Source organism: Triticum aestivum, chromosome 7B (genome assembly GCF_018294505.1).
Source record: "Triticum aestivum cultivar Chinese Spring chromosome 7B, IWGSC CS RefSeq v2.1, whole genome shotgun sequence".
NCBI classification, from domain to species: domain Eukaryota; kingdom Viridiplantae; phylum Streptophyta; class Magnoliopsida; order Poales; family Poaceae; genus Triticum; species Triticum aestivum.
In genome coordinates, this window is record NC_057813.1 from 647780309 (window position 1) to 647852397 (window position 72089).

The 72089-nt window shown below is 46.4% G+C and overlaps 2 protein-coding genes across 2 annotated transcripts; both read right to left on the reverse strand.

Moving 5' to 3' along the window:
• Positions 1-3260: 3260 nt before the first annotated feature.
• On the reverse strand, positions 3261-4810 carry LOC123162381 (aspartic proteinase nepenthesin-1). The gene has a single exon (XM_044580171.1). It carries the CDS (start codon positions 4752-4754, stop codon positions 3453-3455), a length of 1302 nt encoding a protein of 433 aa, XP_044436106.1. The 5' UTR covers positions 4755-4810; the 3' UTR covers positions 3261-3452.
• Positions 4811-15593: 10783 nt separating this feature from the next.
• LOC123158359 (aspartic proteinase nepenthesin-1-like) lies at positions 15594-52312 on the reverse strand. The gene is made up of 2 exons (XM_044576384.1): positions 51326-52312; positions 15594-15872 (listed from the first exon to the last, which is right to left on the reverse strand). The coding sequence occupies exons 1-2, from the start codon at positions 52310-52312 to the stop codon at positions 15594-15596; spliced, it is 1266 nt and encodes a 421-aa protein (XP_044432319.1).
• Between the last annotated feature and the right edge of the window lie 19777 nt (positions 52313-72089).

The window sequence follows — 72089 nt, forward strand, 5'->3', positions numbered from 1 at the left end:
CTTTCTTCATGACTTATACATGTTCCTGTAACTATGAGATTATGCAACTCCCGTTTGCCGGAGGAACACTTTGGGTGCTACCAAACGTCACAACGTAACTGGGTGATTATAAAGGAGTACTACAGGTGTCTCCAAAGGTACATGTTGGGTTGGCATATTTCGAGATTAGGTTTTGTCACTTCGATTGTCGGAGAGGTATCTCTGGGCCCTCTCGGTAATGCACATCACTATAAGCCTTGCAAGCAATGTAGCTAATGAGTTAGTTACGGAATGATGCATTACGTAACGAGTAAAGAGACTTGCCGGTAACGAGATTGAACTAGGTATTGGATACCGACGATCGAATCTCGGGCAAGTAACATACCGATGACAAAGGGAACAATGTATGTTGTTATGCGGTTTGACCGATAAAGATCTTCGTAGAATATGTGGGAGCCAATATGGGCATCCAGGTCCCGCTATTGGTTATTGACCGGAAACAAGTTCTAGGTCATGTCTACATAGGTCTCGAACCCGTAGGGTCCGCACGCTTAACGTTTCGTTGGCGATATAGTATTATATGAGTTATGTATGTTGGTAACCGAATGTTGTTCGGAGTCACAGATAAGATCATGGACATGACGAGGAACTCCGGAATGGTCCGGAGATAAAGTTTGATATATGGGATAATAGTGTTTGATCTCCGGAAGAGTTCCGGAATTCACCGGAAGGGGTTCCGGATGTTTCCCGAAATGTTTGGGAACGATAACACGTTATTTGGGCCAAAGGGGAAAGCCCAAAGATTTTTGAAAAGCGCAAAAGAAAGTTTTGCGGAGTCCAGGGGCCAGACGCCAGGGTCCCTGGCGTCTGGGTCCAGACGCCGGGAACCCTGGCGTCTGGCCCTGGAGTCCGAGAAGGACTCTTGCCTTTCGGGTGAAACCGACTTTGTGACCGATAAAGATCCTATAATTTACGAACAACATGTACTAATGAAACATGAAGGCAGCACATGCATGCATATTAGTAAATTGGTCCCACCAGTTTTATGAAGCTTATTTAGAAAGAAAAAGACAAGCACGTTGCAGAGCTTCAAAATATTACTATTTTAGGAACTGAATTATTATTTTCCAAGTACATATAAAATTTCATGAATATATCTATTTATCTATGAGCTTAAAAACGTAGATATTTGAATGTACAATGGATGTATTATTTATATATGAGCTTAAAAATTAGCTTATACAAACTTTGTCAATGTTTATAGAGAAAATGGTCTATACCTACAGTATAGAAATATACATTGTCAAAATTAACAAGTTTTTTTTTTGCGGGAAAAACTTTCAATCTATTAATCTTCAATCATGGTAGTACAACAAATACTAGAAATAATAAAAATTACATCAAGATCCGTAGACCATCTAGCGACGACTACAAGCACTGAAGCGAGCCGAAGGCGCGCCGCTGTCATCGCCCCTCCCTCGTCGAAGCCAGGCAAACGCTATTGTAGTAGACAGTCGGGAAGTCGTCGTGCTAAGGCCCCATAGAACCAATGCACCCGAACAACAATCGCCGCAGATGAAGAGTGTAGATTAAAAGGATCAAACCTGAAGACACACGAACGAAGACGAACGATGAACAGATCCAAGCAAATCCACCAAAGATAGATCCGCCGGAGAGACACTTCCACATGCCCACCGATGATGCTAGACGCATCACCGGAATGGGGGCTAGGCGGGGAGACCTTTATTCAAGTTTTAGCTTAAGAATCTAATAAGCACTACATTTTGGGACAAAGGGAGTATTATGGATCTATATTTTTTTTTCTTTTTTGTTAGGAAATGTAAATATTTACTAATGATGAAATTACACATTTACGTACAACATATGTGCATGTACATGATATATTGTTTTAAAATGGTCTAAAACCTATAAACATGGTTTCCATTTTTTTAATTTACAAAATTTCGGGCCCGCTATGTGTACATAGCTGGTCTCCCACTCCAGATTTGATTTTTCCTATTTATGTTGGTGGAAAAGTTCTAGAAAAACATGTTTTTTACTCTCGAAAAATCTAGGTACATACCCGCAAAAAATAATCTAGGCACACAATAGGAGTATATATCTGGCCTCCAACTTCGAAATGTTTCTCCCTTTATCTCTGAATTGTTTCAGCACAGTGTGAGAAGCCAAAGACAGTAATTGAGATTCACATATTAATTTTATCCAAAGAAGAAAAGTGAGCATTCACATATGAACTGAATTAATCTAATCTACATGATATAAGTGATCACTTACTATAGGGAGGCCATATCCGTGGTCATGTCTCATATGTTATACGCTAGCCAAAAAAAGAAACTCCTTTGTGTCATGGACATGACCCTTCAATTTTGTACTATGCTTTTCGTAGTTCCACAATTCGTCTCCTATTCGATATAGTAAAAACTGAAAAACAAAATAGACCATGGTGCGTCGTTAGGTAAAATATAACAGAATTATATACATTATTTCATGATAGGAATCCATCATATACACCTGGACTACTTCTAGACATAATCTTATGCACTCATATTACTTTCCATTGAATGTTGAAAGTCACAAACCATGTTAACTATAATTTATTAATCAATTTTATTGAGTAGAGCAAGATGAGCATAATGAACAAGGAAATGGTAACTACAATGGGAGTGAGCTAAGGAGCGTTTCAGAAATATTTGATGAATTAAACACCAAAGGTTACCTTTTCATGGATGGACAATCGGTGGAGCATATTGACAAATGGTATATACCGTAATTGAATAGAAAAACTATTTGGTAAAAGTTGGGGCGGGTGGAGGAACATTTTTTTTGGGCGTGGAAGATGGAGGAAGACTACATAAAGTTTCGGTATGAGACTAGTTTTTGGATTTACCTCTGTGTGGGAAAGTTCTTAAATTTGATGTTGGTAACACTTAAATAGCCCATGAGAAATGGAGCAGAGAAAACTAAAGCAATCGTTATATTTTGCATGAGAAGCTAGGGATCCGCACAACCACTCTATGTCATCCCTGTACCAATGTATCATACAGTTAACTAAAACAATGCCAAATAAGTTTTCCGTGGTGTATTTTGTCCATACATCTTTCCATAAGGGTATTAAAATAATCTACTGACATTTCATCTTCTACCTAACACATACACACAAAAAATAAACCTAACAACACATGGCAAATGTATCTAGCCTCGCAAATGTGCCGGTCACACCGCTCGTTGTAATTAATACCAGATGGAGCATTGCAATTTAATAGAGTGATAGCAGCACAGCAGGGTGACTGAAATGGAAACTCGAAATACAATCCAACAATACTAGTAGTACTTCTCTGAGCAATCTGATGCTAAGCAACACCCAAGGACGGTTGTTACATTCCACCTCCTTCACTCTGCAACCTGATGCTAATTAAGGCTATTACCCGCATGATCTAGCTGGGAGTCTGGGACTAGAAGAGGAGCACCCACACCAGTAAAAGAGTAGCCAGCGACACCTTTGCCGGCGCCGGAGCACCCGCGAACGTCAGCCGGCCGCCGCCGTTGCCATGGATGTCGTAGGTCATCTTCCTGCCGGTCTGCAGCAGGCTGCCTAGGACGGACCCGCCGGTGGTCGATGGCAGTATGCTCAGGCACGTCGTCTGCCCGTCAGGGACGGGCAAGAAGTAGTTCTGCGCCTTGAGCTCCATCGTCGCGTGGGCGCCGTCGAACACCAGGGCCAGCTTGGGAACCTTCAGCTTGGAGAAGTGCTGCGTGAGGAAGCACAGGCTGTGGCCGGACGTAGCGTTCAACGGAGCCAGGCCCTGCAATCGGATCCTGCTCATGAGCTCCCGCCTCAGAACCTTGTACGCGGCCTCCTCGAGGTAGGTGAATGGCAGGGTGGTGCTGAGGAACACCCCGCCGGAGCCGTTCGCCCGGACGTCGAAGGTCCCCGCCGGGATGTCGGTGAGGAGCTGCCCGTCCACCTGCAGGCCGATGAGGTTGACGTAGTACAAGTGAGGGTCCTGGTTGGGCCTGGCCACCAGCAGCGGCGTGTGGCTGCCCTTAGCTTTGGGGTGGTCTGCGACTGCCCAGCTCAAGCTAACGAAGGCCTTGCCGTTGTCGGGGTCGTCGGGGAGCACGAAGAAGTAGGAGAACCTGGAGATCTGCCGCTGCGAGACGAAGGAGAGGGGGCCCCTGCTGAATCCGACGAAGCCGGAGACGCCGTCGAGGCCGTCCCGCAGCGTGACGTTGCCGCTGCAGCCGAACACCACGCCGATGAAGACCCTGTTCCCCAAACCGAACGTTTCGGTGGCGAGGTAGCCGGACGCGTTGCCGGCGCCGTAGATGTGCTCCACGTACCCGCAGCGGGCTGCGCAGCCGTGGTCGCCGGGATGGCAAGTCCGGTCGGCGTAGTGGATCTGGCCAAAGGAGCCAGAGTTGTTGCGCACGGATGATGGGCAGGGGGCGATCGGGGCGAAGGAGGGCCTGAGCCCGGGCAGGAAGGTGGGCTTGCGCCTGAGCCCCGGCCCGCACTGCATCCAGACGAGCTCGCTGGAGATGTCCATGATGACCGAGAGGGTCTGCAGGCCGACCGAGAGGTCGAAGGTGAAGGCGCTGAACGTCTGCGCCGGGATGACGAGGCCCTCCGTCAAGTGGCCGCTGTTGGCCCAAGCCGACCAACGGACACCATGGATGACGAAGTCACCGGCGGCCACCGGCGCCACCAGAAGGAGAAGCAGAAGAAGCGAGCAAGCTGCAGCTGGGGCTGGCATTGCTACGGTCTCTGGATGTAGTTCAAGCCAAGCAAGGCAGTTGCATTTGAGCAGCAAGCCCAGTGACCCTTATATATGCAGCACAGGCACGTTGAAATTTCCATGCGCTCTCCTAGGTTGTGATCCCTTTTCACAAAATAGACCTTCCAAGTCTTTTTTTCTTTTCATTTAGGTTAATCTTCCACTTGTTTAAATACACAAATCTGTATAAGAATATATTACAATACCAAACTAGCCAGATCAACAGGCCCTGTGATCACTATATAAGTATATATACAGTGCACTCTCATCTTTCTAGGTTTAGGCTGTAATCTTCCTCCTGCTTAAATACATCTACTGGGTGAGAGCGTGAAGCTTGAAGGGCTTAAATCAAATTTCTGGTTCAATCATGGAGACGCGGGGGCGAGGAAGGATCCACGAAATTTCTGCTTGAACCAACCAACATGGAGGCCATGAGCTACTCTAGTCGGACAGGATTCATGGCTTTGGCCGGGCATGCCAAAACGGAAACCACCTAACTTGCATGAAGAGGACGCCACAGCGACGCGTATTTTCCTCAACCATGTAAGCGTGTGTTCTGCATTTATCAATGCTGCAAAAGGCACCACAGCTCTCTCTCTCTCTCTCTCTCTCTCTCTCTCTCTCTCTCTCTCTCTCTCTCTCTCTCTCTCTCTCTCTCTCTCTCTCTCTCTCTCTCTCTATCTCTCTCTCTCTCTCTCTCTCTCTCTCTCTCTCTCTCTCTCTCTTTCTCTCTCTCTCTCTTCATATTTACTGCTCCCACATATATAAGGAAAATAACCCAGCGCATAGGTGTCCATCTGCCTCCACTGAAGCCCTACTCCCCTTCCCCAAAACTAGGCATGATGGTACCTAAGACCGTCAATGATTTCGGTAGGGTGGAGAGCATGACTGGATGTACAAGAGGGGATCACACGCAGGGGGTTTTACCCAGATTCAGCCCCCCATGGTTGATATAATACCCTACTCCTTTTCTTTTTATTAACAGTGAAAATCCGTAGTGTGAGGGGCTTATAGATGGATGCCATAATGAGTGGTCTCGACTAAAAGTCAGATGTCCCACGATCTACCCTTGCTCTCGCCTTATAAAGGGGGACGAGAGCTAGGTTTTACAGGTTTCCTAGTTGGCCTCCCTCTAAGTCGGTCAAGGAGACCACGGCTTACAAGGCCAAGATGGTAATTATACGGAAGTCGGGCTTACTCTCGAATCAAGGTCCCTTGCCTGTCGCCTGGCACCCTAAACCCAGAGCCCGATCCATTGATTGGCCTGCCGGCCGATGGGCCACCCCTGATACTATGCACCATTAGTACCCCCCGATCATGCCTGATGTTTTGAAATGGACTTGTCGTCTGGCTTCCTGCCCTGAGCCCGACCCAATGATGGGCCGCCCGGCCGATGGGGCCATCCTTGGTAAAGTACACTGCCAGTAACCCCTGAGGGAGCTCTAATCCGCCGCCCCACGCAGCAACCTACCACCACCTCACGTCCAGGCCCGCCGTCCACGGAGCAACCCATCGAGGAAGCCGACGTGCGCCCCAATAGGCGAGGAGGGAAGTTCAGGTCACCTAGAGCTGCCACATTTTCCTTCACGCCTCAGGCACGCCTAGAACCGAGAAACGTGTCGCCCTTGCAAGGTGCAGAGCGATCTGTCGAGCCGGCCACCACGCACCCCGCTGCCACTTGCCGAAGCACTTGCACGACGAGACACCGCCAGCCATCGCATGGATCCGTCGCTATCAGCTCCAGAGACACCGCAAAGGAAGGCCCCCACCGCCATCGTTGATCGCACGGTTTTCGCCCAGCGGCGTCCTTCGGCGACGGTGGGGGAAAAGGGGGATGGGGTGACGAGGTTGCAGACTCTTCGGTTTGGAAGAGGTGTTGATATTTCCATGCAGTCTCGTGTCCTAGCCTCGATATCTCTAGCTAGTGGTCCCTCTTCACAAAATAAACCTCCCAAGTCTTTCTTTTTCATTTAGGTTAATTTTCCTCTTCCCTTTTTTTGCGGGGTTGGTTAATCTTCCTCTTGTCATCTACACATTTTATCTTCCTCTTGTTTAAATAAAATAAATAAAATATGTAGAGGAAATTAGTACAAGCTAGATCAATTACGGAGACGCGGCGCAGAAGGAAGGCTCCGCGAAATTTCTGCTTGAAGCAACAAAGCGTGAAAAGATGGAGCCAGAATTATTCGAGCAGCGCATGCAGCACTAGGCATGGCTGTGGTCGGACATGTCCGAAACGGAAACCACCTATTTGCAGCAGGAAGAGGACGTCGGATATGGCTCTGGTACATCATGCAGCTACTCTACTCAGCTGGTCCCGCGTCACGTTACCACCTCTTTTTTCTGCATGCAGCTACCAGAAGACTAGCTAGAGTGGAAACCAAATCACTGCCAAGAAAAAAAAGAGTGAAAAGTCGAATCAGGCCCGTGACTAGTAATATAACCAGTGGGATATCGGACATAGTGCAGGTGGATGCCACTCCCTCCAGGGAATGGATCCTCTAACATTATGAAGGGATGTCATGAAACTACAGTGCAATCCCAGTGCAAAACGAAGAAGGGATGTCACAGGCACTGTAGCAAAGATAATGTGCGCAATTACTGTTCATAGAAAATAAAATCCAAAATTAATTTTATTGCACCATAATTTTGTTTGTATGTAATTTTTGTAAATGTATATAGTAGATTTGTAATTTGCAAATTAATTCAAGTCACTTTAGACTTAATCATATGGATGTGAAGAAGGGATGTCAGGATACTGTAGCTTCCCTAACATCCTTTCGTGATGTTAGAGGATCTCGTTACCTCCATCAAACCCACATTGTCCAAAACTGATCAAGGCATAGTTTAAAAAGAACAGTGGAGAGCATAAGCCAGAAGGGGATGGTAGGTGAGACCAAATTATTATCAGGGTTCATGTGAACAGTGTGAGCACTATTTTACTATATAAACAAAGAGTATGTCATAGACACTCATCTATTTTATCTATCTATTATTATGTATTAATGGTAGATCACAGGTTAACTAGTGCAGAGAGAGAATCTAGAAACTCTGACAAAGTACATTTGGTCTTTTAATTTGCTCGTCCTCTATTATTAGCTATGTTTATCAATCGGGGTTTTTTATCATCATCTACCAGAAAATCCGCTTACGCCGACGGCCTCATCTATGCCGGCGGCCCCCGTCGGCATAGATAGACCTATACCGACGGCCTAGGGCAGGCGCCGTCGGCATATGTCTATCTATTCCGACGGGGCCGTCGGCATAGATGAGGCCGTCGGGACTGCTCGAGATACGCCTACGGGGCCCGTTGGCATAGCCCGGGCTCACCTACCCGGTCAGCGATGACCGTTTGACGGCGTCGAAACTACGCCGACGGGAGGTAGCGGGGGCCGTCGGCATAGAATTGCTGACATCACCGATCCGCGTCGTCAACATGTCATCGATCTAAGGGAGTGGGGGGCCCGTTGTGTGGCAGAGCTATGCCTATGGCATAGCCATCGGCATAGACCTGGCCCATGCCCCTCTGCCATGTCATCGATCTGCATGTGATGCCACGTCATCGATCAGTGGGATTGTACCTTTGTGTGCGCACCTATGCCGACGACCTTGCCGTCGACATATAATTTTTTTTACTTTATATTATTTTTTGTTTTTCCACAAGATAAATATACCTTATCTAAAAAAAACATACGCCGATGGTATATCGATTGCCCCCCTTACGAAGGTCACTGTCGCCGTGTCACGGAGGGGGAAACGGTCGACACGGAGGGAATCTTGTTAGTGTTGGGATTCGGGGTGTAGCTATGGCACCGAAACATCGCATGGGTCCCGATGCAAATGTGAAAGTGTTCAGGCATGCGTAGAAGCCCGTCTTGGGGCTCCGCGGTGTGGCCCCCCTCTACGCAAGGCAGTGTCGCCGTCACTTGGAGAAGACCACACCCGGAGACGCATGTCGCCTCTTCGGACATGCCACCACACCACCCCGCATGTATGAGGGCCCGGTGCGACGCTCCGGTGGCATTGCTTACCCCCCCCCAGGGCCCCCGTCCCGCCTAACCCTGTAGCGTTTGACCACTAGATCTAGCACTTTGACTTTACACGGACGGGCTTTGACAAGTGGACCTCTCCACCCGATTGTGTTAGGTCAGCCCATAGGAACACTTTGGAGCAACATCCGGGCCAAACCCACAGCAAGATCCCCTCCGTGTAGACCCGACGCGTCCGTTTTCCCCCTCCAGGAGCCGGCGGCTGCGCCGTCCATGAGGGGGGCTACACCCCGGAGACGCGTGCCACCTCTTCAGACATGCCACCACACCACCCCGCATGTATGAGGGCCCGGTGCGATGCTCTGGTGGCATTGCTACCCCCAGGGCCCCCGTCCTGCCTAACCCTGTAGCGTTTGACCACGAGATCTAGCCCTTTGACTTTGCACAGACGGGCTTTGTCCAGTGGACCTCTCCACCCGGTTGTGTTAGGTCAGCCCATAGGAACACTTTGGAGCAACATCCAGGCCAAACCCACAGCAAGATCTCCTCCGTGTAGACCCGACGTGTTTGTCCCCCCCCCCTCCAGGTGCCGGCGGTGGCGCCGTCCGTGACGGGGGCCACACCATGGAGACGTGTATCGCCTCTTCAGACATACCACCACACCTCCCCGCATGTACGAGGGCACTGTGCGAAGCCCCGGTGGCATTGCAAACCCCCAGCGCCCCCGTCCCGCCAAACCCTGTAGCGTTTGACCACGAGATCTAGCCCTTTGACTTTACATGGACGGGCTTCGACCAGTGGAACTCTCCACCTGGTTGTGTTAGGTCAGCCCATAGGAACACTTTGGAGCAACATCCGGGCCAAACCCACAGTAAGATCCCCTCCGTGTAGACTCGATGCGTCCATTTCCCCCCTCCAGGTGCCGGCGGCAGCGCCGTCTGTGAGGGGGGCCACACCCCGGAGTCGCGTGCCAGGCATTTGCAACCTCCACAACACTTCCAGAGTTGTGAGAGGCGGCCTACACAAGATTTGGCGACATGCTAGCCCCCGGAGGCCGCCGGCCACAGTCATAGACAGGCGAAGAGCAATCCGCGTAGAGGGAAGTGTTCAGATACTTCTCCATCACCAAAAATTATGAAAAATTACCATCAGTCCTATAACACATGTGCCCACGTTGTGTAAAAAACTCATGATTTTATCACACTTCGAGTATTTAATAATATTCACGCCGCATCGTTACGGCAGGACGTCTACTACTGTGTCATCGCCGTCCGTGAGGGGGGCCACACCCCAGAGACGCATGCCGCCTCTTCGGACATGCCACCACACCACCCTGCATGTATGAGGGCTCGGTGCTAGCCCCCAGCCCCCGTCCCACCTAACCCTTTAGCGTTTGACCACGAGATCTAGCCCTTTGACTTTACACGGACGGGCTTTGACCAGTGGACCTCTCCACCCGGTTGTGTTAGGTCAACCCATAGGAACACTTTGGAGCAATATTCGGGCCAAACCCACAGCAAGATTCCCCTCCGTGTAGACCCGACGCGTCCGTTCCCCCCCCCCCCTCGAGGAGCCGGCAGCAGCGCCGTCTGTGAGGGGGGCCACACCCCAGAGATGCGTGCCGCCTCTTCGGACATGCCACCACACCACCCTGCATGTATGAGGGCCCGGTGCAACACTCCGGTGGCATTGCTACCCCAGGGCCCCCGTCCCGCCTTACCCTATAGCGTTTGACCACGAGATCTAGCCCTTTGACTTTACACGGACGGGCTTTGACCAGTGGAACTCTCCAGCCGGTTGTGTCAGGTCAGCCCATAGGAACACTTTGGAGCAACATCCGGGCCAAACCCGCAGCAAGATCCCCTCCGTGTAGACCCAACGCGTCCGTTTCCCCCCTCCAGGTGCCGGCAGCGGCGCCGTCTGTGAGGGGGGCCACACGCCGAAGACACATGCCGGGTGTTTGCAACCCCCACAGCACTTCCAGCCTTGCGAGGGGCCTCCTACGCAAAATTTGGCGGCATGCTAGTCCCCAGAGGCCGCCGGCCACAGTCGTAGACACCCGGAGAGCAATCCGCGTAGAAGGAAGTGTTCAGATACTTTTCCATCACCAAAATTTATGAAAAATTACCATCAGTCCTATAGCACATGTGCCCACGTCGTGTAAAAAACTCATGATTTTATCGCGCTCCGAGTATTTAATAATATTCACGCCGCATCGTTATGGCAGAAAGTCTACTACCGTGTCATCGATGTCCGTGAGGGGGGCCACACCCCGGAGACGCATGCCGCCTCTTCGGACATGCCACCACACCACCCCGCATGTATGAGGGACCAGTGCGATGCTCCGGTGGCATTGCTACCCCCAGCGCCCCCGTCCCGCCTAACCCTGTAGCGTTTGACCACGAGATCTAGCCCTTTGACTTTATACGGCCGGGCTTTGACTTGTGGACCTCTCCACTCGGTTGTGTTAGGTCAGCCCCTAGGAACACTTTGGAGCAACATCCGGGCCAAACCCATAGCAAGATCCCCTCCATGTAGACCCGGCGTGTCTGTTTCCCCCTCCAGGAGCCACCGGCGGCGCCGTCTGTGAGGGAGGCCACACCCCGGAGACGCGTGCCGCCTCTTCGGACATGCCACCACATCACCCCACAGGTATGGGGGCCCAGTGCGACACGCCGGTGGCATTGCTACCCCCAGGTCCCCCGTCCCGCCTAACCCTGTAGCATTTGACCACGAGATCTAGCCCTTTGACTTTGCACGGACAGGCTTTGACTAGTGGACTTCTCCACCCGGTTGTGTTAGGTCAGCCCATAGGAACACTTTGGAGCAACATCCAGGCCAAACCCACAGCAAGATCCCCTCCCTGTAGACCCGACGCGTCCATTTCCCTCCTCCATGTGCCATCGGTGGCGCCCCCGGAGACGTGTGCCGCCTCTTCATACATGCCACCACACCGTACGACATGTATGAGGGCCCGATGCGACGCTCCGGTGGCATTGCTACCCCCCCCCCCCCACCCAGGGCCCCTGTCCCACCTAACCTTGTAGCGTTTGACCACGAGATCTAGCCCTTTGACTTTGCACGGACAGGCTTTGAATAGTGGACCTCTCCACCCGGTTGTGTTAGATCAGCCCATAGGAACACTTTGGAGCAACATCCGGGCCAAGCCCACAGCAAGATACCCTCCGTGTAGACCAGACACGTCCATTTCCCCCCTCCAGGTGCCGTGGAGGGGGTAACGGCCACGTCGGGCCAAAACGGAGGGAATCTTGGGGTGGGTTGGGCCGAGACAGTGTTGGGGGTGTAGCTATGGGCTACGTCGCTCTGGTGGCATTGCTACCCCCCTCCCCCGGTCAAACACCATCTGGCGAAAGTCAAAGGGCTAGATCCGGCGTGTCAGGGTTAGACGGGACGGGGGGCCTGGGGGGTAGCAATGACGCCACATGTTGTGGTGGGCCCTCCTACGCTTGTGGAAGCGTGGTTGCAGGCGCAGGCATCCGACTCGCGGCTCCGGGGTGTGCCCTCCTCCACGGATGACAGTGTCGCCGTCACTTCGAGGGGGGAATCGTGTGGGTACGACTGGATACATTTTTATTTTTTAAGTACTTTACATTGGTGCCGAACTTGTCACCTGGATAGCTAGCTTATGTAAAATTAACAAATATATTTAGTTAGGACATTTTAAAAATAAATTAATTTTAATGTAAAAACTATGAAGACGGCTAGGCCGATGGTATAGCTCATACCTTATCCACTCGGCTCTGTCCCTGGCAGGTGGGACCAAGCCTATGCCAACGGCTAGGCCGTTGGCACAGGTCCAACCTTATCCAGTCGCTGCACACCCTCCTCTCTTCCACTCGCTGCACGGATCCTCTCATCCACTCGTTTCTCTCCCCCAACCGCCGCCGCCCACCTCTCCATGCCTTCGTTCCCGCCCCGCGTCGTGCTGTCGCCGTCCCCGCCCTGACCCACGCTGCGCCGCCGTCCTCCCCGACCCGTGCCGCCGTCCTGCCCGCCCTGCGCCGCCCCGCCGTCCTCCTGCCCCGCGCCGCCCCGACGTCCTCCTGCCCTGCGCCGCCCCGACGTCCTCCTGCCCCGTGCCGCCCCGTCCGCGCCCGCCCTCGTCTCTACCCACCCACCCGCACCGTGTCGCCGTTGTCCCCGCCCCGCGCCGCCGCCGTCCGTGCCTGCCCATGTCGCCGCCGTCCGCGCCCGCACCGGCCCATCCCGTGCTGTCCCGCAAGGGCTCGACACCGGCCACGGGTCCGGCGACTCCTTCCCGGCCCATCCCTGTGCTGCTGTTCATCACCGCCCGTCCCCCCCAACCGCGACCGCCCCTCTCCTCCGGCCCTCTACGTGAGTTTTTTTCTTTCTTTTTTAGTGTTTTGATACTGTTTTTAGGTGGATGAATGCATAGATGATGGAATGTATGTCATATTTGTTATATGTAGTTAGGTTGCAAAATATTGATCAATGGATGTTATTAGCAATATGAGTTTTTTTTTCAAGTTTGAAGTGTGAATGTTGTTATGTGATGTGTGATTATATACTTTTTGCACGGTGGTATTTTGATCATGATGGTGTTGCCACAAAACAATGATGAAATATTTTTTGACACCTAATGGTCTTGCTAAAAAATACTTATTTGAGAAAAATGGTGATGTTCATAACTTGCTCATATGGATTTTTTAGATGATGATGATTGTTAGATGAGGAGAAATAATGATGATTTTTTACGCTTCGATGGTTTTGAGATGATGATGATGATGATGATCGATGATAGATGATTGTTAGATGATGACGTGGATGATATATGATGATATTTTTTTATGTTTCGATGATTTTTGAGATGATGATGGTGATTGTGATGTTCCATGAGTTGTGATGTTCTAAATTTTTGTCGCGGTGGATTTTGCAGGCTTTGTGGTGTCACATTTCATCGGAGTGACCGTTGTCCGATGTGTTGGTCCCCCTGAGCATCCCTCTGCTATTCGACTACTTCTTCTACAGCCGAGGGTGAGCTACAAGTCCATCTCCATTTTTTCATGTCACTAGATTTCATTCTCAAGTCAACTCGCGTAACCTAGGCATCTCCCGTCTGAAAGGGTTGCATCGATAAATATGCATTCAATTGCATATTTATCACCGCAACTCTTTCGGATTGTCCAGCGTTTTCCACGGGCAACCCGAGGATGTGTAGATTGGGTATGTTCTCCATGTTCTACCCTGTTCCGAGACAGGATTTCGGCGGCGCCTTTCCATTGTTCTCTGGAGTACATTCTCTCGGCTATTTGCAGAGACGTGTATCTTGCGAACAGTGAGGAGGTGCTACCGAAATTTTGTCTGGGAACAGGGTAGAATGGAGAACGTACTCAATCTACACATCCTTGGATGGGATTAGGACACATCTTTACCTATTAGAGATTTATGTGGATTCAACGCGGTAGAAAATAAAAATTTGATGTGATTAATTTAAGTGAATCCTTAATTATGTTGTGTGGCTTGCAAAAAAGCAGAGGATGGCAGATAATCAGTGGATGTACAGTGGTTTTATCCGTTGGGATCGAGTAACATCAGAGTGGATCATGAAAACCGATGTGTATTTGAAGGAGATATTCCGTCGTCCAATGAGAATTATCCCACCATGCCCTTGTGCGAGATGTGCTAGACGTCACCGTAGAAATCAGAAGGACATGACTGAGCACCTTCGCACGCACGAATATATGCCAAACTTTGACATGCCGCCGATAAACATAGTCGAGTAGGACAGTGGTAGAGAGGAGGTGATGCGACAATGCATCGATGGATATGAGGACGACGGGGTCAAGGACATGCTAGATGATGTCATTGGTGCAGAAACGGCAAATGCGACACCTTCAGAGAATGAACCGGAGGAGCCGGAGGCAACCGCAAAGGCCTTCTTGAAGGTCTTGGCCCCGTCGAAGTAACCTCTTTATGCGGGTGCGAAAATATCTCAGCTGGATGCCATCTCGCAACTGATTGCAGTCAAGGCTGAGTACGACTGTAGCCAGAAATGCTTCGAAGTCCTGGCGCTTAAACCTTTTGGTGACTTGTGGTGATGATACACTTGATGCTTCTTATGTTGTGAGATGCTTCTTATGTTGTGAGGTGATTCTTATGTTGTGAGATGCTTATGCTTTGTGATGCTCAGTTTGTCTATGCATATGCGACCACTTTGTCTATTTGCATATGTGCTGTATATATACTATATTGAATTGAATTGACCTAAAAAGAAACAGAAAAAAGAAAAAAAATAGAGACAAACTAGGCCGATGGCTAAGGGCTGGCGTGAGCACCCAGTGGCTGACACATGGCAGCTATGCCGACGGCCTAGCCGTCGGCATAGTTTTAAACTAAGCCGACAGCTACGCCGTCGGCATAGCCGCCACGCGTCAGCCACTGGTCATCCCTAGGGTAGGCCTATGCCGACGGTGATGTCGTCTCAATAGTTGAATCATACATACCCGAATTTTGTCAATGGAACTCACTTATGAACACACATTAACATTTTTCTATTTGAAACACTTGTACTCCTTCAAAAAAATTGGATATGAAGGAAGAGCATGGTCCACCTTATAATATACTCCACCCGTCACAAATATTAGATGTTTTAGTTATTTTAATATAGACGACATAGAGACTAAAATACTTGTGAACAGAGGAAGTATTTCAAAACTGACCGAAGTGACAAAAACAACTGAGTACAAGGAAAGAAAAAAGAGGAGAAAGAACAAAAGCAAAGCGAAAAGCTACTTCCTTTTTTCCCCTTCTATTCCAAAATACGAGGTGCATGCATATAAGTTTCAAATCAAAAATTAGAAATACAGGCTGCCGCCGCCGCGTGGATGTCGTAGGTCATCGTCCTACCGGTCTGCAGTAGGCTGCCTAGGACGGACTCGCCTGTGGTCGACGGCAGTATGGTGAGGCACGTCTTCCCGCCACTGACGTTCCAGAAGTAGTTCTCCGCCTTGAGCTCCATGGTCGCGTCGGCGCCGTCGAACAGTAGGGCGAGCTTGGGAACCTTCAGCTTGGAGAAGTGTTGCATCAGGGAGCACATGTTGTGGCCGACCGAAGCGTTCACCGGATACTACTAGGGAAAACCCTAGCAGCAGCGCGTGTTTTAGGTATAACAGTAGCGAGGGGTACCGCGCTACTGATATGGCGCTACAGCTAACTTGTAGCAGCAGTGCGTGAACACCCACGCTACTGCTATACAAGCGTAGCAGCAGCGCGTAGCAAGCAAGCACGCTACTGTTAATAGCTGTAGCGCACTTTATTAGGCCGCACTACTGCTAGTGGCATGCTGCTGCTAACTTTTCTCCACTCGGTACTGCTAATTTTATTAGTTTTTTCTTCTGCATATTTGTTTTGTATTTGAACAGGCTTTATACAAGAATCCTGAGCACATATAAATGTCATCATCATACACATACAAATAGTCTCATCATAATCATCATCCTACACATGAGGCGGCGGTTATGAGGCCTCTCTCGCGCTAGCCTGAACTTCAAGTAACTAACTTGTGCTTCTTGTCTGCTTTTGAAACCTTTATGGCTGGCGCCCGAGACCCCTTTCACTTGCGCCTGACACTCATACCACTCGTCGTACACTCCCAGAACCTTCCCTTCGTACACGACATAGCACTCCTTCACCATCAAGAATCTAGGTACCTATTAGAGATGCATCTTCATCAAGAGAATGTGCGATCATATGCAACAAAAAATACTAGAGCAACACGAAAAAGAAAGGGTTAGCAACTAGATGCAACATATAGTACGCGAACAAATTAACTAGAGGTTCGCATGTCATCGTACCCAAACTAACAAAGTAGTGTTACGCAAGTTTGGCAGGGACCGTGGACATCACAAAGTTTAATCACTACAAAAAGTATACAAGTTCAACCGACACACATCATCATCATCATCGGCAACGTAAATCACTAGAAGTTCCATCCTTCCATATCATCAAGGATGGAACCTAGCTTCTTGAACGGTGTGAGGTCATGACGTTGCATGCCTATGCGAGTTTGGGCGTCAGCTTGCGATATAGGGCCATGGTGGAACATCCCCTTGTCCTCGACGACTTCTTTCATGATGATCGTCGCAATGTCCCTTTGGATGGGAAAGAAGTCATCTCTAAGTTTATAATCCGCTTCTCCATGAGATTCTACCCACTTGCGGATATGATCATAGTTTCTGGTTGTCATACGAAGCTTTTGGTGATCCGTGTTGAACTCAATCATGAGATGGAGGAGGTAGAATCCATCTTTCTTGCTTGGTTTTGGGACATGGATGCAGCAAAAGTTATTTTTATGCGAGAAACCCAACTTCTTGTTCCTTTGTTTCCTGATCTGCAGGTGGCCACCCCTAATGCTGAAGCCTTGGAGAGCATCATCTAGAATATTCATTATGTGGGTGTAGTCCTTCTTCTCGTAGTCTCTGGTAGGGTCGGAATACACGGTGTGGGAGACTAGTGGGTAAAGAACGATAAGGACGGCACGCCCGTTGCTGCGGGGAAAAACACCTCAAATTATTCTGCATATGAGCGAGAAGGAATGATTGAAACGTACGAAAGGGTTGTCCAGAACTGACTTACTTTGGATGATAAGGCAGGAGGACTATTTCCTGGTCCTTATTCTGTACCATGAAGTTTTGGAGGTACTCCCTAGTAGTTTCACGCTCAAAGTCACCGAGACTCAAGAAAGACTCATGCATGTAGTACGGATCCGCCACACAGATTTGCGAGACTTCTTCTCTCTTCATGACGGAGCTCATATGTAGCGCAAAAAGACAGACGATTGTAAAATCGAGCCGCCTTGTCAGAAACATCTCAAAGATATGGTCAAACCACAGGAAGAACACCTCCACGGGCCGTGTGTCGACGTAGCACTTCCCCTCAGGCACACGAGCTGCATATGTCGGATATCTTGGATCCTTCGAGGCTAGTAGGATTTTCTCAGTCGACAACACATGGTCATGCAGTCTCCTGAGATCCCCTGATAGTGCCTCCAGCGGTTTCGGCGATAGCATCGGCTCGCCCGTGAGATGGATCATGGCCGTACCTATCACGGGTACACTGTCTTTAGAATCCATCATCTGGCTGCTATCTGCTCTGGCTTGTTTGGAGACAGCTATCTTCCCTGGTCTCTTCCTCTCCTTTTTCTTGGCCACACCTTCTAGACCCTTCCTTAACCCCTGCCCCAGTGTTGCCGGGCTAAGCATTGCACAACCCCCAGCTTGTTGAGCCTGTGTTGAGGCGGCATCTTCAGGCGTGTCCTGTGAGGATTTCATGAAGGGAGACTTCTTGCAATCCCTGCTATGACGTTCCTGCCCGGGTATATCATCCATATCCTCGTTAGCATGCTGATAGCCCGATTCATCATATGGCTGACTCATCATATCTAAGTCACACTCATATGCGTTTGTATTGAGAAAACCCATTAGGTCCTCCATCTCCTCCGTCTCATCAACCATTCACTGTTCTACAGGACAGATTACATAAGCCAGTACTATTGCACCCCCTTCATCACGTCTTCCACCGCTCTCACCCGACACTATAAGAGTTGGTAATTGCGTAGGCGGGGTGGTGGTCTCTGCACATGCTTGTTGATGTGTGGTTACTGGTGTGCTCTCCATCGGCTCCAGACGAAGAAGATTCTTCGGCCATAGCAGCACCCAACCCTTACAGCTTCCAATCCGCGGCGGGATCTCGTCATCCTCTCCCCCTAGGCGTAATGGAGGAGGCAAATCCTCGTGCCCCGATGTCACACTCGACAAGGTAACCCTTAAGTGCCTAGCGGGCATCGCCTGGTTGTGGAACGAGAGATCCATGGGCTTCGTTATCACCCCCTTTCCCACATCCACCTTCTAGCCTTTGATCAAGTACAGTACGGTGCACGAGGTTTCGTCGGCCTGCAAACACATGCCTGCAGCATAAAACATCTGAAAGGCAACGGAAATGGAATATTTTAGATATATATGTTCGTGCGACATGTAATTACCGAGAGGGCATCGAGCTCAGCAAAAGATGAAGGCCCACTTAGCGCGCCATAGACTGAGGACGTGCTGCTATGAGCGGGTGCGAGTGGGAGAGGAGGCCCGATTGCGTGAGCAAGTGATGGTGTGGTGGTGTTGTTGTTCATGGAGTTGCTCGTGACGAAACTGGGCAACGGGAAATCATGTACCGTCTTGTCTGGATTTTTCCTTCGTCCAGTTCATGATAGCCGGAACCAAGTTAGTAGCGAAATAATTTCTACAGGAAGTTACAGCTGCATTGACTGCGTGCTGTAGGAACTCATTTTCGTCCTCGACTCTTTTTTCGCGTCCTCAGCTTCTTTTTTCTCGACCGCAAGCTTCACCTTCTCGTTGATGTCCACCTGACTAAACTTCTTTTTCTGCTTCTTGGCCTCCGGGCCCTTGTTGTAAAACACCTTCCACATGGCACCGTCTCCGGCGCCGTGCACACGACCATATTGCGGCCACTGACCCAAAGGGACTCCCTTAAGTTTGTTCAAGGCCCAGTTGAGAGGGGTGTTGAAGGAAATATGCCCTAGAGTCAATAATAAAGTTATTATTTATTTCCTTAATTAATGATAAATGTTTATTATTCATGCTAGAATTGTATTAACCGGAAATGCATGTGTGAATACATAGACGAACAGAGTGTCACTAGTATGCCTCTACTTAACTAGCTCGTTGATCAAAGATGGTTAAGTTTCCTGACCATAGACATGAGTTGTCATTTGATAAACGAGAACACATTATTAGGAGAATGATGTGATTGACTTGACCCATTCCGTTAGCTTAGCACTTGATCGATTTAGTTTATTGCTATTGCTTTCTTCATGACTTATACATGTTCCTATGACTATGAGATTGTGCAACTCCCAATTACCGGAGGAACACTTTGTGTGCTACCAAATGTCACAACGTAACTGGGTGATTATAAAAGGTGCTCTACAGGTGTCTCCAATGGTACTTGTTGAGTTGGCATAGATCAAGATTAGGATTTGTCACTCCGTGTTTCCGAGAGGTATCTCTGGGCCCTCTCGGTAATGCACATCACTATAAGCCTTGCAAGCAGTGTGACTAATGAGTTAGTTGCAGGATGATGCATTACGGAACGAGTAAACAGACTTACCAGTAACGAGATTGAACTAGGTATTGAGATACCGACGATCGATTCTCGGGCAAGTAAACATACCGATGACATAGGGAACAACGCACATAGGAGCCAATATGAGCATCCAGGTTCCGTTATTGGTTATTGACTGGAGACGTGTCTCGGTCATGTCTACATAGTTGTCGAACCCGTTGGGTCCGCACGCTTAACGTTAGGTGACGATCAATATTATGAGTTTGTGTGTTTTGATGTAATGAAGGTAGTTCGGAGTCTCGGATATGATCACGGACATGACGAGGAGTCTCGAAATGGTCGAGACATAAAGATCGATATATTGGATGACTATGTTTGAACTTCGAAGGGGTTCTGGGCAAGTTCGGACATATACCGGAGTACCGGGGGGTTACCGGAACCCCTCGGGGAGTGTAATGGGCCTATTGGGCCTTGGTGGAGAAGACGAGGGGCGGCCAGGGCAGGTCACGTGCCCCCTCCCCCTCCAGTCTGAATTGGACAAGGAGGGGGTGCGGCGCCCCCCTTTCCTTCCTCCTCTCTCATTCCCTTCCCCCTTCTCCTACTCCTACTAGGAAAGAAGGAGTCCTACTCCCGGTGGGAGTAGGACTCCCCCCTTGGCGTGCCCTCCTCCTTGACTGGCCGCCTCCCCCTAGCTCCTTTATATACGAGGGCAGGGGGCACCCCCAAGACACACAAGTTGATCATTGATCTTTAGCCGTGTGTGGTGCCCCCCTTCCACCATAATCCACTTCGGTCATATCGTAGCGGTGCTTAGGCGAAGCCCTGCGTCGGTAACTTCATCAACACCGTCATCATGCCGTCGTGCTGACGGAACTCTCCCTCGAAGCTCTACTGGATCATGAGTTCGTGGGACGTCACCGAGCTGAACATGTGCAGATTGCGGAGGTGCCGTATGTTCGGTACTAAGATCGGTCGATCATGAAGACGTACGACTACATCAACCACGTTGTGATAACGCTTCCACTTACGGTCTACGAGGGTACATGGACGACACTCTCCCGTCTCGTTGCTATGCATCACCATGATCTTGCGTGTGCGTAGGATTTTTTTTGAAATTACTACGTTCCCCAAACAGTGGTTTCAGAGCCAGGTTTATGCGTAGATGTTATATGCACGAGTAGAACACAATTGAGTTGTGGGAGATACAAGTCATACTGCTTACCAGCATGTCATACTTTGATTCAGCGGTATTGTTGGATGAAGCAGCCCGGACCGACATTATGTGTACGCTTACGCGAGACTGGTTCTACCTATGTGCTTCGCACATAGGTGGCTGGCGCGTGTCAGTTTCTCCAACTTTAGTTGAATCGAGTGTGGCTACGCCCGGTCCTTGTGAAGGTTAAAACATCACATACTTGATGAAATATCGTTGTGGTTTCGATGCGTAGGTAAGAACGGTCCTTGCTTAAGCCCTTAGCAGCCATGTAAAACTTGCAACAACAAAGTAGAGGACGTCTAACTTGTTTTTGCAGGGCATGTTGTGATGTGATATGGTCAAGACATGATGCTAAATTTTATTGTATGAGATGATCATCTTTTGTAACAGAGTTATCGGCAACTGGCAGGAGCCATATGGTTGTTGCTTTATTGTATGCAATGCAATCGCCCTGTAATTGTTTTTACTTTATCACTAAGCGGTAGCGCTAGTCGTAGAAACAATAGTTGGCGAGACGACAACGATGCTACGATGGAGATCAGGGTGTCGCGCTAGTGACGATGGTGATCATGACGGTGCTTTGGAGATGGAGATCAAATGCACAAGATGATAATGGCCATATCATATCACTTATATTGATCGCATGTGATGTTTATCTTTTATGCATCTTATTTTGCTTTGATTTACAGTAGCATTATAAGATGATCTCTCACTAAATTTCAAGGTATAAGTGTTCTCCCTGAGTATGCACCGTTGCCAAGGTTCGTCGCGCTGAGACACCACGTGATGATCGGGTGTGATAAGCTCTACGTTCACATACAACGGGTGTAAGCCAGTTTTGCATATGCAGAAATACTCAGGTTAAACTTGACGAGCCTAGCATATGCAGATATGGCCTCGGAACACTGAGACCGAAAGGTTGAGCGTGAATCATATAGTAGATATGATCAACATAGTGATGTTCACCATTGAAAACTACTCCATTTCACGTGATGGTAAGACATGGTTTAGTTGATTTGGATCACGTGATCACTTAGATGATTAGAGGGATGTCTATCTAAGTGGGAGTTCTTAAGTAATTTGATTAATTGAACTTTAATTTATCATGAAACTTAGTATCTGCTAGTATTTTGCTTGTCTATGTTGTTGCAGATAGATGGCCCGTGCTATTGTTCCGTTGAATTTTAATGCGTTCCTTGAGAAAGCTAAGTTGAAAGATGATGGTAGCAATTACACGGACTGAGTCCGTAACTTGAGGATTATCCTCATTGCTGCACAGAAGAATTACGTCCTGGAATCACCCCTAGGTGCAAGACCCGCTGCAGGAGCAACGCCGGACGTTGTGAACATCTGGCAGAGCAAAGCTGATGACTACTCGATAGTTCAGTGTGCCATGCTTTATGGCTTAGAACCGGGACTTCAACGATGTTTTGAACGTCATGGAGCATATGAGATGTTCAAGGAGTTGAAGTTAATATTTCAAGCAAATGCCCGAATTGAGAGATATGAAGTCTCCGATAAGTTCTATAGCTGCAAGATGGAGGAGAATAGTTCTGTCAGTGAACATATACTCAAAATGTCTGGGTATAATAATCACTTGATTCAACTGGGAGCTAATCTTCCTAATGGTAGTGTCATTGACATAATTCTTCAATCACTGCCACCAAGCTACAAGAGCTTCATGATGAACTATAATATGCAAGAGATGGAAAAGACAATTCCCGAGCTCTTCGCGGTGCTAAAGGCTGTGGAGGTAGAAATCAAAAAGGAGCATCAAGTGTTGATGGTTAACAAGACTAGCAGTTTCAAAAAAAAGGGTAGAGGGATGAAGAAGGGGAACTTCAAGATGAACGGCAAACAAGATGCTTCTCAGGGGAAGAAACCCAAGTCTGGACCTAAGCCTAACACTGAGTGCTTCTACTGCAAAGGGACTGGCCACTGGAAGCGGAACTGCCCCAAGTATTTGGCGGATAAGAAGGATGGCAAGGTGAATAAAGGTATATGTGATATACATGTTATTGATGTGTACCTTACTAAAGCTCGCAATAGCACCTGGGTATTTGATACTGGTTCTATTGCTAATATTTGCAACTCAAAACATGGACTACGGATTAAGTGAAGACTGGCTAAGGACGAGGTGACGATGCGCGTGGGAAATGGTTCCAAAGTCGATGTGATCACAGTCGGCACGCTACCTCTACATCTACCTTCGAGATTAGTTTTAGACCTGAATAATTGTTATTTGGTACCAGCGTTCAGCATGATATTATATCTGGATCTTGTTTGATGCGAGACGGTTATTCATTTAAATCTGAGAATAATGGTTGTTCTATTTATATGAGTAATATCTTTTATGGTCATGCACCCTTGAAGAGTGGTCTATTTTTGTTGAATCTCGATTGTAGTAATACACATATTCATAATGTTGAATCCAAAAGATGCAGAGTTGATAATGACAGTGCAAATTATTTGTGGCACTACCGTTTAGGTCATATTGGTGTATAGCGCATGAAGAAACTCCATACTGATGGACTTTTGGAATCACTTGATTATGAATCACTTGGTACTTGCAAACCATGCCTCATGGGTAAGATGATTAAAGCGCCGTTCTCCGGAACAATGGGGCGAGCAACAGATTTGTTGGAAATCTTACATACTGATGTATGTGGTCTGATGAATATTGAAGCTCGCGGCGGGTATCATTACTTTCTCACCTCCACAGATGATCTAAGCAGATATGGGTATATCTACTTAATGAAACATAAGTCTGAAACATTTGAAAAGTTCAAAGAATTTTAGAGAGAAGTGGAAAATCATCGTAACAAGGAAATAAAGTTTCTACGAAATGATCGTGGAGGAGAATATTTGAGTTACGAGTTTGGTCTTCATTTGAAACAATGCGGAATAGTTTCGCAACTCACGCCACCCGGAACACTATAGTGTAATGGTGTGTCCGAACGTTGTAATCGTACTTTACTAGATATGGTGCGATCTATGATGTCTCTTACTGATTTACCGCTATCATTTTGGGGTTTTGCTTTAGAGACGGTTGCATTCACGTTAAATAGGGCACCATCTAAATCTGTTGAGACGACACCTTATGAACTGTGGTTTGGCAAGAAACCAAAGTTGTCGTTTCTTAAAGTTTGGGGCTGCGATGCTGATACGCCTCCAATGTATCTATAATTTTTTATTATTCCATGCTATTATATTACCCGTTTTGGATGTTTATGGGCTTTACTTTACACTTTTATATCATTTTTGGGACTAACCTACTAAGCGGAGGCCCAACCCAAATTGTTTTTTTGCCTATTTCAGTGTTTCGAAGGAACGGAATATCAAACGGAGTCCAAACAGAATGAAACCTTCGGGAGCGATCTTTTTGGAACGAACGCAATCCAGGAGACTTGGAGTGGGCGCCAAGAAGCAGCCGAGGCGGCCACGAGGGTGCCAGGCGCGCCCAAGGGGGGTGGGTGCGCCCCCCACCCTCGTGGGCCCCTCTTGGCTCCCCTGACCTACTTCCTTCGCCTATATATATCCATATACCCTGAAAACATCCAAGAGCACCACGAAAAACTACTTCCACCGCCGCAACCTTCTGTATCCGCGAGATCTCATCTTGGAGCCTTCACGGGCGCTCCGAGGGGAATTAACTATGGAGGTCCTCTACATCATCTCCAAGGCCTTTCCGATGAGTCGTGAGTAGTTTACCACAGACCTTTGGGTCCATAGTTATTAGCTAGATGCCTTCTTCTCTCTCATTGAATCTCAATACAAAGTTCTCCTCGATCTTCTTGGAGATCTATTCGATGTAACTCTTTTTGCGGTGTGTTTGTCGAGATCCGATGAATTGTGAGTTTATGATCAAGTTTATCTATGAGAAATATTTGAATCTCCTCTGAATTCTTTTATGTATGATTGGTTATCTTTGCAAGTCTCTTCGAATTATCAGTTTGGTTTGGCCTACTAGATTGATCTTTCTTGCAATGGGAGAAGTGCTTAGCTTTTGGTTCAATCTTGTGGTGTCCTTTCCCAGTGACAGCAGGGGCAGCAAGGCACGTATTGTATTGTTGCCATCGAGGATAAAAAGATGGGGTTTATATCATATTGCATGAGTTTATCCCTCTACATCATGTCATCTTTCTTAATGCGTTACTCTGTTCTTCATGAACTTAATACTCTAGATGCAGGCAGGAGTCGGTCGATGTGTGGAGTAATAGTAGTAGATGCAGAATCGTTTCGGTCTACTTGTCACGGACGTGATGCCTATATACATGAGCATGCCTAGATACTCTCATAATTATTCGTAATTTTTTCACCCACCGTAATACTTATGTTATCTTGAGAGAAGCCACTAGTGAAACCTATGGCCCCCGGGTCTATTTTCCATCATATTAATTTGTTGTCAACAAGCTATTTCTGGCGCCATTTATTTTGCATCTTTTACTTTCCAATCTATATCATAAAAATACCAAAAATATTTATCTTATTATCTCTATCAGATCTCACTTTCGCAAGTTACCATGAAGGGATTGATAACCCCTTTATCGCGTTAGTTGCGAGGTTCTTGTTTGTTTGTGTAGGTGCGTGGGACTTTTGAGGAGCCTCCTACTGGATTGATACCTTGGTTCTCAAAAACTGAGGGAAATACTTACGCTACTTTGCTGCATCACCCTTTCCTCTTCAAGGGAAAAACCAACGCATGCTCAAGAGGTAGCAAGATGGATTTCTCGCACCGTTTCCAGGGAGGTCTTCGCTCAAGTCACATACCAAGTACCCATCACAAACTCATCTCCCTCGCATTAGGTTGGTCACAATGGGGAGGAACTTAGGAGTAACATCACACACTCCAATACAACTTTGCTTATGTGGCACATATTTAATGAAGAGAGAGGTGCTTGTGGTAACTAGCTAAGTTACCGGAACATCACACACTCCAAGAAACAATGACTCTATAACCTAATAAATACATTGTTGCATGACACTATATAGATGTTCGTACCCACTATGGAGGTAGTAACATAGTCTAGGGAAGTGTGTAAGTTACTAGCTTATGTTCTTGCCCATTGTGACCAGCCTTACATTATTTGCCATTTGCCTCTCGTTTTCCTCTCCCCCACTTCACCCTTGCCATTTTATTTGCCTTCTTCCCATATGTATTTTTGTTTGTGTTTCCAGGTGCCTTCTATTTGCTTGCATCCTTGCTTGCTAAAAATCTATTGATATGTATCCACTTAAAGTGTTCTACTTGGATCATCTTTGATCCTTATGCACTCGTGCTGAAACCCCAACTAGCCTAGTTGATGGGAAATCTTTAGATGAGCATGCTCATTTTGTGCGTCATCGTTTGTCTGAAAAGGGGAAGCTCTTATGGTATCACATAAATAGTTTGCTATGTTATGCTTGGAATCTTTATGAAATTTGTGATTTTACTTGTTGCTCTAAGAACCCTAAAAAACACCATCCCTACCTATGTGAGTTTAATCATAATGAAATCTTATCTTCTTATGCAAAGGGTGTTTATAGTTACTATGATATCGAACAAATTGAAGAATTTGTTGCTTTTAAGGGTGCTTATGAAGTTGCTTCTTTGATTGAAAAGTATGATGTTACTCTCTACGAATCTGAAAATTTTGAAATACTTAAATATTGCTATGAAAACTATGCTCATAATGTCTATGTCAAAGAATTTATTGAGATAATGACTGTTGCTTTGGAAGAAAATAATGATGTGCATGAATCTATAGATAATGATTCCGATGATTTGGTTGAAATATCCCTTGATGAACCCGATGCTTGCTATTCTTGTGGCCATGATGCCAATATTTATGAAGATGAATTTGCTATAGTTACTTATGTTAAACATGAGATCGTTGCTATTGCACCCATACTTGGTAGTTCCTTCGATAAAAAGCATGATTGCAATGATTTTACTATAAATTCTCTTGATGTCAATTATGCTAATAATATGCGAAACCCTAAACTTGGGGATGCTAGTTTTGCTATGTCTACTACTTGTTGCAATGGTCATGATTGGGGTGATTCTTCTTATAATCTTGAAAATTTATTTAAGCCCCATGATGAATTTGAGATTGATAATAGTGTTTGCAATAATATTGAAAGTGGGTTTGGAAGAGTGTCAAATTCACATGCATGTGGATCATGTTGAGAATATGTTATGTGATAGCTATTTTATTGAATTTTCCTATGATCCTACATGTAATTATTATGAGAGAGGAAAATATGGTCGTAGAATTTTGATCTTACTAAATTACCTCTCATCATGTTGAGATTGATATCGTCTCTTTCTTCTTCCTTGCATATGCTAGTTTTTGCCTGCCTTGCAAATTTGTTTGTTTATAATATGCCTATGCATAGGAAGTATGTTAGACTTATATGTGTTTGTCACGTGTTTCATGATGCTCTTGTTGCGCTTCAATTCTTGTCTTTCATGTGAGCATCATTAAAATTATCAATGCCTAACGAGGGGCGTTAAACGATAGCGCTTGTTGGGAGGCAACCAAATTTTATTTTTGTTTCTTGATTTTTGCTTCTTCTTAGTAATAAATAATTCATCTAGCCTCTGTTTAGATCTAGTTTTATGTTTTAATTAGTGTTTGTGCCAAGTAGAAAGTTTGGGAAGACTTGGGTGAAGTTTATATGATTTTGTTGTAAATAACTGAAACTTTAGTGCTCACGAGATTAGCTGCCATTTTTTACTGGAGAGTGATTTTTAGTTGATTCTTTTTGAAGATGATTAATAGACAAATTCCTCACGTCCACCATTTTAGTTTTGATTTTTTGGAGTTCCAGAAGTATTCGAAAATTACAGATTGCTACAGACTGTTCCGTTTTTGACAGATTCTGTTTTTCGTGTGTTGTTTGCTTATTTTGATGAATCTATGGCTAGTATCGGGGGGTATGAACCATAGAGAAGTTGGAATAAAGTAGGTTTAACACCAATATAAACAAAGAACGGTTTCATTACAGTACCTTATGTGGTGGTTTTTCTTACTTGCACTAACGGAGCTTATGAGACTTCTTGTTGAGTTTTGTGTTGTGAAGTTTTCAAGTTTTGGGTAAAGAATTGATGGACTATGGAATAAGAGTGGCAAGAGCCTAGGCTTGGGGATTCTCATGGCACCCCAAGATAATCTAAGGACACCAAAAAACTTAAGCTTGGGGATGCCCCGGAAGGCATCCCCTCTTTCTTCTTCGTTTATCGGTAATTTTACTTGGAGCTATATTTTTATTCACCACATGATATGTGTTTTGCTTGGAGCGTCTTGTATGGTATGAGTCTTTGATTTTTAGTTTACCACAATCATCCTTGCTGTACACACCTTTTGGGAGAGACACACATGAATTGGAATTTATTAGAATACTCTATGTGCTTCACTTATATCTTTTGAGCTAGATAATTTTTGCTCTAGTGCTTCACTTATATCTTTTAGAGCACGGCGATGGCTTGATTTTGTAGAAATTATTGATCTCTCATGCTTCACTTATATTATTTTGAGAGTCTTTTAGAACAGAATGGTATTTTCTATGGTTATAAAATTGGTCCTAATATGATGGGCATCCAAGTTGGGTATAATAAAAACTATCATAGAAAGTGAATTGGATGCTATGATCAATTTGATGCTTGATAATCGTTTTGAGAAATAAAGGTGGTAATGTTAGAGTCATGCTAGTTGAGTAGTTGTGGATTTGAGAAATACTTGTGTTAAAGGTTGTGATTCCCATAGCATGCACGTATGGTGAACCGTTATGTGATGAAGTCGGAGCATGGTTTATTTATTGATTGTCCTCCTTATAAGTGGCGGTCGGGGACGATCGATGGTCTTTTCCTACCAATCTATCCCCCTAGGAGCATGCGCCTAGTACTTTGTTTCTATAACTAATAAATTTTTGCAATAAGTATGTGAGTTCTTTATGACTAATGTTGAGTCCATGGATTATACGCACACTCACCCTTCCACCATTGCTAGCTTCTCTAATATCACGCACTTTTCGCCGGTATCATACACCCACCTTAAGCCTTCCTCAAAACAGCCACCATACCTACCTATTATGGCATTTCCATAGCCATTCCGAGATATATTTCCATGCAACTTACCACCGTTCCGTTTATTATGACACGCTTCATCATTGTCATATTACTTTGCATGATCATGTAGTGGACATCGTATTTGTGGCAAAGCCACCTTCATTCATACATGACACTCTTGATTCATTGCATATCCCGGTACACCGTCGGAGGCATACACATAGAGTCATATTTTGTTGTAATTTTTGAGTTGTAAGTAAATAAAAATGTGATGATCATCATTATTAGAGCATTGTCCCAAGTGAGGAAAGGATGATGGAGACTATGATTCCCCCACAAGTCGGGATGAGACTTCGGACTTTATAAAAATAAAAGAGGCCAAAGAAGCCCATAAAAAAGAGGCCAGAAGAATAAAAAAAAAGGGGGAGAAGGCCCAAAAAAGAAAAAAAAAGACAAAACTGAATGAGAGAAAAAGAGAGAAAGGACAATGTTACTATCCTTTGACCACACTTGTGCTTCAAAGTAGCACCATAATCTTCATGAAAGAGAGTCTCCTATGTTGTCACTTTCATATACTAGTGGGAATTTTACATTATAGAACTTGGTTTGTATATTCCAATAATGGGCTTCCTCAAAATGCCCTAGGTCTTCGTGAGCAAGCAAGTTGGACGCACACCCACTTAGTTTCTTTTGTTGAGCTTTCATACACCTATAGCTCTAGTGCATCCGTTGCATGGGAACCCCTACTCACTCGCATTGATACCTATTAATGGGAATCTCCATAGCCCATTGATACGCCTAGTTGTTGTGAGACTATCTTCTTCTTTTTGTCTTCTCCACAACCACCATTCTATTCCACATATAGTGCTATATCCATGGCTCACGCTCATGTATTGCGTGAAGATTGAAAAAGTTTAAGAACATCAAAAGTATGAAACAATTGCTTGGCTTGTCATTGGGGTTGTGCATGATTAAATACTTTATGTGATGAAGATAAAGCATAGCCAGACTATATGATTTTGTAGGGATAACCTTCTTTGGCCATGTTATTTTGAGAAGATATGATTATTTTGTTAGTATTGTTGAAGTATTACTATTTCTTATGTCAATATGAACTTTTATTTTGAATCATTTGGATCTGAACATTCATGCCACAATAAAGAAAATTACATTGAGAAATATGCTAGGTAGCATTCCACATCAAAAATTCTGTTTTTATCATTTACCTACTCGAGGACGAGCATGAATTAAGCTTGGGGATGCTTGATACGTCTCCAACGTATCTATAATTTTTGGTTGTTCCGTGCTATTATATTACCCGTTTTGGATGTTTATGGGCTTTACTTTACACTTCTACATCATTTTTGGGACTAACCTACTAACTGGAGGCCCTGCCCAAATTGCTATTTTTTTGCCTATTTCAGTGTTTCGAAGGAACGGAATATCAAACGGAGTCCAAACAGAATGAAACCTTCGGGAGCGATCTTTTTGGAACAAACGCAACCCAGGAGACTTGGATTGGACGTCAAGAAGCAGCCGAGGCGGCCATGAGGGTGCCAGGCGCGCCCTAGGGGGGTGGGCGAGCCCCCCACGCTCGTGGGCCCCTCGTGGCTCCCCTGACCTACTTCCTTCGCCTATATATATCCATATACCCTGAAAACATCCAAGAGCACCACGAAAAACTATTTCCACCGCCACAACCTTCTGTATCCGCGAGATCCCATCTTGGTGCCTTCGCCGGCGCTCCGCCGGAGGAGGAATCAATCACGGAGGGCCTCTACATCATCTCCAAGGCCTCTCCGATGAGTCGTGACTAGTTTACCACAGACCTTTGGGTCCATAGTTATTAGCTAGATGGCTTCTTCTCTCTCTTTGAATCTCAATACAAAGTTCTCCTCGCTCTTCTTGGAGATCTATTCAATGTAACTCTTTTTGTGGTGTGTTTGTCGAGATCTGATGAATTGTGAGTTTATGATCAAGTTTATCTATGAGAAATATTTGAATCTCCTCTGAATTCTTTTATGTATGATTGGTTATCTTTGCAAGTCTCTTCGAATTATCAGTTTGGTCTGGCCTACTAGATTGATCTTTTTTGCAATGGGAGAAGTGCTTAGCTTCGGGTTCAATCTTGCGGTGTCCTTTCCCAGTGATAGCAGGGGCAGCAAGGCACGTATTGTATTGTTGCCATTGAGGATAAAAAGATTGGGTTTATATCATATTGCATGAGTTTATCCCTCTACATCATGTCATCTTTCTTAATGTGATACTCTGTTCTTCATGAACTTAACACTCTAGATGCAGGCAGGAGTCGATCGATGTGTGGAGTAATAGTAGTAGATGTAGAATCGTTTCGGTCTACTTGTCACAGACGTGATGCCTATATACATGATCATGCCTAGATACTCTCATAATTTTTCGCTTTTACATCAATTGCTCGACAGTAATTTGTTCACCCACCGTAATACTTATGCTATCTTGAGAGAAGCCACTAGTGAAACCTATGGTTCCCGGGTCTATTTTCCATCATATTAATCTCCCGTCAACAAGCTATTTCTGGCGCCGTTTATTTTGCATCTTTTACTTTCCAATCTATATCATAAAATACCAAAAATATTTATCTTATTATCTCTATCACATCTCAGTTTCGGAAGTTACCGTGAAGGGATTGACAACCCCTTTATCGCGTTGGTTGTGAGGTTCTTGTTTGTTTGTGTAGGTGCGTGGGACTTTTGAGGAGCCTCCTACTGGATTGATATCTTGGTTCTCAAAAACTGAGGGAAATACTTACGCTACTTTGCTGCATCACCCTTTCCTCTTCAAGGGAAAAACCAATGCATGCTCAAGAGGTAGCAGATGCTTATGTGAAAAAGTCTCAACCTGATAAGCTTGACCCAAATCGGAGAAATGTGTCTTCATAGGATACCCAAAGGAGACTATTGGGTACACCTTCTATCACAGATCCGAAGGCAAGACAGTCATTGCTAAGAATGGATCCTTTCTAGAGAAGGAGTTTCTCTTGAAAGAAGTGAGTGGGAGGAAAGTAGAACTTGATGAGGTAATTGTACCTGCTCCCTTATTGGAAAGTTGTTCATCACAGAAATAGGTTCCTGTGACTCCTACACCAATTAGTGAGGAAGCTAATGATATTGATCAAGAAACTTTAGATCAAGTTAGTACAGAACCTCATAGGTCAAACAGAGTAAGATCCGCACCAGAGTGGAACGGAAATCCTATTCTGGAGGTCATGTTACTTGACCATAGCGAACCTACGGACTATGAGGAAGCGTTGATGAGCCCAGATTCCGCAAAATGGCTTGAGGCCATGAAATCTGAGATGGGATCCATTTATGAGAACAAAGTGTGGACTTTGGTTGACTTACCCGATGATCGGCAAGCCATCGAGAATAAATGGATCTTTAAGAAGAAGACTGACGTTGACAGTAATGTTACTGTCTACAAAACTCGACTTGTTGCGAAAGGTTTTCGACAAGTTCAAGGGGTTGACTACGATGAGACTTTCTCACCCGTAGCGATGCTTAAGTCTGTCCGAATCATGTTAGCAATTGCCGCATTTTATGATTATGAAATTTGGCAAATGGATGTCAAAACTGCATTCCTGAATGGATTTCTAGAAGAAGAGTTGTATATGATACAACTAGAAGGTTTTGTCGATCCAAAAGGTGCTAACAAAGTGTGCAAGCTCCAGTGGATATGGACTCGTGCAAGCCTCTCGGAGTTGGAATAAACACTAGTGTGATCAAAGCGTATGGTTTTATACAGACTTTTGGAGAGGCCTGTATTTACAAGAAAGTGAGTGGGAGCTCTGTAGCATTTCTAATACTATATGTGGACGACATATTGTTGATTGGAAATGATATAGAATTTCTGGATAGCATAAAAGGATACTTGAATAAAAGTTTTTCAATGAAAGACCTCGGTGAAGCTGCTTATATATTGGGCATCAAGATCTATAGAGATAGAACAAGACACTTAATAGGACTCTCACAAAGCACATACCTTGATAAAGTTTTGAAAATGTTCAAAATGGATCAAGCAAAGAAAGGGTTCTTGCCTGTGTTACAAGGTGTGAAGTTGAGTCAGACTCAATGCCCGACCACTGCAGAAGATAGAGAAAAAAAATGAAAAATGTTCCCTATGCTTCAGCCATAGGTTCTATCATGTATGCAATGCTGTGTACCAGACCTGATGTGTGCCTTGCTATTAGTTTAGCAGGGAGGTACCAGAGTAATCCAGGAGTGGATCACTGGACAGCGGTCAAGAACATCCTGAAATACCTGAAAAGGACTAAGGATATGTTTCTCGTTTATGGAGGTGACAAAGAGCTCGTCGTAAATGGTTACGTTGATTCAAGCTTTGACACTTATCCGAATGATTCTAAATCGCAAACCGGATACGTGTTTATATTGAACGGTGGAGCTGCCAGTTGGTGCAGTTCTAAACAAAGCATCGTGGCGGGATCTATGTGTGAAGCGGAGTACATAGCTGCTTCAGAAGCAGCGAATGAAGGAGTCTGGATGAAGGAGTTCATATCCGATCCAGGTTTCATACCTAGTGCATCGGGTCCAATGAAAATCTTTTGTGACAATACTGGTGCAATTGCCTTGGCAAAGGAATCCAGATTTCAGAAGAGAAACAAGCAATCAAGAGACGCTTCAATTCCATCCGTGACCAAGTCTAGGTGGGAGACATAGAGATTTGCAAGATACATACAGATCTGAATGTTGCAGACCCGTTGACTAAACCTCTCTCACGAGCAAAACATGATCAGCACCAAGACTCCATGGGTGTTAGAATCATTACTGTGTAATCTAGATTATTGACTCTAGTGCAAGTGGGAGACTGAAGGAAATATGCCCTGGAGGCAATAATAAAGTTATTATTTATTTCCTTAATTCATGATAAATGTTTATTATTCATGCTAGAATTGTATTAACTGAAAAAATAATACATGTGTGAATACATAGACGAACAGAGTGTCACTAGTATGCCTCTACTTAACAAGCTCGTTGATCAAAGATGGTTAAGTTTCCTGACCATAGACATGAGTTGTCATTTGATAAATGAGATCACATCATTAGGAGAATGATGTGATTGACTTGACCCATTCCGTTAGCTTAGCACTTGATCGATTTAGTTTATTGCTATTGCTTTCTTCACGACTTATACATGTTCCTATGACTATGAGATTATGCAACTCCCGATTACCGGAGGAACACTTTGTGTGCTACCAAACATCACAACATAACTGGGTGATTATAAAGGTGCTCTACAGGTGTGTCCAATGGTACTTGTTGAGTTGAGATAGATCGAGATTAGGATTTGTCACTCCGTGTTCCGGAGAGGTATCTCTGGGCCCTCTCGGTAATGCACATCACTATAAGCCTTGCAAGCAGTGTGACTAAGGAGTTAGTTGCAGGATGATGCATTACGGAACTCGTAAAGAGACTTACCGGTAATAAAATTGAACTAGGTATTGAAATACGGACGACCGAATCTCGGGCAAGTAAACATACCGATGACAAAGGGAACAACGTATGTTGTTATGCGGTTTGACCGATAAATATCTTCATAGAATATGTAGGAGCCAATATAAGCATCCAGGTTCCGCTATTGGTTATTGACCGGAGACGTGTCTCGGTCATGTCTACAGAGTTCTCTTACCCATAGGGTCCGCACACTTAACGTTCGGTGACAATCAGTATTATGAGTTTGTTTGTTTTGATGTAATGAAGGTAGTTTGGAGTCCCGGATATGATCACGGACATGACGAGGAGTCTCGAACTGGTCGAGACATAAAGATTGATATATTGGATGACTATGTTTGAACTTTGGAAGTGTTCCAAGCAAGTTCGGACATATACCGGAGTATCGGGGGGTTACCGGAACCCCCCGGGGGATGTAATTGGCCTATTGGTCCTTAGTGGAGAAGAGGAGGGGCGGCCAGGGCAGGTCGCGCGCCCCCTCCCCCTCGAGTACAAATAGGACAAGGAGGGGGGCGACGCCCCCCTTTCCTTCCTCCTCTCTCCTTCCCTTCCCCCTTCTCCTACTCCTACTAGGAAAGAAGGAGTCCTACTCCCGGTGGGAGTAGGACTCCCCACTTGGCGCGCCCTCCTCCTTGGCCGGCCGCCTCCCCCCTAGCTCTTTTATATACGGGGGCAGGGGGGCACCCCAAGACACACAAGTTGATCATTGATCTTTAGCCGTGTGCGGTGCCCCCTCCACCATAATCCACCTCGGTCATATCGTAGCGGTGCTTAGGCGAAGCCCTGCATTGGTAACTTCATCAACACCGTCATCATACCGTCGTGCTGACGGAACTCTCCCTCGAAGCTCTACTTGATCGTTAGTTCATGGGACATCACCGAGCTGAATGTGTGCAGATCGCGGAGGTGCCGTACGTTCGGTACTAAGATCGGTCGATCGTGAAGACGTACGACTACATCAAACACGTGTCATAACGCTTCCGCTTATGGTCTACGAGGGTATGTGGATGACACTCTCCCATGTCGTTGCTATGCATCACCATGATCTTGCGTGTGCGTAGGATTTTTTTTAAATTACTATGTTCCCCAACAGGTGTCCCACTTGGGCCTCGTCGGAGAAGCAAGGCTTTTGGCTGCAAGCTGGTGTTGCTTCTCGTGCAGAAGGAACATGAACCGTTTAGCAATGTGTAGTCAACTAGATTTGGAGCTAAATGTAAGGTGGTAAAAGAATAATTACCAGTAGTCTAATCAATCTCCTCGTGATCTGGTCCGTGTAAAAAACCTTCTTTTCCTTGTCCTTGTAGCGGGCCCTGATGAAGTCACGCTCCAAGGGGTTGGTGAACTTCGCGAAGGGGTCTGGGATACCCGCGGCTTCACGTTCCGCGTCCTCCTTATCCCATATGGGCCTTTTACCAAGGTAGCCACAGTTTCCGAGGCGATGCTTCCCCGTGTTCCTTTGCTGAAGGCTCTTGAATTTCGCAGCCTTAGCCTTGGCTGCCTCGGTAGTGCATGTGTCCTTTAACTTTTCGAACTCCTCTTCCGTAAGTGTCGGATTTTCCTCCAGAATCTTGGACAGGGGTTCCTCAGCCTCAATAGCTCGTTTCACCCTCCCTTTCCAGGAGGCCAAATCATTGCTAAACATGTCCATGTCGTGATTGTTAATCTTTTTAATCTTCGGATCATCCCACGGTTGTTCTATGTTATCATCCTGGTCGGGGAACTTGAATCTCTTGTGCAACTTCGTCAGGAGCAACTGCGTAAAATGTTCTTTACTCCTTAAGTCATCATCGTTGATGCTCGCGCATTCCCGTAGGATGCATCCTACTTGGTTCCCATAGCACTTGCGAGGTTCTTCCGGCTCTAATGGCTCAAACTTGCCAGGTGCCATCTTTGTAATCACTAGTCGTCCAATGCCTACTTTGTTAGGTTTTCGTATCCTCTGCTTCTTCTGCTTCTTCTTCTCGGTAGCGGTATCTTCCCCGCCGCTACCTTCCCCACTGGTCTCTGCACCGCCATCGGTGCCGGCGCCATCGATGTCGATGTCGGCTTCAGTACCATCATCGAGGGCAACCTGCAAACCTTGACGTTGCTTAGCAGACAAAAAGTCGAGGTACTCTTGTTCACCCTCATAATCCATCTCATCTGCATCTTGGTCAGAAGGCCCGGTTTCTTCGTTGTTCGACATGTTTCCTATCATTAAGTCTCCTTGTTTAATTCTAAAACTATGAAAAAAAAATGAGAAATGACATAAAAAAATATCTATATATGTTTGCTGGAATGTCGTTTCCCAGCAACTCCCGGCACTCGATATGCCTACTATCTAGCACAAGTCATGCCAAAATTCACGAAAAACTTCGGCATGACCTTTGCTAAAAAAATGGACATATCGAGCGCCTGAAATTCACCGGAATGGAAATGAATCAACACTCCGTCGTAACATAGTCCACTCGGATCATTTACCCTGCACATAATCATCATGTCCAAATGACATGTGCAACTTCCAAATATGACATGTCCAAAACATCACATGTCCACATATCACATGTCCACTTCAAATTTGCATATAAAAGTAAGAAAAATATAGAACTTGAAGAAAAAACCTAACTAAATTGATAACTAAATATATAACCTAATTAACCATCTGCGCTAACTAAAACCTAAGTAAATTAACCAAAGAACCCTAGCTACCAGAGAGAGGAGGAGCGGTGGGGGGCTTACAGAGGGTGCGGGTGTTGGGGAACGTAGTAATTTCAAAAAAAATCCTACGCACACGCAAGATCATGGTGATGCATAGCAACGAGAGGGGAGAGTGTGTCCACGTACCCTCGTAGACCGAAAGCGGAAGCGTTAGCACAACACGGTTGATGTAGTCGTACGTCTTCACGGCTCGACCGATCAAGCACGGAAAGCACGACACCTTCGAGTTCTTGCACACGTACAGCTCGATGACGTCCCTCGAACTCCGATCCAGCCGAGTGTCGAGGGAGAGTTCCGTCAGTACGACGGCGTGGTGACGATGACGATGTTCTACCGATGCAGGGCTTCACCTAAGCACCGCTACGATATTATCGAGGTGGATTATGGTGGAGGGGGGCACCGCACACGGCTAAGAGATCAATGATCAATTGTTGTGTCTATGGGGTGCCCCCTCCTTCGTATATAAAGGAGGAGGGGAGGGGGCCGACCAAGAGGAGGAGGCACGCCCAAGGGGGGGAGTCCTACTCCCACTGGGAGTAGGATTCTCCCCTTTCCTACTTGGAGAGGGAGAGGGAAGGAAGAGGAAGGAGGGAGGAAGGAAAGGGGGGCCCGACCCCCCTCCCAATTCGGATTGGGCTAGGGGGGCTCCCCCTCCCTTGCTCCTTTCCCCTCCTTTCCACTAAAGCCCAATAAGGCCCATATACCTCCCGGGGGGTTCCGATAACCTCCCGGTGCTCCGGTATTATCCCGATCTCAGCCGGAACCATTCCGGTGTCCAAATATAACCATCCAATATATCGATCTTTATGTCTCGACCATTTCGAATCTCCTCGTCATGTCCGTGATCACATCCGGGACTCCAAACTACCTTCGGTACATCAAAACACATAAACTCATAATATAACCATCATCAAACTTTAAGCGTGCGGACCCTACGGGTTCGAGAACAATGTAGACATGACCGAGACATGTCTCCGGTCAATAACCAATAGCGGAACCTGGATGCTCATATTAGATCCCACATATTCTACGAAGATCTTTATCAGTCAAACCGCATAACAACATAAGTTGTTCCCTTTGTCATCGGTATGTTACTTGCCCGAGATTCGATCGTCGGTATCTCAATACCTAGTTCAATCTCATTACCGGCAAATCTCTTTACTCGTTCCGTAATACATCATCCTGCAACTAACTCATTAGTTACAATGCTTGCAAGGCTTATAGTGATGTGCATTACCGAGTGGGCCCAGAGGTACCTCTCCGACAATCGGAGTGACAAATCCTAATCTCGAAATACGCCAACCAAACAAGTACCTTCGGAGACACCTGTAGAGCACCTTTATAATCACCCAGTTACGTTGTGATGTTTGGTAGCACACAAAGTGTTCCTCCGGTAAATGGGAGTTGCATAATCTCATAGTCATAGGAACATGTATAAGTCATGAAGAAAGCAATAGCAACATACTAAACGATCAAGTGCTAAGCTAACGGAATGGGTCAAGTCAATCACATCATTCTACTAATGATGTGATCCCGTTAATCAAATGACAACTCTTTTGTCCATGGCTAGGAAACATAACCATCTTTGATTAATGAGCTAGTCAAGTAGAGGCATACTAGTGAGACTCAGTTTGTCTAGGTATTCACACATGTATCATTTTCTGGTTAATACAATTCTAGCATGAATACTAAACATTTATCATGATATAAGGAAATAAATAATAACTTTATTTTTGCCTCTAGGGCATATTTCCTTCAGTCTCCCACTTGCACTAGAGTCAATAATCTAGATTACATAGTAATGATTCTAACACCCATGGAGCCTTGGTGCTGATCATGTTTTGTTCGTGGAAGAGGCTTAGTCAACGGGTCTGCAACATTCAGATCCATATGTATCTTGGAAATATCTATGTCTCCTACCTGGACTTGGTCCCGGATGGAATTGAAGCGTCTCTTGATGTGTTTGGTCTTCTTGTGATATCTGGATTCCTTTGCCAAGGCAATTGCACCAGTATTGCCACAGAAGATTTTCATTGGACCCGATGCACTAGGTATGACACCTAGATCGGATATGAACTCCTTCATCCAGACCCCGTCATTTACTACTTCCGAAGCAGCTATGTACTCCGCTTCACATGTAAATCCTGCCACGACGCTTTGTTTAGAACTGCACCAACTGACAGCTCCACCATTCAATATAAATACATATGCGGTTTGCAATTTAGAATCATCTAGATCAGTGTCAAAGCTTGCATCGACATAACCATTTACGACTAGCTCTTTGTCACCTCCATAAACGAGAAACATATCCTTAGTCCTTTTCAGGTATTTCAGGATGTTCTTGACCGCTGTCCAGTGATCCACTCGTGGATTACTTTGGTACCTCCCTGCTAAACTAATAGCAAGGCACACATCAGGTCTGGTACACAACATTGCATACATGATAGATACTATGGCAGAAGCATAAGGAACTTCTTTCATTTTCTCTCTATCTTCTGTAGTGGTCGGGCATTGAGTCTGACTCAATTTCACACCTTGTATTACAGGCAAGAACCCTTTCTTTGCTTGATCCATTTTGAACTTTTTCAAAACTTTATCAAGGTATGTACTTTGTGAAAGTCCAATTAAGCGTTTTGATCTATCTCTATAGATCTTGATGCCCAATATGTAAGCAGCTTCACCGAGGTCTTTCATTGAAAAACTTTTATTCAAGTATCCTTTTATGCTATCCAGAAATTCTATATCATTTCCAATTAATAATATGACATCCACATATAATATTAGAAATGCTACAGAGCTCCCACTCACTTTCTTGTAAATACAAGCTTCTCCAAAAGTCTGTATAAAACCATATGCTTTGATCACACTATCAAAGCGTTTATTCCAACTCCAAGAGGATTGCACCAGTCCATAAATGGAACGCTGGAGCTTGCACACTTTGTTAGCATCCTTTGGATCGACAAAACCTTCTGGTTGCATCATATACAACTTTTCTTCCAGAAATCCATTCAGGAATGCAGTTTTGACATCCATTTGCCAAATTTCATAATCATAAAATGCGGCAATTGCTAACATGATTTGGACAGACTTAAGCATCGCTACGGGTGAGAAAGTCTCATCGTAGTCAACCCCTTCAACTTGTCGAAAACCTTTTGCAACAAGTCGAGCTTTGTAGACAGTAACATTACCATCAACATCAGTCTTCTTCTTGAAGATCCATTTATTCTCAACGGCCTGCTGATCATCGGGCAAGTCAACCAAAGTGCACACTTGTTCTCATACATGGATCCCATCTCGGATTTCATGGCCTCAAGCCATTTTGCAGAATCTGGGCTCATCATCGCTTCCTCATAAGGCTCGTCATGGTCAAGTAACATGACCTCTAGAATAGGATTGCCGTACCACTCTGGTGCGGATCTTACTCTGGTTGACCTACGAGGTTCAGTAGTAACTTGATCTGAAGTTTCATGATCAATATCATTAGCTTCCTCCCTAATTGGTGTAGTCGTCACAGGAACTGGTTTCTGTGATGAACTATTTTCCAATAAGGTAGCAGGTACTTTTACCTCATCAAGTTCTACTTTCCTCCCACTCACTTCTTTCGAGAGAAACTCCTTCTCTAGAAAGGATCCATTCTTGGCAACGAATGTTTTGCCTTCGGATCTGTGATAGAAGGTGTACCCAACAGTCTCCTTTGGGTATCCTATGAAGACACATTTCTCCGATTTGGGTTCGAGCTTATCAGGTTGAAGCTTTTCACATAAACATCGCAACCCCAAACTTTAAGAAACGACTACTTTGGTTTCTTGCCAAACCATAGTTCATAAGGCGTCGTCTCAATGGATCTTGATGGTGCCCTATTTAATGTGAATGCGGCCGTCTCTAAAGCATAACCCCAAAACGATAGCGGTAAATCAGTAAGAGACATCATAGATCCCACCATATCTAGTAAAGTACGATTATGACGTTCGGACAAACCATTACGCTGTGGTGTTCCGGGTGGCGTGAGTTGCGAAACTATTCCAAATTGTTTCAAATGTAAACCAAACTCGTAACTCAAATATTCTCCTCCACGATTAGATCGTAGAAACTTTATTTTCTTGTTACGATGATTTTCAACTTCAGTCTGAAATTCTTTGAACTTTTCAAATGTTTCATACTTATGTTTCATTAAGTAGATATACCCATATCTGCTCAAATAATCTGTGAAGGTGAGAAAATAACGATACCCACCGAGAGCTTCAATATTCATTGGACCACATACATCAGTATGTATGATTTCCAACAAATCAGTTGCTTGCTCCATAGTTCTGGAGAACGGCGTTTTAGTCATCTTGCTCATGAGGCATGGTTCGCAAGTACCAAGTGATTCCAAAAGTCCATTAGTATGGAGTTTCTTCATGCGCTTTACACCAATATGACCTAAACGGCAGTGCTACAAATAAGTTGCACTATCATTATCAACTTTGCATCTTTTGGTTCCAATATTATGAATATGTGTATAACTACTATCGAGATTCATCAAAAATAGACCACTCTTTAAGGGTGCATGACCATAAAAGTTATTACTCATATAAATAGAACAACCATTATTCTCAGATTTAAATGAATAACTGTCTCGCATCAAACAAGATCCAGATATAATGTTCATGCTCAACGCTGGCACCAAATAACAATTATTTACGTCTAAAACTAATCCCGAAGGTAGATGTAGAGGTAGCGTGCCGACGGCGATCACATCGACTTTGGAACCATTTCCCACGCGCATCGTCACCTTGTCCTTAGCCAGTGTCCACTTAATCCGTAGACCCTGTTTTGAGTTGCAAATATTAGCAACAGAACCAGTATCAAATACCCAGGTGCTACTGCGAGCTCTGGTAAGGTACACATCAATAACATGTATATCACATATACCTTTGTTCACCTTGCCATCCTTCTTATCCGCCAAATACTTGGGGCAGTTCCGCTTCCAGTGACCAGTCTGTTTGCAGTAGAAGCACTCAGTCTTAGGCTTAGGTCCAAACTTGGGTTTCTTCTCTTGAACATCAACTTGTTTGCCGTTCTTCTTGAAGTTCGCCTTCTTTTTCCCTTTGCCCTTTTTCTTGAAACTGGTGGTCTTATTGACCATCAACACTTGATGCTCCTTTTTGATTTCTACCTCCGCAGCCTTTAGCATTGCAAAGAGCTCGGGAATAGTCTTATCCATCCCTTGCATATTATAGTTCATCACGAAGCTCTTGTAGCTTGGTGGCAGTGATTGGAGAATTCTTTCAATGATGCAATCATCCGGAAGATTAACTCCCAGTTGAATCAAATGAGTGTTATACCCAGACATTCTGAGTATATGCTCACTGACAGAACTATTCTCCTCCATCTTGTAGCTGTAGAACTTATTGGAGACTTCATATCTCTCAATCCGGGCATTTGCTTGAAATATTAACTTCAACTCCTGGAACATCTCATATGCTCCATTACGTTCAAAACGTCGTTCAAGTCCTGGTTCTAAGCCGTAAAGCATGGCACACTGAACTATCGAGTAGTCATCAGCTTTGCTCTGCCAAACGTTCACAACGTCTGAAGTTGCATCTGCAGCAGGCCTGGCACCCAGCGGTGCTTCCAGGACGTAATTCTTCTGTGCAGCAATGAGGATAATCCTCAAGTTACAGACCCAGTCCGTGTAATTGCTACCATCATCTTTCAACTTTGCTTTCTCAAGGAACGCATTAAAATTCAACGGAACAACATCACGAGCCATCTATCTACAACAACATAGACATGCAAAATACTATCAGGTACTAAGTTCATGATAAATGTAAGTTCAATTAATCATATTACTTAAGAACTCCCACTTAGATAGACATCCCTCTAATCATCTAAGTGATCACGTGATCCAAATCAACTAAACCATAACCGATCATCACGTGAAATGGAGTAGTTTTCAATGATGAATGTCGTTATGTTGATCATATCTAGTATATGATTCACGCTCGAACTTTCGGTCTCAGTGTTCCGAGGCCATATCTGCATATGCTAGGCTCGTCGAGTTTAACCTGAGTATTCTGCGTGTGCAAAACTGGCTTGCACCCGTTGTAGATGGACATAGAGCTTATCACACCCGATCATCACGTGGTGTCTGGGCACGACGAACTTTGGCAACGGTGCATACTCAGGGAGAACATTTTTATCTTGAAATTTAGTGAGAGATCATCTTATAATGCTACCATCAAAGCAAGATAAGATTCATAAAGGATAAACATCACATGCAATCAATATAAGTGATATGATATGGCCATCATCATCTTGTGCTTGTGATCTCCATCTTCGAAGCACTGTCATGATCACCATCGTCACCGGCGCGACACCTTGATCTCCATCGTAGCATCGTTGTCGTTTTCGCCACCTATTGCTTCTACGACTATCGCTACCGCTTAGTGATAGAGTAAAGCGATTATAGGGCGATTGCATTGCATACAATAAAGCGACAACCATATGGCTCCTGCCAGTTGCCGATAACTCGGTTACAAAACATGATCATCTCATACAATAAAATATAGCATCATGCCTTGACCATATCACATCACAACATGCCCTGCAAAAAAAAGTTAGACGTCCTCTACTTTGTTGTTGCAAGTTTTACGTGGCTGCTACAGGCTGAGCAAGAACCGTTCTTACCTACGCATCAAAACCGCAATGATAGTTTGTCAAGTTAGTGTTGTTTTAACCTTCTCAAGGACCGGGCGTAGCCACACTCGGTTCAACTAAAGTTGGAGAAACTGACACCCGCCAGCCACCTGTGTGCAAAGAACGTCGGTAGAACCAGTCTTGTGTAAGCGTACGCGTAATGTCAGTTCGGGCCGCTTCATCAAATAATACCGCCGAATCAAAGTATGACATACTGGTAAGCAGTATGACTTGTATCGCCCACAACTCACTTGTGTTCTACTCGTGCATATAACATCAACGCATAAAACCTAGGCTCGGATGCCACTGTTGGGGAACGTAGTAATTTCAAAAAAATTCCTACGCACACGCAAGATCATGGTGATGCATAGCAACGAGAGGGGAGAGTGTGTCCACGTACCCTGGTAGACCGAAAGCGGAAGCGTTAGCACAACGCGGTTGATGTAGTCGTACGTCTTCATGGCTCGACCGATCAAGCACCGAAAGCACGGTACCTCCGAGTTCTTGCACACGTACAACTCGATGACGTCCCTCGAACTCCGATCCAACCGAGTGTCGAGGGAGAGTTCCGTCAGCACGACGGTGTGGTGACGATGATGATGTTCTACCGACGCAGGGCTTCGTCTAAGCACCACTACGATATTATGGAGGTGGATTATGGTGGAGGGGGGCACCGCACACGGCTAAGAGATCAATGATCAATTGTTGTGTCTATGGGGTGCCCCCCTCCTCCATATATAAAGGAGGAGAGGAGGGGGCGGCCAGGAGGAGGAGGCGCGCCCAAGGGGGGGAGTCCTACTCCCACCGGGAGTAGGATTCCCCCCTTTCCTACTTGGAGAGGGAGAGGGAACGAAGAGGAAGGAGGGAGGAAGGAAATGGGGGGGCTCCCAATTCAGATTGGGCTTGGAGGGGGGGGGGGCGCCCCCTCCCTTGCTCCTTTCCCCTCCTTTCCACTAAAGCCCAATAAGGCCCATATACCTCCCGGGGGGTTCCGATAACCTCCCGGTGCTCCGGTATTATCCCAATCTCACCCGGAACCATTCTGGTGTCCAAATATAGTCATCCAATATATCGATCTTTATGTGTCGACCATTTCGAGACTGCTCGTCATGTCCGTGATCACATCCGGGACACCGAACTACCTTCGGTACATCAAAAAACATAAACTCATAATATTTTCGTCATCGAACTTTAAGCGTGCGGACCCTACGGGTTAGAGAACAATGTAGACATGACCGAGACACGTCTCCGGTCAATAACCAATAGCGGAACCTGGATGCTCATATTGGCTCCCACATATTCTACGAGGATCTTTATCGGTCAAACCGCATAACAACATATGTTGTTCCCTTTATCATCGGTATGTTACTTGCCCGAGATTCGATTGTCGGTATCTCAATACCTAGTTCAATCTCGTTACCGACAAGTCTCTTTACTCGTTCCGTAATACATCATCATGCAACTAACTCATTAGTTACAATGATTGCAATGCTTATAGTGATGAGCATTACCGAGTGGGCCCAGAGATACCTCTCTGACAACCGGAGTGACAAATCTTAATCTTGAAATACACCAACCCAACAAGTACCTTCGGAGACACCTGTAGAGCACCTTTATAATCACCCAGTTACGTTGTGACGTTCGGTAGCACACAAAGTGTTCCTTCGATAAACGGGAGTTGCATAATCTCATAGTCATAGGAACATTTATAAGTCATAAAGAAAGCAATAGCAACATACTAAACGATCAAGTGCTAAGCTAACGGAATGGGTCAAGTCAATCACATCATTCTCCTAATGATGTGATCCCGTTAATCAAATGACAACTCTTTTGTCCATGGCTAGGAAACATAACCATCTTTGATTAATGAGCTAGTCAAGTAGAGGCATACTAGTGACACTCAGTTTGTCTATGTATTCACACATGTATCATGTTTCTGGTTAATACAATTCTAGCATGAATAATAAACATTTATCATGATATAAGGAAATAAATAATAACTTTATTATTGCCTCTAGGGCATATTTTCTTCAGCAGGCCCGATGACGGCCGTGGTTGGGAGGGGTCGGGGTCGGGGTCGGTGCCAGGGTCAGAGTCGGGGTCGAGTGCCGGGGCCGGAGCCGGGGTCGATGTTGGGGTCGGGGCCGTGGGCGAGCTTCGGGGCCAAAGCCGGGGTCGGAGTCGGGGTCGGGGCCATGGGCGAGCACCAGTCGGGGGCGAGCGCAGCGGCGCGGCAAGGGCAGGACTCCGGCGGCGCAACGGGGAAAGAGAGAGTGTGGGGATTTGGGGGAAAAGAGGCGGGGTGAAGAGATGAGTGGGGATTTCAGTGGTTAAGTAGGAATAGTAGTAGCGCGTTTAAACAAAATGCGCTATAGCTACTCCAGGTAGCTATAGCGGTTTTATGAGGAAACCGCTACTGCTATCTTGACTAGCTGTAGCTCTTTTCTCAGAAAAGCGCTGCTGCTATAACCAGTACCTATATAGCAGTTTTCCTGTTTGTTTCCTTCTATTTTATTTTCCTTTATTTTGTCTCACTTTTCTTTTCCTTTTTTCCAAGAGCAGTGAACTAAGGGAAGAGATATATATTGCATCATTTGACGGTTAAGTATGTATACAAAATAGGAACATATATATTACTTTATTGGACCCATGCATAATAATGGCTAATTGTGTATATAAAATAGGAACTTATATAGTACATCATTTGATTGATAACATACGTTCCTCAGTGTTGAGGTTTTCGTTTTTGAGTGAGCTTCCTTCCCTTCTTGTTTGTTGAAGAATAATTGAGCCCCTCAGTGTGACTTTTCCTTTTCCATGGAGTACAATTTTTCTTAGGTAATGTAGTATTGATTCTTATTTTGACGTATACTTCTTCATCATCGTCATCTTCCCTCATTGGGTTGCTGTACTGGTCGTAGTCTTTCTCGTTGGCGACTCCATCCATTCCAATGATGTTCCTTTTACCTCTCCTCACGACAACACGGCTGGGATTGCGCGGGTCAGTTATGAAGAAGCATTGTGTCACATGCTTAGCGTGTACCCATGGCTTGTTTTTTGCGATAGAGTTCACGGTAGAGCTCTTGGCGTCGGGTATAGTCATGGTAGTGAAATACCGGTTTTCTCTTTGGACATTCTTAGCCCATGTGACACGGAACATCATCGTGTTGTGCAGTCCAGAGTAGTCAAGCTCCCAGATCTCCTCGACCCTTTCATAAAATCTATCAATTGCACCGTTGTCGCTACCGGTCATGCATTCCATCGTCACCCCTGAGTTTTGATCATCACTGTCCATATCTTTGGCCTCCATGTAGAACGTGTATCCGTTGATATCGTATGCCTGATAGGTTACGAGGTTGGGCGAGGGGCCATGTGCTAAGGCGTATATGAGCAATCCATCCTTAGAGCCCTCCTCTGGGGTATTAGCAATAATATGCACTTTGAATCAATGCAGGAAAGTGGAGTTGTACTCTCTAGTAACTTCGGCGTCCATCCTGCATACCCCCGGTCATGATACTTCTTTGCGATAATTTCTTTGTGCAGTGCCATGAAAGGATCTACCTCGTGTAGGTGTTGTAGCACTACCAAGTTTGCTTTGTCAAAGTCGCTGCATCAATCTGACTATGCCACGTGCAGTTCCCTGCGACCGTTGGAGTGCCCTTCTCCTTCGAGCCTCCCGTCGTGCTTGTTAATGGGCAAACCAACACCAACACCAGGCGGCTGGTCTTCCCATATAGAAAATTCTCGCAGAAAGAGATGCACTCTTGTGTCAGATAGCCCTGGACTATGCTTCCATCCGGATAGGACATGTTACGAACGAATCCTATGATGATCCCATTCATCCTTTCAAACGGCATCATGTTGTGCAGGAATGACGGCCCCGGGTCTATTATGTCGTCCACAATATGGACACACAGATGCACCATCACGTCAAAGAATGCGAGCGCGAAGTACATCTCAAGCTCATGCAGTATCACAACGATCTCTTCCTGTAGCCTTTGGAGCTGCTTCACACTGATCGACTTTCGAGAGATGACGTCAAAGAAGTTGCAGAGACCAAGAAGCGTGTCACGGACGTGCTTATCCATTATCCCTCTAAGGGCAACAGGTAGTATCTGCATCATCATCACATGACAGTCATGGGACTTCATCCCGCTGAACCTTTTCTTGTCCATGTCTAGATATCTGCTTATCTTTCCACAGTAACCGGAACTAACTTTGACTCCGGTAAGACACTTAAAGAATTGATTGATCTCAGCCTGACCTAATGTGAAGCAAGAAGGGGGGCAATAATCCTCTTACTTTACTTTCTTGCCCTTCTTCTCCCACGCCTCTGTCTCCGTCTCTGTCTCGTCTGACTTTTTGCGGGGCGACATGTGCATATCTTCCCTGATATTCAAATCTTGCAAGTCTTTTCTTGCCTTCGGCCCATTCTTGGTCTTATCCGGCATGTTCATCAGTGTCGCGAGCAAGCTCTCAAGGACATTCTTACAGATATGCATTTGATCAAGGCAATGAGGTGTATCGAGTTTGTGCCAGTACTCCAAGTCCCAGAAAACAGACCTCGTCTTCCGTACCTTCAGCAGCGGCTCCGGCGCCTTGTTCATCGTCTTTCCCAGCGCGGGGCACTGCTTCCAGTTTTTCAACAGCTCATCGATTTCGGCGCCGCTCCGCTTACGTGGAGGTCCTCGATACTCAGCTTGACCATTGAATAAATCTCCATGGTTTCTCCACGGGTCGTCCAGTTCGAGCCATCTTCGATGCCCCATGTACACGATTTTCCCAGACCCGCCATCTTTCCTCGACGTTAGCTACTGAGACGTTGTATCATCCATGCACCGCGTGCATCCGCAATATCCATGGCACACCTGGCATGCGACATATCCGTAACCAAGATAGTCATGCACTGTCGTGATCAGGACGGCTCTCATGTACAAATACTCGGCTTTACTGGCGTACCATGTCTTGGCCGGTGTTTTCCATAACGTGTCTAACTCCTCTTGAAGTGGCCCCAGATACAAATTAATATTATTTCCTGGTTGTTTCGGCCCTTGAATCAGCATGCTCATGTGAATGTACTTCGACTTCATGCACAACCAGGGGGAGGTTGTACATCCATACAAACACGGGCCATGTGCTATGGTTAGTGTTCTGGTTGCCAAACAGATTCATGTCATCGGTACACGCGTCGAGCATGATGTTCCTTGCATAACATTCGAAATACCGATAGAAGCCGTTCAACGCTCTCCACTGGCTTCCATCCTTGGCGTGTCTCAACTTCGAATCATCTCCATCGTCGGGCTTCTTCCTCTCCGCGTGCCAGCGCATTAGCTTTGCTTCCTTGGGATCTACGAAATACCGCTGGAGACGGGGAGTGATCAGTAAGTACCATACAACTTTCTGGGGACATTTCTTCCCGGCCTTCTTGTATCGAGAAGCATTGCACACCGGACAACTTGTTTTTTCCGCATGCTCCTTCCGATAAATTATGCAATCAATGCAGGCATGGTATCTAACGTGCGGCAGATCAAGAGGGCACACGATCTTCTTGGCCTCATCCACACTACTAGGACATAGATTCCCCGCACGAAGAACATCCTTTAGGTACTTGAGATGCTCATCAAGGCTAGTGTCGGTCTATTTGTTTTTAGCCTTCGTCTTCATGAGTTGGAGCGTGTAACTCAAGCGGGTCACCTCAGGATTGCAACCATAATACAATGGAGTGTTCGAGTCTACCACCAGTTGCTGCGGCTTAGCCTCCTCTCTAGAAGTAGGTCTCTTAGTACTCATCTCCTTGTGAAGCAGTGCTTGAACATGAGGGCCCCGCACGATTGAACTTAGTACCGACAAACTCTGCTGTGTGGAGTCCACGTTCTCTCCGTCGCCATCTCCGGCCCCTTCTGCTCCTCCATGTCCGGCCCTTTCTCCGCCGCCATGTCCGACCTCTTCCTCGTCACCATTATCGATCATCTCTTCATCTTGCCCCGTGTCGTCATTGCCTGCCACGTTGGCGTCCTCAACATCATCATCCTCATCTTCAATTATCCACCGACTATTGCCATCCATGAAACTAGTCATGAGCAGGTGCGCTTTGACACGACCATCGTCATAGGGGTCGAGCCAAACTATTCCTTTGTATTTTCGACATGGACATAAAACCTCTGTCAGGTTATTTTCTTTCATGTCCTGCACCGCCGACCGCAACCACCTGTCCACCATCGTTCCACTGACCATCATGAACGTCTGCACAGTAATAATAAACAAACTGATTATAAAAATGCGTGCATGCATCAAAGTCATACAAAACTTTGGCATGACCTTCCCTAAAAAGAGGACATATAGATCTAGAGTTTGCTTGGAATTCGCCGAAACAGAAATAAATCGACATTTCGGCAAAACATAGGCAACTCAAAAGCACAATTCGGCGTCAACTCATGCCACACACACACAATTTCCATCATATCGCCCAATTAACATATCACACACACACACATATTTCCATTCTTGCAAAAGCATGAATTTTTAATCACCTATCATCTCGAGATCGAGCACACGGTGGAGATGATGATGTAGGGAGATCAAAAGTGGACAAATCTCTTCTTGACAAAGCTAGATCTAGTTAGGGGCACATAGGTCACCTCCCTAAATACTACATCTACCTAGCTAGCTAATTTGGGAGGAGACAACTTCAACTAGTGGAGGGGGAAGGAAAAAGAGAAAGGACATGAATTAATGGAGGTGGTGGAGTTAGTTAGGAGTAATAAAGAGAGATAAAGGTAGGTAGAAGAGGGATAGCAATGGAGGGAGAAGTATTGAGGAAGAAGCAAAGTGAGGGAGTGAGGAGGGAGGTGGGGGAAAGTGAGGAAGAGAGATGGGGGAGAGGAGGAGGAGGGGGGAGGTGGTATTATGCTTCGTCTTAGCAGTAGCGCATGATGTAAAGCGCACTACTGCTAAGGGAATAGCAGCAGCATGCTTTCTGAATATGCGCTACTGCTAAGCGGGGCCCGCCATGTGGTCAGTTTAAAAAATAGCAGCAGCGACCAAAGAAAAAAGCGCGCTACTACTACTACATTAGCAGTAGCACGTGTTCCGTCAGCACGCTGCTGCTAAACCTAGGTTGGTGGATACAGTCGGTCGATTTTACTAGCAGCACGGTTCCACTAGGCCACGCTACTACTAACTCGATAGCAGTAGCGCTTATTTTGAACCAGCGCTACTGAAAATTAGCAGTAGCGCCCGTTTTTGTACCGCGTCGCTGCTAAGTTTCTGTGTATAAGGTTTTCCCTAGTAGTGGGAGCCAGGCCCTGCGATCCAATCATGCTCATGAGCTCCCTCCTCATAACCTTGTACGCGGCCTCGTCGAGGTAGGTGAAGGGCAAGGTGGTACTGAGGAACACCCCGCCGGAGCCGTTCGCCCGGACGTTGAAGGTCCCCGCGGGGATGTTGGTGAGGAGCTGCTCATCCACCTGCAGGCCGGTGAGGTTGACGTAGTACAAGTAAGGGTTCTGGTTGAGCCTGACCGCCAGCAGCGGCGTGTGGCTGCCCTTAGTGTCGGCGTAGTCTCCATCTCCCCAGCTCCAGCTAACGAAGTCCTTGCCGTTGTCAGGGTCGTCGGGGAGCGCCATGAAGTAGGAGAACCTGGAGACCTGGAGCTGCGACACAAGGGAGAGGGGGCCCCTGCTGAATCTGATGAAGCCGGAAGCTCCATCGACGTCTCTCAACATCGTGACGTTGTTGCTGCAGCCGAACACCATGCCGCTGATGACCCTGTTCCCCAAACCGAATGTTTCAGTGGCGAGGTAGCCGGACGTGTTGCCGGCGCCGTAGATGTGCTGTACATACTCGCAGCGTGCTACGCAGCCGTGGTGGCCGGGATGGCAAGTCCGGTCGGCATAGTGGATCTGGCCAAAGGTGCCGGAGTTGTTGCGCACGGATGATGGGAAGGGGGCGATCGGAGTGAAGGAGCCAGAGTGGTTGGGCAGGAAGGTGGGCGTGGGCCTGAGCCCAGGCCAGCACTGCACCCAGACGAGCTCGCTGGAGATGTCCATGACGATCGAGAGGGCCTGCCGCCTGACGGAAAGGTCGAAGATGAAGGTGCTGAACGTGTGCTCCGAGATGCCGAGGCCCTCCGTCAACTCCTCCGAGTCAGCCCAAGCGGCCCAGAAAACACCATGGATGACGCACTCATCGATCTTGGGATTCCCAGCGGCCACCGGCGCGGCCACCACAAGGAGAAGTAGAAGAAGCGAGCAAGCTGCAGCAGGGGATGGCATTGCTACGGCCATGTCGTAGTATCGTCTCTGGATGTACTACAAGCCAAGCTAGGTGTTAGACAGTCAAACTCCTCTCTCTCTCTCTCATCTCCTATACATGCACGACTGCATGATCCCACGATCTCATGCACGTTGCCACCCACGGCGCACTGCGCCCCTATTGTAATCTGTACACTCGTATATAATGAGAGCAATACCATCGGCAGCACCCAAGGTGCGATTGCCCATTCACTCACCCGATCACATGGTATCAGACGTTGGGTCTCTTCCTCGCCTGTAAACTTCCCTCGTTCCCTCTCTTGTCGGCGCATGGCAACGCCGCCGCCCCCTCCTCCTCCACCACCTCCTCCCCCACCCCCTCCCTTCCCCAACCACGGCATCGGCGGCTTCGCCGCGACACTACCGCGCACCCGCGCGCCCGTCCTCACTCTGCTCACGCCTACTGCGTTCGGGGCAGGGCGCTCCGTTCATCCCCGATCCTAACGCCTCCTTCTCGACAGCCACTCCCAACCCCTCTCATATGGTCGCTGTCTTCATCAACCACCACGTCCCCATCATGCTCTCTCTCAACCCCCCCCCCAACTTCTCCCACTTGTGAACCCTCTTTGAAGTCACCTTCCAGAAGCACGGCGTCACCGACCACATCTCCGGTCCGTCTCGGACTGGCGACCCGCTCTGGACCCAAGATGACGCTCATATCGTGTCTTGGCTCTACAACCGCGTCTCCCTGGAGGTATTCGGCCTCATCCACCAGCGTGGCGCCACTGCCGCCGCCGTCTAGGAGGCGATCTGCACCCTCTTTATGGAGAACACCGAGCATCAGGTGGTGTTCCTCTCCACTGAGTTTCACCGCATCGACCAGGGGTCATCCTCCATCCTCTCCTACTTCACGCGCCTCAAGGACTACGCCGACTGCCTCGTCGATCTCGGCGCCATCGTCCAGGATCTCGACCAGGTTCTAAACATGTTTCGTGGTCTTCACCCTCGGTTTCCCTATGTTGTCCCGATCCTGGCGATGCAGACTCCGTTCCCCTCGCTTCTCCGCTGTCGGGCGTTTCTTCTCCATGAGGAGAGTCTCCTCGCTGCGGACACCACCACCGAGACTGCTCTCCATGCCTCCCGCGCTCCCAACTCCATCACCAACAACAATGGAGGCGGTGGCGGCGGTGGGCAGGGCACTCCACTGGAGGCGGTGGACAGGGCAACACCAACCGTGGCGGGGGGCAGGGCGGAGGACGCAGTGGCGGAGGCAACGACTCCGGAGGGGGCCATGGCTTCGGCTATGGTGGGGGCGGGCACCAGACGCGCCCCGCTGCACCATCCTCCGCTCGCTGGACCGGCATGGTACACGCCTGGCCAATGCCGTGGCGTCCCCATGCACCGGGCGCCGGCATCCTCCGACCTCGCCCACACGGAGGCACTCCATTCGCTGGCGCGGTGACGCACCAGCATGCCATCCCCGGCGTGCCTTCCAACGCACTTGCGGCGATCTGGCAGCCCAGTATGGTGCCTGCCCACCCTCTGTACGTCGCTCCGCCTAGTGGTGGCAATACTCCTTCGGCTCCAGCGTGGGACCAGAGAGCGCTCGTGCACGCGCTCAACGCCATGATGAGGCAGCAGCAGCAAACGACGCCTCCTACCGCCGACTGGTACCTCGATACGGGGGCCACCTCCCACATGGCGTCATCGTCCGATATGCTTTCCTCCTTCACCCCTTATACTTCATCTCGCATAGTGGTCGGCGACGGTTCCTCACTTGCAGTCGCGCACACAGGCCAGTACCACATACCCACCGCCACCCAGCCCATTGTACTCAACGACGTTCTCGTTTCTCCTCACCTCATTTGCAACCTAATCTCTGTTAGAAAGCTAGCTCGCGAAAATCCTCTTAATGTGGAATTTGATGACCTTGGCTTTCCTGTAAAGGAACGAAGAAGGTGATCCTCTGCTGTAACTCTGCCGACGATGAGCTCTATCCCACGACCAGTTCGTCTCCTCACCGCGTGCACCACGCTCTCACTATCGTGTCCAAGGACGTCTGGCACCAATGCCTCGGGCATCTCGGTGCCGACTCCCTCCATCGCACCCTTCGTAAGTCTGCCCTCGATCACACGAGCGCCTCGTCTACTGTTTGTCAAGCTTGTCAGTTAGGAAAGAGCACTAGGCTCCCGTTTGCTTTATCTGAACATGTCTCGTATTTCCCTTTCCAACTTGTGCATTGTGATGTATGGACCTCACCCGCAATGAGTGTTTCTGGATGTCAATACTATCTACTTGTGCTTGATGACTATAGCTACTTTGCTTGGACTTTCCCTCTTCGGCACAAGTCAGATGTATTCCCCACTCTCCGCGCCTTCCTTCAGTTCACGCGCACACAATTTAACCTGCCCCATGCTCACCATCCAGATAGACAATGGCAAGGAGTTCGACAACTCCGCTGCTCGTGCTCTCCTGTCCTCGCTCGGCACCGTCCTACGCTTGTCATGCCCGTACACCTCTCCCCAAAACGGACGCGCTGAGCGCGCACTCCGTACTCTCAACAACATCACTCGCTTGCTGTTAGTGCACGCACACATGGCGTATGCGTACTGGGAAGAGGCACTTCAAACAGCCACGTTCCTTCTTAACCGAAGGCCATGCCATCCCCGGCATAACCATACACCCTTCTTCCTCCTCTGCGGCACACACCCAGACTACTCTCCCCTTCACGTCTTTGGGTGCTTATGCTACCCAAACCTCACAGCCACAACGCCGCACAAACTTGCGCCGCGCTCTGCCCCTTGCGTCTTCCTCGGCTATTCATCCGATCACAAGGGGTACCGCTGTCTCAACCGCGCCACCAGTCGTGTGATCACCTTGCGCCACGTCGTCTTCGACGAATCCGCCTTCCCCTTCCACACGCCTTCATCCCCGCGCCCCGCTCCACTCTCTGATGGTGACGCCGACGCTCACCATCCCATTGTTCAACGATCGCTGCCGCTACGCCTCGCGCCCAGCCAAAACCCTACCACAGAAAATCCCCACATGATCCACCTCGGATCGGTCGCCCACCCACCTGCACCAACCCGCCCGCATGCAGCCCTAGCACCACCACCCACACGAGCGCATGCACCAATCCCCTCCCACCAGCACGACGCGCCGCGCCAAACCCCCTGCATGCAGCGCCCTCCCCCCATTTCCTTGGATCGCCCGCCAGATTCGCCTGCCACTCCCACTGGCCCCAGCGCATCCTCCCCGAACTCCGTGCCTGCCTCAGCTCCCACTCCTCGCCCGTCAGCTGCCCCTGACGTGCCTACGCCCCCTTTCCCCAATAGAACGCTGCCGTCTAAGCCTCGTCGTCCTGCACCACTCATTCCCACACACGGCATGCGCACTCGCTCTCAGGCTGGCAAGTTTTTCCCCAACCCTAAATACCACCAAAACCTCAACACAACTGTTTCTGCTGCCATCTCTCTCATACCCAAAACCGTGTGTGCTACATTACGGGATCCGTGTTGGTTGGCTGCTATGCAGGTGGAGTACAGGGCCCTCGTGGAAAAAAAGACCCGGCGCCTCGTCCCTCGCCCTCGCAATGCCAACATTGTCACCGGCAAATGTGTGTTCCGCCACAAGCTAAAGGCCGACGGCACCCTCGAGCGGTACAAGGAGAGATGGGTCATCCGCGGCTTCTCTCAACGCCCTGGCATCGACTTCGACGAAACCTTCTCTCCTATCGTCAAGGCGGCCACGATCCGGGTCGTCCTCACCGTCACTGCCATACGTGACTGGCCCGTTCACCAGATGGACATCAACAACGCTTTTCTCCACGGCCGCCTCTCCGAGCAAGTGTACTGCCAGCAACCTGCTGGGTTTGTCGACAAGGCGCACCCTGATCATGTGTGTCTCCTCGACAAATCTCTCTACAGCCTCAAGCAGGCTCCGCGTGCCTGGTATGCCCGGTTCGCCGCCTACGCCCGGTCGATCGGATTCGTCAGCTCCCGCGCTGACCCGTCGCTATTCATCCTCCACAATGACGCCGGCGCCGCCTATCTTCTTCTGTACGTGGACGACATCTTCCTCACTGCATCGTCGTCGTCGCTGCTCCAACACCTTCAACGACTCCTCTCCGCCGAGTTCTCGATGAAGGATCTCGGTCCCCTCCATTACTTCTTGGGGATCACGGTCACCGCACGGCGGACGACTTCTTTCTCTCTCAATGCAAGTACGCGGAGGAGCTGCTCGATCGCGCAAGCATACGCGAGTGCAAACCTGCTTCGATGCCTGTCGACACACGCTCCAAGCTGTCAGTCACTGCTGGCTCCCCGGTCGCTGATGTCTCCGAGTACCACAGCCTCGTCGGTGCCCTCTAGTACATGACGATGACGCACCCCGACATCACCTACGCTGTCCAGCAGTGTTGCCTGGCCATGCACGACCCGCGGGTTCCTCACATGACTCTCGCCAAACGCGTCTTGCATTATCTTCGCGGCACCGCCAGCCATGGACTGCATCTACGTCGCGGCGCCCCACTCGACCTGACCGCTTACTCAGACGCGGACTGGGCCAGCTGCCCTGACACCCGTCGCTCTATTCCGGCTACGCCGTGTTCTTGGGTGACTCGCTGGTGTCCTGGTCCTCCAAGCGGCAAGCCACAGTGTCCCGCTCCAGCGCCAAAGCAGAATACCGGGCCATCGCCAACGCCGTCGCAGAGTGTTGCTGGCTACGTCAACTCCTCGCCGAGCTCGTCGTTTCGCTGCCCAAGGCCAGTGTGGTCTTCTGTGACAACATTTCCTCCGTCTACATGGCCGCCAATCCCGTCCACCATCGCCGAAAGAAGCACATCGAGTTAGACATACACATCGTCTGCGAGAAGGTTGCTCTTGGCGAGCTCCGTGTCCTTCACGTCCCGACCACGCAGCAGTTCGCCAACGTGCTCACCAAAAGACTTCCCACGCCGGCCTTTGAGGAGTTCAGGTCCAGCTTGTACATCCGTCCCCCGGACGCTCAAACTGTGGCGGGGTGTTAGACAGTCAAACTCCTCTCTCTCTCTCATCTCCTGTACGTGCACGATTGCATGATCCCACGATCTCATGCACGTCGCCACCCACGGTGCACCGCGCCCCTGTTGTAACCTGTACACTCGTATATAATGAGAGCAATACCATCGGCAGCACCCAAGGTGTGATTGCCCATTCACTCACCCGATCACACTAGGCGTAGTGACCCCTCTATATATGCGCACCGGCATGTCGAAATTTCCATGCGCTCTCCTAGGTTGTAATCCCTTTTCAACCTCCCAAGTCTTCCTTTTTTCATTTAGGTTAATCTTCCTCTTGTTTAAATACACAAATCTGTATGAGAATATATTACAATACCAAACTAGCCATATCAACAGGCCCTAGTGAACACTATATAGTACTCTCTCCATCCTACAACGTAAGACGTTTTTGCAAGCCGGGGAGTGTAATATACAGTTCGCTCTCATCTCTCTAGGTTTTGGCTGTAATCCCTCTTCACAAAATAGATCTCCCATGTCTTTTTCTATCTATAGCTAGGTTAATCTTCCGCTTGTTTAAATACATCTATTGGGTGAAAGCGTGAAGCGTGAAAGGATCAAAGGAAATTGAATCAATCATGAAGACACGGGTGGGAGGAAGGATCCACGAAATTTCTGCTTCAACCAACCAACAAAGATGGAGGCCAAGAATTACTCTACTTCTACTGGGCAACACATGCGGCACTGGCCATGGCTTTGGCTCTGTTGCCTTGAGTGGCCGGAAATGGTTCTACGCACTGACCATACAAGAATCTGCTCTGCTTCTGGGTCATGGTACTACTGGCCATGGCTGGGTCTCCCTCTCTCTCCCCTGTCACATTTACTGCCTCCCTCGTTCACCCTTCCTCTTTTTTTGCCCTGCAGCTAGCACAAGGGTAAAGAAAAAAGAGAGGGAAAATGGACTCAGACGTGGCACGACTAGCTAGCTGTTCACGCTCGCAAGATTAGTAGTATCACCAACGGTATATTAGACATAATGCATGTGGATGCCACTTCATGAAACCCACATTGTCCAAAACTGATATGATCAAGGAGTGAACTCAACCGGTGGAAATCATGCAGTCGAAAAAATATGTGGAAATCACAAGTTTGCAGGGGATGGTAACTGAGAACAAATTGTTTTCGGGGTTCATGTGAGCCGTGTGAGCCCTGGTTTTTTTTCGTCAATTGCATTGACGAATTTAACATCATACTGCCATTCATCATGTCATAATTCCTTTGTAGTACTTTGCATATAACAAAAAACTAGTACCTCTTGACTGATTTTGCAAGAATATCCATTCAACATACTCCAAAAAAATTCTACATGAATTAAAACACATTTTAGAGATGATGTCCAAATTCAAGATTTCTTATATCTGATTTGCTACCTTGGGGTTTAAAATACATTTTTGGCACTTTTCATGAAACAAAACAGAAATCAACATAAATATGGTGAACGAAATGTTAAATTTTCCATGGGCTCATACTGTGGCCTTTATATGAAAAAGCCTCACGAGATCTGACAAAAGTGTGTTCGTACTTTCATTTTTAATGCGTGGGTCTCCTAGGATGGTTCTTAGACATTCAAGTAAAAAAAATGAGGTTTCTAAGGACAAACTATTTTCTGTGTACATGTAATTAAAACGGATTGAAACATATAGTTTACATTAATTAGTATTGATAAATTTAACATCATATTTCCACTCTTTTCCAAAAAATATTTATGCAACATACTCCAGACTTTTTCTGCATGATCTAAACGACTGATTAAAGATAATATCAAAATTGTAAGATATTTTAGATGTCTTTTGCTAATTTTTGGAATTAAAATGTTTTTTTGGTATTTTTCATCTAAAAATAGAAACTAACCTAATGTGATCAACAAATTGTAAATTTTTGCATGGGATCATATCTTGTGTGTAGGCTCTTGGTGAAAAGTCCTACGATGTTTGATAAAAGCTTTTGTACTTTATTTATATGGATGAATCGCTTAGGATGTTTCTTTGATATTCAACTCAAACTATGACTTTCTAATGACCAATCATTTACTTTGTACATGCAACATAAACAATGGTCTAGATCATCTACTTTATCATTAAGATTAGCAAATTTAACTTCAAGTTTTCACTCATCATGTCATATTTTGTTTTTTTCCTAATTTTCAATACACAAAAACAGGTACCTTGTGAAGCTTACAACAATATTTTTGCAATGTAATATAGACTTTTTCTACATGAATTAAACCTCATATTAAAGATGATTCCAAATTTTAAGATTTTTTCATATCTCATTTAGTACCTTCTAGGCTTTGAGTTCATTTTTGACAGTTTTAGTCTTAAAAATAGAAATCAATCTTAACATGGTAAAAAAAATGTAAAAATTTGCATGGGCTCATAATATAGGTTTAGTAGATAGATGAAAAAGTCCCATGAGATTTGTCAAAAAATTTGATTATACTTTACTTTGTAATAGACAGAGACTATTCTTATTTGAAAATATTATCTAGTGAACAAAATAAAGCAGTCACCAATAGCCGGGAGGATAAATGATTGTCACCTTGTGCCATTGTTTACCTAAGAAATTTACCAACTTTTTCATACCTCCCCACCTTCGAGACCAGATGGACTCTATAACTCATCAACGCGTAACCCAATGAAAAGGAAAACAACCCAGGTGCATAGGTATACATCTCTCCCTCTGATGAATTCCTAGTCAATCGCTGCATCTCTCCTTTCCCATCCCGTTCTTCCACCATCTCCCTTCACTGCTAGCGAGGAGGCTGCATTCACCTCCCATCCCCTTCTCCGCTAACCATCTAAACAGATGACTCAAGCCGCCGCTAGTGAGGAGGAGGCATGACGATACCGAAAACCGTTAGTGATTTCGGTACGGTGGAGAGCATGGCCGGATGTACAAGAGGGGATCACACACGACGGGTTTTACCTAGGTTCAAGCCATCATGGTCTAGATAATACCCTACGTCTACTTTGATTTTTATTAACGGTGGAAACGCCTCGTGTGAGGGGCTTATAGATGAGATGTGGTAATGGCAACCATGCTAAAAGTTAGTGTCCCCCGATCTACCCCTGCTCTCGCCTTATAAGAGTAAATTACCAAAAACCACCACAATTGCGTTGTGCAGTGCCAAAAACCACCGTTTTCATAAAAGTTTGCCAAAAACACCTATTTTGAATAATTGTTTGCTGAAAACACTAAAAACAATGTTTGACCACATTTTAACCAAAAAACTGACAGTGGGTCCATCTATCAGGGCCACGTGGATTGCGATAACGGTTGGGAGAGACGGCTACCGTTACTGCCACATGGGGCCCATGCGTCATAGAAAGAAAAATAAAAGGAAATTGAATAAATAAATAAATAACGTTCTTTATCTCCCCACGAGGCCACGAGGCCACGAGCCACCGCAAACCTTATAGTAAAGAGGAAAAAAAAAAGGAAAACAGATCGGCTCGGGAGGCCAGTGCCCGGATCCGCCGCCATGCACAAGATGGCCGGCAGCCGCATCCGCCGGAGCCCCGCCGGCCGGCGAGCGCCGTTGCCCCAACGAGCTGCTTCCCCGTGCCTTCTTCCTTCTCCTTCGTTTCCTTATCCTCCTATCATCTTCCCCATCGCCTAGCCGCCATGGCGCGCCGCCGCGAGTCAACTCCACCGTCTCCTCGGTCGCGTGAGCCTCCTAGCCCGACGCCCCTCCTCGACCTCTCCAAAGCAATACCAGCAGCACCGCCAGCTCCTGCGGCCTGCATCGGCGACTAGCAGGGAGGTCGCGACCGGAGGCCATGGCATCCATGGCGGGGCTCGCCGGAGCGCCGGAGCGGGCTGTGCCGCGGACGAGGTTGCTGGAGGTGATGGCGGCTCACGACGACCGTGTCCACGAGGCTGGCAACGAGCTCGAGGCGTGTGCGCACCTGCCGGCGAGGCTCCTCGTGGTGTTGCAGTCAACGATGGAGCGCGCGCGAGGACACCGGACGCCGATGTGGTGCGTTGGCAGGACGGAGGAAGCGCCGCGGGCAGCCTGGAGCATGACCCGAAGCTCGCGGCGGCGACTGTCTTTGGTAATTGGTACCGTCCACGCTAGGAGCTGCGGCGGCGGCTGGGTCGGCGACCGGATCGAGCAGAGGAGGGCTCGTGCTCGGCGAGCAAGGAGGGGAGTGAGGGTAAGCGGTGGGGTGCTGCTCCGATGGCGAGCTCGCCGGCGGGAGCAGCTCCGGCGGCCGAGTGTGTTGCGGTGGGCGTGCTGCCCACAACGTGCTCGACAAAATGCTCGGTTGTAGTGCACGTGCAGTCTAGTGACGGGCTTAACGTTCCAACAGACGGCGTTTTATTTTTGTACCAGTCAGCGTTGACAGCGGGACCAGCCTGTCATATTTCACATCAAACGGCTCTCAGTCAAGCGTTTAGTGTTTTCAGCAAACAATTACTCAAAGTAGGTGTTTTTGGCAAACTTTTATGAAAACGGTGGTTTTTGGCACTGCACGACGCAATTGTGGTGGTTTTATGCAATTTACTCCGCCTTATAAAGGGGACGAGATATAGGGTTTACATGTTTCCTAACTGACCTCGCCTCTAAGTCGGTCGAGAAGACCATGGCTTGCATGCCAAGATGGTGATTATGCGGAAGTCGAGCTTCCTATCGAATCAAGGTCCATTGCATGCAGCCTAGCACCCTAAGCCCAGAGCCTAGCCCATTGATTGGCATGTCTGCCGATGGGCCACCCCCGATATAGTACACCATTAGTAGTCCCCGAGCCTGTCTCGAGTTTTGAAATGAACCTGTCATCTGGCTTCCTAGTCCTGAGCCCGACCCATTTTCGGGCCTACTAGCAGATTGGGCCACCCCTGGTACAATACACTGTTAGTAACCCCTGAGGGAGCTCTAATCCGCCGCCCCCACGCACCAACCAACCACCACCATACGTCCAGGCCCGGCATCCGCGGGGCAACCCGTCCAAGGTAGTCAGAGTCGGGATTCAGAGTCGGATCAATTTTCCTTAGACATAATCGAGTCGTAGTATCGAGTCGTGGAATTAAGGATTCTACTAGATTTTCTCAAATAAGATATTTTGTATCCACGCCGAAAATTTATATGGATTCTATAGAGTTCTAATAATAAATATAGAGAAAAAACGTACAAATCAATGCTAGTTGTATTCCACTTCTTTTCATGGCTATCCTACAATCTAGCTTGCATGTACGGAACACATATGAAAGGGAAATATATAAAACCTTTAAATCTTCCGTGCATGAAATTTACTTAGGAGGTTTTTTAAGAGTTCATGAATAGTCGATCACTTGTATAGCTAATCCGTAGTGTTGAACCTTGACGGATCTTTCTCTCCTTCTTCGATTGATCTTAACGCAACCTCCTTATGCTAATTCCATCCGTCGACTAGCCTGATCCTCATTTTGATCTAGGGTTTCTGAAAGCCAAATAAAGATGTCAGCGACTGAGCGTTTGGGCTTGGGAGGGGAATAAAGGGCCATGAGCATGTGAAAAACGGTCTGAATGATGGCATAGTATTCTGCTACAACTAAACAAATGGCTTAGATAATTTAGTAGAATCGGGCATAGTCCATAGCATAGTCGGGATTCCGCAGTTTTGTACTAGATTCTATGATTTGGATCGCGACTCAACATGGACTCTACCTGATCCGGATTCATAGTGGGACTTGGATCGACATGCTTTCATAGGGTCATGAAGTCGTAGGATTCTAGCAGTCGAGTCGGGATTCTGACTACCTTGAACCCGTCAATGAGTCGAGCGTGCGCCCCAACTTGCGAGGAAGGCAACACGCTTCGCCCAGGACTAGCTGCCACATCGGCCTTTGCCCCAGGCATGCCGAGACCCGAGCAATGTGTTGCCCCTGCAAGGAGCAGAGCGACCTGCCGAGCCCGACCACCATACACCCCGTTGTCACCTGCCGAAACACCTGCACAACGAGACATAACCAGCCATCTCTCGGATCCGTCACTCTCAGCTCCACAGACACTGCAAGGAAGGCCCCTGCCACAACCATTGGCCGCACGGGCTTCGCCCAGGGGCATCCTCCATCGACGGCGCATGGAGGGGCGGGGTGGTGCGAGGTTGTGGCTCCTAGTGTTTGGATGAGGAGCGCCCTTGAGACACCCCGAGCACTCTCTTGTCCTAGCCTTGATCTTTCTAGGTTGTGATCCCTCTTCACAAAATCGACCTCCTAAGTCTTTTTCTCATTTAGTTTAATATTCCTCTTGTTTAAATAAATACTTCAAAACTTGTAGAGGAAAATAGTACAAGCTAGTTTAATCATGGAAACACGCGGGCGCGAGGAAGACTCGGCGAAATTTCTGCTGGAACTAACAAAGCGTGAAAAGATTAGAGACCAAAATGACTCACATGCAGCACTGGCTATGGCTCTGGACGGGCATGCCGGAAATGGAAACCACGTATTTGCAGCAGGAAGAGGACGTTGGAGGGACGTAGCACGTACTGCGCGCTTTCGCCTCAACGTGCAATCACTTATCCATCATGCAGCCACTCTACTCAGCTGGCCAAAGGCACGACGCGTCCCTCTCTCTCCCGTCACGCATCCTTCCACTTTTTTCTACCTGCAGCTAACACAAGGCTAGCTAGCTAGAGTGAAATCAAATCAAATCACTGCCAAGAAAAAAATGTTCATAAATTTGAACAAAGTAGGTGCGTTCGAAATATATTCATGAATTGGAAAAGAATGTTTGTAAATTAAAAATATTGTGCCTTTAATTTTTAAAATTGTGAATTTTCAAAATATTTGATAATACAAAACATTTGGTGGATTACATAAATGCTCCTAGATTTAACAAAAATGTTTGTGGATTTGACAAAACCTTTGTGAATTGAAAATATGTTCATGAATTGGAAAACAAATCGTGAATTCAAAAACTATTCAGAGGTCTAAAAATGTTTGTGAGTTAGAAAAGGTTGATAAATACAGTGTTCACGGGTTTAAGAAATATTCGCAAATTAGAAGAATTGTTTGCGGATTGAAAAATATACCCATATCTGCTCAAATCATCTGTGAAGGTTAGAAAATAATGATACCCGCCGTGAGCCTCAATGTTCATTGGACCACATACATCGGTATGCATGATTTTCAATAAATCTATTGTTCGCTCCATTGTTCCGGAGAACGGAGTTTTAGTCATCTTGTCCATGAGGTGTGGTTCGCAAGTACCAAGTGATTCATAATCAAGTGATTCCAAAAGTCCATTAGAATTGAGTTTCTTCATGCGATTTACACCAATATGACCCAAACGACAGTGCCACAAATAAGTTGCACTATCATTGTCAACTGTGCATTTTTTGGCTTCAATATTATGAATATACGTGTCACTACTATCGAGATTCAACAAAAATAGACCACTCTTCAAGGGTGCATGACCATAAAAGATATTACTCATATAAATTAAACAACCATTATTTTCGGATTTAAATGAATAACCGTCTCGCATCAAACAAGATCTAGATATAATGTTCATGCTTAACGGTGGCATCAAATAACAATTATTTAGATCTAAAACTAATCCTGAAGGTAGATGTAGAGGTAGGTGCCGACGGCGATCACATCGACTTTGGAACCATTTCCCACGCGCATCGTCACCTCGTCCTTAGCCAATCTTCGCTTAATCCGTAGTCCTTGTTTCGAGTTGCAAATATTAGCAACAGAACCAGTATCAAATACCCAGGCACTACTGCGAGCATTAGTAAGGTACACATCAATAACATGTATGTCACATATACCTTTGTTCACCTTGCCATCCTTCCTATCCGCCAAATACTTGGGGCGGTTCCACTTTCAGTGGCTAGTTCCTTTGCAGTAGAAGCACTCAGTTTCAGACTTAGGTCCAGACTTGGGCTTCTTCATTTGAGCAGCAACTTGCTTGCTGTTCTTCTTGAAGTTCTCCTTCTTCCCTTTACCCTTTTTCTTGAAACTGGTGGTCTTATTGACCATAAACACTTGATACTCCTTGATTTCTACCTCCGCAGCCTTTAGCATTGCGAAGAGCTCAGGAATTGTCTTATCCATCCCTTGCATATTATAGTTCATCACAAAGCTCTTGTAGCTTGGTTGCAGTGATTGAAAAACTCTGTCAATGACACTATCACCAGGAAGATTAACTCCTAGCTGAGTAAAGTGGTTGTGGTACCTAGACAATCTGAGTATATGTTCACTGACAGAACTATTCTCCTCCATTTTGTAGCTGTAGAACTTACTGAAGACTTCATATCTCTCAATCCGGGCATTTGCTTGAAATATTAACTTCAACTCCTGTAACATCTCATATGCTCCATGACGTTCAAAATGTCGTTGAAGTCCCGGTTCTAAGACGTAAAGCATGGCACACTGAACTATTGAGTAGTCATCAACACGCGACTTCCAGACATTCACAATGTCTGCAGTTGCCGGCGCGGGTGGTACACCTAGCGGTGCTTTCAGGACGTAATTCTTCTATGAAGCAATGAGGATAATCCTCAAGTTACGGACCCAGTCCATGTAGTTGCTACCATCATCTTTCAACTTAGCTTTCTCTAGGAACGCATTAAAATTCAAAGGAACTGTAGCACGGGCCATTGATCTACAACATAGACATGCAAAATACTATCAGCTGGTACTAAGTTCATCATAAATTAAAGTTCAATTAATTATATTACTTAAGAACTCCCACTTAGATAAACATCTCTCTAATCATCTAAGTGATCATGTGATCCAAATCAACTAAACCATGTCCGATCATCACGTGAGATGGAGTAGTTTTCAATGATGAACATCACTATGTTGATCATATCTATAATATGATTCATGCTCGACCTTTCGGTCTCAGTGTTCCGAGGCCATATCTGCATATGCTAGGCTCGTCAAGTTTAACCCAAGTATTCTGCGTGTGCAAAACTGGTTTGCACCCGTTGTATGTGAACGTAGAGCTTATCACACCCGATCATCATGTGGTGCCTCGGCACGACAAACTTTCGCAACGGTGCATACTCAGGGAGATCATCTTATAATACTACAGTCGTACTAAGCAAAATAAGATGCATAAAGAATAAACATCACATGCAATCAATATAAGTGATATGATATGGTCATCATCATCTTGTGTCTTTGATCTTCATCTCCAAAGCACCGTCATGATCACCAAAGCACCGTCATGATCACCGACGCGATACCTTGATTTCCATCGTAACATCGTTGTCGTCTCGCCGGTGCGGACCCAGCTCTCATCGAGGGTGGCCCGACGAGGAAAGATAGGCTCGACCTCCACTTTGGCCGTTGAATTTAAGTAGTTTTAGTGTAGTTTAGTTCAAGTTTAAATTTATGTTTATGTTCGGTTGTGAAGACTCACTATTTTGAACTTATGTTTAAATGCATGCCAAATTCGATTGAACTAAGATTGAATTTATGCATATTTACGTTTACTCCGCTAAGTTTAGGGGATGGGCTAGAACCGACCAAATTTTAGTAGAGTATAAATACTCCACTAAGGTTTCCTAGGCCGGATACTCTGCTGTTTTTTTAGGGACGGTTAGAAATGCCCTTAGATACACAAATCTGTATATTACAATACCAAACTAGCCAGATCAACAGGTGATCTTTATATAGTACTCTTTCCATTCAAAAATAAGAGTCTTAATTTTAGTACATTTTTATATTAGAGTTAGTACAAAGTTGAAAGTTGAGACTCTTATTTTGGACCAGAGTGTGTATTATATATACAATTTACTCTCATCTCTCTAGGTTTTGGCTGTAATAGCCCTCTTCACAAAATAGATCTTCCATGTCTCATTTTTCTATTTATAGGTTAATATCTTTCTTGTTTAAAACTTTTAATACATCTACTGGGTGAAAGCGTCAAGCGTGAAGGGATCAAATCAAATTTCTGGTTCAACCATGGATACGCATGGGGCGAGGTAGGATCCGCGAAATTAGATCAATCATGGACGCGGGGGCGAGGAAGGATCCACGAAATTTCTGCTTCAACCAACCAACATGGAGGGCATGAATAAGTCCAGTGGGTCAGCGGATGCAGCACTGGCATGCCGAAACGGGATCAGCCTACTACTTGCAGGAAAAGGATGCCACAGGGATCGATCGATGTTGTACTACCCGTTTTTTTGCCTCAACCATGCATGTAAGCATGTGCTCTGCATTTATCCATGATGCAAAGGCACCACGGGTCTGAGAGCGGAGTTGCAGCACCCGAGCACCAGTGCTCTCTATATTTGACTTTTTCAAATTCGTATTTTTAAAGTTTCAAAAAAATGTGAAATTATTTCCCGGGATGCATATACACATTCCGAATACCCGTTGCAAGTTTCGGTACAAATCTCGTTTTGTTTTGGACTATAGAAAAAAACAAAATTCTGACAGTATATAGGAGAAAAAAGGTGCCATTTCTGTCAGAAATTTCTCCTTTTGTTCCCAAAATACAAAGTATTTCTTCTCTAGATTTCTACCAGTCCTTAGGAATATGTGTACGTATTCACACATTTGTTTTAAGATTTTTTTAAGGATCGAAAGAGTGTTTTTCGAAAAATTCAAATATCAAGAGCAATGAAGCTCGGTAGCTGCAGGCACTTTTCGCCATGGGTCTCTCTCTCTCTCTCTCTCATGCACGGATGCACCCTTCCTCTTTTTTTTGGCCTGCAGCTAGCACAAGGATAGTAACCTAGAGAGGAAATCAAATCAAATCACTGTCACGGAGAAAAGAGAGTGAAAAAATGGAATCATACATGTGACGACTAGCTGTTCACGATGGAGATTAGTACTGTAGTATATCACCAGTGGGATATCAGACATAATGCATGTGGATGCCACATCATCAAACCCACATTGTCCAAAACTGATATGATCAAGGGGTGAACTCATCTGGTGGAAATCATACGGTTCATCAAAAAATAAGTGGAAATCACAAGTCCCAACGGTGTGGTAAGTGAGAACAAATTATTTTGCGGGTTCATGTGAGCAGTGTGAGCCCTTTTTTTTATCAATAGAATTGACGAATTTAACATCATACTGCCATTCCATGTCATAATTTCCTTTTAGTACTTTGCATATAACAAAAAAAACCTAGGTCATTTTGACGCATTTTGCAAGAACATCTATTCAACATACTCCAAAAAAATTCTACATGAATTTAAACAGATATTAGAGATAATGTCAAAATTTAAGATTTCTTATATCTCACTCGCTACCTTGGGTTCAAAATACATTTTTGGCATTTTTCATCAAAACAAAACAGAAATCAGCATAAATATAATCAACGATTTTTTTTCATGGGCTCATACTATAGCCTTAGGAGATACATGAAAAAGCCTCGCGAGATTTTACAAAAGTGTGATTGTACTTTCATTTTTAATTCATGGATCTCCTAGGATGGTTCTTAGACATTCAACTCATATAATGATGTTTCTAAGGACAAACTATTTCTTTATACATGTATTTTCATAAATATATTGAAACATATACTTTAAATTAGTATTGATAAATTTAACATCATGTTTCCACTCTTTTCTAAAAAAATGCAACATACTCCAGTCTTTTTTTGCATGATCTAAATTACTGATTAAAGATACTGTCAAATTGCAAGATTTTTTAGATGCCATTTGCTAATTTTTAGAATTAAAGTGCTTTTTTGGTATATTTCATCCCAAAAATAGAAACTAACCTAATGTGATCAACAAATTGTAAATTTTTGCATGGGATCATATCTTGTGTGTACGGTCTAGCTAGGTGTTTCTACTTTCTATATAATGGATGAATCTCTTAGGATGTTTCTTTGGTATTCAACTCAAACTATGAGTTTCTAATGACCAATCATTTTATTTTTACATGTAACTTAAATGGTCTAGATCACCTACTTTATCATTAATATTGGCAAATTTAACTTCAAGTTTTCACTCGTCATGTCATATTTTATTTTTTTCATACTTTTCAAATACAAAAAACAGGTCCTTGTGAAGCTTGCAATAATATTTTTGCAATGTACTGTAAACTTTTTCTACATGAATTAAACTTCATATTAAAGATGATTTCAAATTATAAGATTTTTCATATCGCATTTGTTATGTTTTAAGTTTTAAATTCTTTTTGACATTTTTAGTCTTAAAAGTAGAAATCAATCTTAACATGGTAAAAAAAATGTAAAAGTTTGCATGGGCTAGTATTATAGGTTTAGTAGATAGATGAAATAGTCCCATGAGATTTGTCAAAAATTTGATTATACTTTACTTTGTAATAGACGGAGAGTATTCTTATTTGAAAATATTATCTAGTGCACTATAAAGCAGTCACTGGCAGCCGGAAGCATAAATGTCACCTCGTGCCATTGTTTACCTCTGAAGTTTACCAATTTTTTTGTACCCACCCACCTCCAAGACCCTATGGACTCTACAACTCACCAACGTGTATCTCTCGAGAAAATGAAAAGGTAAACAACCCAAGTGCATAGATATCCATCTCTTCCTCCGCTGAAACCCTAGCCAATTGCTACATATCTCCTTTCCCATCCCGTTCTTCCACCATCTCCCTTCCCGCTAGTGAGGAGGTTGCACTCACCTGCCATCCCGTTCATCGATAACTAGCTAAACAAACGACTCGAACTGCCGCTAGTCATCTCCAGTGAGGAGCAGGCATGACGGTATCGAAAACCGTTACTGACTTCGGTAGAGTGGAGAGCATGGCCGGATGTACAAGAGGGGACGGGGTTTACCCAGGTTCGGGCCATCATGGTCGAGATAATACCCTACGCCTCCTTTGATTTTTATTAACAATGGAAACATCTCGTGTGAGGGGCTTATAGATGGGATGTAGTAATGGCAACCATGTGTCGACTAAAAGTTAGATGTCCCCGACCTACCCCTGCTCTCGCCTTATAAAGGGGGCGAGAGCTAGGGTTTACAGGTTTCCTAACGGACCTCTCCTCTAAGTCGGTCGAGAGGACCATGGCTTGCATGCACAGATGGTGATTATAGGGAAGTCGGGCTTCCTGTCGAATCATGGTCCCTTGCATGTCGCTTCGCACCCTGGGCCTAGATCCTGGCCCATTGATTGGCCTGTCGGCCGATGGGCCACGCCCGATATAGTACATGATCAGTAGCCCTCGAGCCTGTCTCGAGTTTTGAAATGGACCTATCGGTTGGCTTCCTGGTCCTGAGCCCGACTCATTGACGGGCCTACAGGCCAATTGGGCCGTCCCCGGTAGAGTAAACCGGTAGTGAACCCTGAGGGAGCTCTGATCCGCCGCCCCCCATGCACCAACCTACCACCACCTCATGTCCAGGCTACCATCCGTGGGGCAACCCGTCAATTAGGCCGTCGTGTGCCCTGGCTGACTAGGAGGGCAGCACGCGTTGCCCAGGCTGCCACATTTTCCTTCGCCCCAGGCACGCCCAGACCCGAGCAATGTGCTGCCCCCGCAAGGAGTAGAGCGACCTGCCGGGCTGGTCCATCATACACCTCGTTGTCGCCTGCCGAAGCACCCGCACGACGAGACACAACCAGCCATCGCTTGGATCCATCACTCTCAGCTCCAGAGACACTGCGAGGAAGGCCCCTGCCACCAGCGTTGGCCGCACAGGCTTCGCACGGGGGCATCCTCCAGCAACGGCGCATGAAAAGGGGGGTGTGCAAGGTCGCGGCTCAGAGGGTTTGGATGAGGAGCGCCCTTGAGACGCCCTGGGCTGGGGCGACGCGATACATGTTGAAATTTCCACGCACTCTCCTATCCTAGCCTCGATCTGTCTGGGTTGTGACCCCTGTTCACAAAATGGACCTCCTAATTCTTTTTCTCATTTAGTTTAATTTTCCTCTTCCTCGCAAAAAAACGTTTAATTTTCCTCTTGTTTAAATAAATAAATTTGTAACCCCGCAAAAAAAAAAACTGTAGAGGAAAAAAGTACAAGCAGCTAGTTCAATCACGGAGACCGTGGGTGCGAGGAAGGCTCCTCGAAATTTCTGCTTGAACCAACAAAGCGTGAAAGGATGGACACCAAAATGACTCACATGCAGCACTGGCCATGGCTCTGGCCGGGCATGCTGGAAATGGAAACCACGTATTTGCAGCAGGAAGAGGACGTCGGAGGAACGTGGTACATCATGCAGCTACTCTACTCAGCTGGCCAAAGGCACGACGCGTCCCTCCCTCCCGCGTCACATCACTGACTCTCTTTTCTGCATGCAGCTGACACAAGACTAGCTAGAGTGGAATCAAATCACTGCCAAGAAAAAAAAGTGTGTAAACTGAATAAGGCACGGGCAACTAGCAGTTCACGCTCGGGATAAGTAGTGCCAGCAGTGGGATACAGATAATGCATATGCATGCTGGATCATCAAAACCACATTGTCCAAAACTTATTGACGGAGGCGTGAACTCAAGTGGAAATCATAAAATTCAAAATGAACAGTGGAAAGCATGCATAAGCCAAGGAGGGGATGGTAAGTGAGACCAAATTATTTTCAGGGTTCATGTGAGAGTGTGAGCTCTTTTTTTTAATATAAACAATGAGTATGTCATAGACACACATCTATTTTATATATCAATTATTATGTATATTTTTTGCAAAAATAGTTTAGATCTATTAACAAAGTTCACCGGAAGTACAAAGCACCTCAAACATCATAAAAATTACATCGAGATTCCGTACATCACAGGTTAACCAGCCTAGAGTGAATAATGTAGAAACTCTAAAAAAAAGTTACATTTAGATATTAATTTTCTGGTCCTCTATAATTAGATAAGTT

Bases quoted from the DNA above. Each gene is read 5' to 3' on its own strand.
- LOC123162381 (XM_044580171.1), bottom strand. From the start codon at position 4,754: ATGCCAGCCCCAGCTGCAGCTTGCTCGCTTCTTCTGCTTCTCCTTCTG.
- LOC123158359 (XM_044576384.1), bottom strand. From the start codon at position 52,312: ATGGCCGTAGCAATGCCATCCCCTGCTGCAGCTTGCTCGCTTCTTCTA. The intron at 15,873-51,325 runs GCTCCCACTACT...TTTCCCTAGTAG, and splicing joins TGATTGGATCGCAGGGCCTG to TATCCGGTGAACGCTTCGGT.